Genomic DNA, 67,131 nt, shown 5'->3' on the forward strand with positions numbered 1-67,131 from the left:
ATTATTCTTCCAAATGTTGGCTACATATTACATGTTGGGAATCCAATGATGAACCCGTCCATGGAGGATCAGGAATCAGAAAGGTGGAATAACAATTTTTTTTTTTTCATTTTTTCCCGATGTATTCCAACATCCAGCTGCCATGCACGTGGGCATTTTCAGTTTCACTATAGCTCTGGTGGATTTCAATGGTGAAGTCTTCTGGAAATCTTCAATAATTGTTGTTGATTGCAGATGTGTCTAGTAGTTCCCGTTGATTTTGCTTGTAAAGCGGGGAGAATGGCGCTAACCTTACTGCACTGTGACGTCACTGCCGGAAGATGGCAGGAGGGAGGGGTTACTATATTTGGGCAAAAATGGCCGTTTCCAGACCAGGTGATTGCAAAGAAAATTATTATTTTTATTTTTTTACTGATTAATGCTAAATTCATTATATCACCATAAACGTATTAGTTCTAGGTATAAAAAAAGTATCCATTAATTATTCCTTGCTGATTATTCCTTCAAGATTCTTCTTATATATTTTAGTCCTCGACCTAACCTCTACCCTGAAGAGGAAAGGTTGGTCCTCATAACACTGTATGTGTTAGGTCAATTGTCCTTAACCTGTAACCAATGTTCACCATCACACACTTGCTTAACTGATGCACAACAACATCTGTTTTCTGCTTTCAGGCTGAATAAAAGTTTCAAAACAAACATTCATCTCCTGATGCATATCAACATATTGCAAAAATAGAAACTTCTGCTTTTACCCTCTTTGTAACGGTGTGTCTATTTGTGGGTGTTTTCCATTGTTCTTTCAGAACAACACACACTCCCCAAAGGAAAAGCATAATAATATATTTTTTAAATTAAAAACTGTGTAAATAAATATGGTTTTCTGTTAATGACAACACCATTAAAGCGAATAGTTAGCTTTCAACTCAATATAAACTTTAGATTTTCTTCTTTAAGAAGTATTTTCTATTTTCTTGCAGAACTTTCACACATTGATAGCTTTGCAGCTTGCTTCGTCAAAAATAAAAACAAAACAATCTAAGCATGCAAAGGTTTGTATGGAAAAACATGTGAATGCCTAAAAGTGCTCTCTTCTCCTCTCTCCCTGTAACTAAGAGCAGTTTGTACAGTGGATGTGCAATTGGTCCGCTGATTTAAACAAATAAGCAACCACTCCTGTCCATTAGGACCAAACTGCAGGTAAATTGGATTTTTGTCAAGTGATGAGTTCTGGCTGTTTTGAACAAGTGTGGAGCCTCAGATATAGGTTTGCCAACTCCCTGAAAAAAAAGGGACACCTCACCCGCTGGTCCGATTGTCTTTACCCCTCCTGATATGGTAATTTTTTTTTAACAGTTTCACCCAAATCTGTATTGAATTAGATGTACCTCTGTGAGTGACATGAACACATGGGAAAAAATTATATTATACAGCAATTAACTTTAATACAATATAGCAAACTTTGCTGAATAAAATATGTATCTTAAACATAAGCCTGTCCTGCTTAACTTCAAATTGTAAAAATGAATATAAAACAATAAATAATAGAAATGGTGGTGCCACAGCAAACTTGTGCAAACTTTTAAATATATATGTGCCTTAAATGCGATGATGTCGGCTACAGTTGTAAAACAGAAAAAAAAATCATTGGCTAAATGCCACATTATGTGGCGTTAGCCTACTTTTTCCACTTGTATGTCCTCTGAGCTCTTGCAGCAGTGAGGAGTTGTTTGTCTTTGAGTGCTGCAGAGTAAAACTATGAGCAAGAAAGTTTAACAATGAGCTCAGCTTTAATTAACTCAATGGAGCATTTTTTTTCCCCGCACATCAGTCCATTTGTTCTTCATTAAGAAGAAAATCCTCTCCACAAAACCAGTGGAAGATGGGATGCTGAAGACAAAGGACACAGCAGCCAAAAGTTCAGGTGCCTGAAGAACCTCCATCCACCTCTCTGTTGTTCCTTTGGACCGCCAGGATTCCTGTTCCTTTAAATGACTGCGTTTGTCCCCCATACTGCTCTGTTGTCTCCCGCTATCTTCTCCGTGAGCAGAATTTGGCTCGACCAATGGGATGAGAGTATTCTGGATCATTACATATATGTTGTCAGCTCATTGGTCACAACGCAGGACAGGGCCCGGGAACAAGTTTACTGTAAGTTTTGTATCTAACGTGCCCTGGTTCTTCATTGTACATTAGCTTTTTATTGACATTTTTTTTTTACTCTCACAGTAATATGGGACCATGTGCGTTCCTTTTCCACTAAATACGGGACAGGTACTTCTATTTATAAATACGGAACAATTCAGTTTTTTAAGAGACGTTGGCATTCCTACTCAGATATGTTACATTTTCAAGGCAAATTTAGCCACAGATGGGGCATGCAGATAGAACAGTGGTTAGTTCGCATGACCCATGTATGGAGGCCTTAGTCCTGGACGCGGCTGACCTGGGTTCGAATCTGGCATGTGGTCCTTTGCTGTATGTCTCTCCCCCTCTCTCATACCCCCTTTACTGTCAGAAAACCCAGCCACTAGTGCTGTAAAAAACAAAAAAAACAGTGATATATGGTCCTGAATACGACACATGTCGGATCTTTTGAATGTTACTCCAATGGGAAGGGCTAAAGCGGATTAGAAGTCACTTTGATGCCACTTTCTACAAAATTTTGGAATCGCAAGCAGTCAGCAAAACAGACAAAAGCTGGGATGGTAGCACTGCAAAAACTGATCTAAAAATTATTATAATTTCCTGATAAATGCGCCTTTTTTCTTAATTTAAATAAGTAGAAAACATAATCTTTCGATGGAATAGGTTTGTTGCCCTTAAAGTAATTATATGGCATGCTCTTGGACAGATCAGGGATTTGTTTTGTTAATGTGGTTCCTATTTTAACCCTATAATGCCAAATGTATCATATTTGATACATACGGTTTCTGAAATATTTTGCGTCTGACACCTTTTGCATAATTTAATGGTAAAAACTTTGCTCAAAATCCTATTGTACATAATCAGATATACCTCATAACAAAGTGCAGAAGACTACGCAAAAAATTATTTTGACTTATCGCATAGTAATAAATTATAAATATCAAAAATTTCTTTTTGTTTTTTCTTTTTACATATTTTGTTAAAAGGCCAAATAAGGACTTCAAACCAAAAAAAAGTAATTCTCTGTTTTGTTTTATTCTTGGATCTGGCTTTAAAGGGTTAAGTGTAAATCATCTTATTCCTGTTGGCTCAAGTTAAAGAAAAACACACTCATTTTAATATAAACGGACAGATATTCCAGTTTTTGCAGGGATTCATGAAGGAGACAGGTCAAAATATTAGAGCTCATAAATAAATTGAGCTCAAGCTTTATTCAGGGATAATCAAAACACTTATATGAACCAGTAGGACACGGGAAAAAGTTTGAATTGTAACTTTGGATCACAACACTGCTGCACTGTATATGCTGTATATATACCACCATGCACATTTTTCTTCCTTTGGCACATTCTTCTCCTTTGACTATTTAAGCTGAAGTAACGAGTAAAGCGTTTTTAATTAAGAGTAAAAATAAAATAAAAACAATCAACCAATCAACAGAGGAATTCAAAAAGCTGTAGAGGTTAGTGAGAATGCAATGATTGGCATCTGTTGCAGTCTTGAGATGGCATCAAGTCTCACACCTGTAGAGTTGAGAGGAGAAGGATTAGCATATATGATTAAAACTTGTGCTTGACACGAGGAAGTTCTAAATAAATTCAGCCTCTGCAAAAATCATAAAATCCGTGCCCCACAACAGAGGTTGGTAGAGTACCTAAAAATTGCCCTTAAAAAATATTAGCACTACTTTATCATATTGTTACTCAAATAAAAGTAAAAAGTAGCATTAAAGAAGTTACTCAAGTAAGAGTAATAAAGCATTTTTGTAAAAAGGCTTCTGAAGTACTGAGTAACTGATCTAATGACTACAGTTTGTAGAATATGTTAAATAACAGTACATAATAAACTTAGCAGATGGAAAATAACATTTCATTGTTAGACACAAGGAGCTTTGTCTCTCAATGGTGCATAGTTTTTTTTAAAACAGGCTTGTTTGTCATGATCTGGCCTGTTTGCTCCTCCTTAATTAGTCATTCCTTTCACCTGTCGTTTTCCCTCCCTGCCTCAATTATAATTTATTCCTCTCACCTGTTTCCTGTGGTTTATATTCAGTTCAGCCTGAGCATTCAGTGCCAGATCATTACTTGTCTTTTTGTTAGTCTGTCCGTTCAGTTTTTGCTTTGGTTCATGCCCTGGATCCTGGTAACCAGTGGAAAGAGGGTTTTGTGTCTGTCTCGTCTCCTGATCATCCACTGTTCCTCCCCCGCAGAGTCCTCTGGGTTTTTGGCTCTATATGTGGGGAGGTTCAGTTTTTATCCAGTAAGCCTGGCTCCAGGGAGGAGACCAGTTTAAAGTCCTGCATCAAGTTCTGGTTCCACGTCCAGTCTCGGCTACCCTCTTCCACTGAGCCTCTTCAGCTGCACCTGATCCTGTCTGCTCCTGTGCGTGACCAGCTGGTCATGCTTTCGGACCCTGTCAGACTCGGAACCCTCCTGGGAGCTTGTGGATGCCTGGAGGTCTGGATCCTGCCACCTGTTTTTGTTCCTGTCTGATCTGGATCTTGTTCCTGTCTGATCTGGATTCCTGAGCAGGATCAGCTTCCAGCATGTCCTCTGGGACTGCTGCACTGGGGACATTCTTGGACTGGACTGTTAAAACAGGTAAGTGGCCAACTCAGATAATCATCTTCTGTCAGATGATCGTGGTCACTTACCTGTGTTTCTCCTGCAGAGTGTCTGTGATTGGGCGGTGCCCCGCTCCCCATCCTGCAGTGCCGGCGAGCCACAGCTCCACTTTAGTTTCTGTTTTATTTAGTAAACTTTTTGAACTTTCCTACTGGCTGTCTCTCCTTGAATACTGGGTCCTTCTGTCCCCGTTTCATGACAGTGTTTCCACTAAGCAAAGTTATTCATAATAAAGGAATAGCCTGGCAATATATTCAAGTAAAAGTAGTGATACTTACATTTTACTTTTGTAAACTCTTTGCCGAGTTGTCAGCCCCAGCCTTGGATCCCGCTCACCTCTACCTAGTGGAGGAATCTCAGTCAGTAAAGTAAGCCTGCTGCCTGCAGCAGCCATGTTCCTTTTTAACCACTGATTTCTATTTATTCACTGGATTACTGAAACCAGAGGTCACCTGTGGCCATCTTGGTACACCCCACTTTCACGAAATCGTACCATAAAAATCCCTGTTATGTAATGTAAATTACCATGACATTGTAATCAATTCATGTATAATACATGTACATCATCAATATAGCACATCATCAGACAGTGTGTGTGTGTGTGTAATATTCTTAAAGGAGAATTCCGGTTTTTAACACTTTTAGCCCATTTTCTGTGGTGTTCAGGATGAAATCGAATGATTGACACCAAAATTTTGACAATTGGTCCTGTCTCTGCTTTTTGGCTCATGCAGAATCCCCCCCTGGCTGCTTCCGAATGGCTTCCATTGTGCATGTCCAATAATGTCCTTAAAACAACCTTAAACGTTCTTTTTTTAAAATATGCTACTCACCGGGTCGTCAGCGCTGTTCAATGACGTTCCAAAAAAAGTTTCGTAAAGAAAAAACGTTCCTGTAGTGTTTTATTTAGCATTTTGTAAATCCCATTGAGTTCTGTTGGAATAGTCAATATCCCTCCGCCACCGGAAACGGAAATGGGGCCTGTTTACACAGTTGTAGTCTTTTCGCAAGGCCCAAGTGTTTCTGCTTCACTCTGTGTACTCCGACGTCGAGGTGCTAACGTCTCTGTTAAACACTTTAAAAAACTCTGAAAATGGAATACGAAAGGTGGATTCTTGAGGAGGACATATTGGACTTTGAGTTTGACGGTAGAGGATACCGTCGCCAACTTGTGGTCTGGAGTGTGCAACGCTTCAGATTCGAACGGGAAGCGGAAGTTTATAAGCGGTTGTGATGTATCGGAAAAAATAGTTCTGGGATTTACAAAATGCTAAATAAAACAAGACAGGAACGTTTTTTCTTCACGAAACTTTTTTTGGAACGTCATTGAACAGCGCTGACGACCCGGTGAGTAGCATATTTTAAAAAAAGAACGTTTAAGGTTGTTTTAAGGACATTATCGGACATGCACTATGGAAGCCATTCTGAAGCAGCCAGGGGGGTATTCTGCATGAGCCAAAAAGCAGAGACAGGACCAATTGTCAAAATTTTGGTGTCGATCATTCGATTTCATCCTGGACACTACAGAAAATGGGCTAAAAGTGTTAAAAACCGGAATTATCCTTTAATATCTGACTACAGTATCATTATGCTCCATTAACACATTCATTTTGTTGTGATGAATTTGTATAATATGTTATATTACATGATTTGTAGACTTCATTGACTTCATACTAAATATGCAATGTGATGTGCCTATGTTTACCATAAATTACAGTAATCTATATGGTATGAAACAGCAAGTGTGTGTCAAAGTGATGACTTTATATTTGTTTTGAAAGTCTTAAGCCCTCCTGAACATGAGAACATCATCGTTGTTCAATGCAGTAGAGCACATATTATTTACATTCCAACTGGTCTAACTAGGGAGTACCAATATGGCGGCTGGTGGCTTCACAGCACCGTGTACTACCAACGCCCTGTCACCAGTCCAGTGAATAAATAGAGCTCAGTGGTTTTAACCGTATGCTTTGTTTTTCCAGAGGATCTGAACACCAGAGATGCTTTTTTAAAATCTTTTGTCAGCCTTTCATGCTGTTTGTTAATCAATTTGGTAAACCTGATTTTTTGTGTCTTTTGGGATTGGGATATTTTCAAATAAGAAGTAATAAACAAAATAGCCGCCCCTTCTTTTTTGCAGCATGTTCATGGTGAAGTTCTTTCCAGGTGGTGTAAAATCTGTAAGTGGTTCTACGCATCAATACATCAGCTGATTTCTGAAAGTTACAAGGTTCTTATAAATGACTCATAAAATTACAGAAATGTCCTGAGACTAGAAAATGTTATTTCAATTTTTGAGTACTTAAGTACTTTTAAATGCATGTGCTTTGGAATACTTGAGTATTTTTCAAAAGTGAGTATTTCAATACAGAGAAACTTCAGTTGAGAAACATTTGACTTTGAGTATAAATACTTTTACTCAAGTACAACTGCTGAGTACTTCATCCACCACCCATTATTATTGTGTAATGTAATTAAATTCAATTCAGTTTATCTCTACAGCGCCAATTAACAACAGGTGTACAGAGACAATTCAACCAGATCATACAGACGAATTGATTAAAAGTTTTGTATGTATTGTCTAGTTTTTTTTTTTTTTGTTGTTGTTTTTTTCTTTTGGTGGTCCAATTACAAAAAAAAAAAAAAAAAAAAAACACTGGCCCCATCTTGGCCCCCGCTGGTGTATTTGGTCTAGAGCTGCCACTGGTTGTTATATTTTAATGCCGCTAGTTTATTAAAATAAATGAAAAGCCATATCTATCCCTGACAGTGAGCCACATCATGCAGCCTCCACTGAAACACCTGCGCCTCTACGCTCGCGCGCACTCCCCTTGCACCTGCGCACTGGACTCCTCAGTGGGACTCACGCGCATTTTCGCTCCTATAAAGTGACGCTCAACGAGCAGCAGCGGCAGCAGCGCGTGGCCGAGCGGCGCGCACCTGTCCCTTTAAGTGCGTGTCAAAGCCGATTACCGCTGATCTCCGTTGTGATTCTGTTTCCACCCTCTGTCTGAATCTCTGTTTTCCTATTGCTGCCGGTGCGTCTTTAGTTTGTCCTTTTTTTAATGCATTTTTACGCATTATTTGTTTTTACTTCCACGCACTAACTAGAGAAACTGGCCGCTGAAGTTGATGGGATGCAAACGCAGAGGGAGTGTATGTGTAACGGTGTGAGCTGCTCTGGGAGCCGGCATTAAAGCTACCGGGCGGCGGACGGTCCAACTTTTTATATCATGGTAAGCCCGGATTACCTTCTCCAACAGACTGAGACATTAACCGCCTTCCGTCTGGCATCAATGCGCTAAAAATAACCGCAGCAGAAGCAGAATATCTAACGATGCGCCGTGATGTGTGATGGCCTCTGCTTGAAGTTTGAATAAGGACCGGGAATAAAATGCAGAAGAGCGTGCGCTACAACGAGGGGCACGCGCTCTATCTGTCGGTGGTGGCGCGTAAAGAGGGCACGAAGCGGGGCTACCTGAGCAAGAAGACCACAGAGAACAGCCGCTGGACCGAGAAGTACTTCGCCCTCCACCAGAACGTGCTCTTCTACTTTGAGAACGACCAGAGTGCGAGACCCTCCGGCATTTACCTGCTGGAAGGATGCACGTGCGAGCGGACACCTGCGCCCAAGGTGTCCGCCGTCAGCAAGGAGCCCATGGAGAAACTACAGGTGCGTGACAGCGCAGTTTGGGTATTGCTTTTAGTCGTAGGAAAATCATATTTAAATGTTGAATCATTCTGGCTCAAACATGTGCATATATGTACTCTTTATCAGACAATATTGTCACAAAAGTTAGAAAATTCCTATTTAAAAAAAAAAAACCTGTCTTAAAATGTTAAAATCTGTTTTTTTTCACTATCTAATGCAGGCCAGTTAGTTATACGTCAGCCTGAACACCTAAATTCGACCAATCATATATCAGCGGTCAATCAAATTTATTGATTATGGATCTTGATTCATATGTTGCAGCTAATATACGCAAGGGTTGAAATAAGAAATCAGAATCATTTCCTTTCCCATTGAGTTCCGTCCCAGTGTTCATGGGGATGGACGTCTGTGTCTTCAGCAGGCGTAGAGCTAACAGAACTGGCAGCGTTGCGAGGCAAGGGCTCAAACATGTACGGCTGGAAGCCTTCTACACCAAACCAAGCTTCTGCCGCCCTGGCGTCCTCTTCCACAACATCTTCATCCCCGCTTTCCTCCTCTAAATAAAACAGAGGAGACTCATCCACGACCTCCGACACAAAACTCTCCTCCTCTTGCATGTTTCCTCTGTCCATAGCGTTCCTTGACAGTGTCGTTTCTAAGTCACCAATTTAGTGCTACTTGGTCCCAATAGAATTTCCCATTGAGGAACCTGCTAGCACTAAGTTGCTAACTGGTTAGCAAGATGCTTCCAACAAACTGGCCACAATCAAACTAATTGCAAACCTTCCACCAAAACAATCTTGATAAACGACTAATCACATTTACTTTATTCACTCGTGTAAAGTCGTGCACCACTCAGGAGAATTCGGAGATGCAATGGTTGGAACGGCCGCTTCCCTACGACTTTAATCTGATTTTGACATCACAATCAAATAATGCAACCGCTTTTGGTGTTTACTTAATCATATTTAGTTACTTTAACACAATTGTTTTATGTCTTACCCTGCTAACATGAAACAATTGTGTCATAGCAACGAAATATTAGGTAAATGCCAAAAACGGATGCATTATTTTTTTTTCTCATTATTATATAATGACATTATTGTCCTAGGCAAAATGGGAAAAAAGGGACATTTTTTCATAAATACACCAAATATTTTCTTTCTTATCCTAACTGGAAGAGATCAAAATCAAAGGATCTTTAGTATTAACAAAGGTATGACAAATCCAATATGCTTGAATTATTTGGTTATTGAAGTTCAGATTTTTTTTCCACTGGAGGAAAGAAATATTAAAATGTTGAAAAAAACAAAAAAAGTACATTTAAAAAAGCACTTTTGAAGGTATATAGGAACTAGGCAGTGGATGTTATCTGCTTGTATATCACAGTTTTTTATTTCTTTTAATTTTTTTCACTTTTGTTGACATATAATCTGTTGAAAGTTTTAAAAAAATTTTCTATGCGTATTTTTTTCCTGCAGCTGCAGGCCCACAAATAACTTTGGTCAAAACATTTTCAAACTGAATAGTGTCTTTAAATCCGAAATGTTGTTTTAGATAATTTTACTACAATGTTTTATTATTATTATTTTGAGCAGGGTTTTTTTTTGTTTTTGTTTTTCAATGTAATTTTAACAAATATATTGACATATTTTGCTTTTATGTTTTTCTGTGTTACTAATAGGGCTGGGTAAAAAAATCGATTTAATCGATTCCTTTACATTTTTTCAAATTCGATGTCTAGGGAATGAGATCGATTAGTTTTATAGTGATGCGAGTGACGTTCACATTCAAATCAGCAGGAAAGATGCAATCAAGATGACTTCAAGCCAGACATCTGCAAATATACTCAATAGGTTGATTGAAGACATTAACAAATGGGGCCTAACCAGAAAACACCCTGTAATTGTTACAGACAATGCTGCACATATATGATTTGTACAGTGGAGATAATGCAGCTCATGCATGTCTGCTGTGTCACGTCTGCTCACTCGAGTGAGGCTTCATTTTTTCACTTTTCACAAACAACTTTGCACTTTTGAGACAGTTTTGTTCACGTCTCAAGTTTAAACTGTCTGATTTACAAGTTTGCACTTTGTGTTTAATATGACAGGAAAAAATAAATTACATGTTTATTTTGAAACACAGTTGAACCTCTTTCATTGTTTAAAAACAGATCGAATCCAAATTAATCGATTTAGAGCTGTATGAATCAAAATTGAATCGATTCAGGACTTTGGTGAAAATACCCAGCCGTAGTTATTAATTTTAAACTGATTTAAAAGGTACATATCTGTTAGGACTTGATAAGGATCATAGTGGCTCTGGTTGAGTTTTTATTCCCTAGGAGCAATGAAAGGAGTTCTCTTTGCATTGCAATGCCTGTTCCGCATGTATGGATGTATTCTTCACCTGATTTGATTGGCAAATGTTCTTCAACCAGAGCTGCTGCAGATTATCAGGTCAAACAAATGAAAGCTTTAAAATAGCTGTAAAATATCTGTCTTACTATTATATTTTCTGTGTATTTCTCAAGAATGCCTATCCCTGGCAGCCAATGGAGCAATACTGTAGGTACAGTTGTGTATGTTTTTGAATTGAAGGGAGGAGACAAGGTATGGAGTAGTGTTGCACCGATACCGATACCAGTATCGGACGGGGCCCCAATACTGCCCTAAAATGGTGGTATCGGTATCGGCGAGTACCAACAAATAGGGCACCGATACCATTTTGAGAGCCATAAGTTTATTCAACTATTGTCACCCACTCCTGGTAGGCAATAAAAAGTTTCCTGCTTTACAAAGGTAGGCAGCAGCTTGACAAAGCCATGATGGCAATTGTTTTACTTTATTATAGTATCGGTATCGGCTGATACTGCACAGCCAGGTATCGGGTATTGGTATCGGGCAGAGATGGGAAGTAACGAAGTACAAATACTTCGTTACTGTACTCAAGTAGATTTTTCTGATATTTTTACTTTACTTTACTACTTATTTTTATGGCGACTTTTTACTTCTACTCCTTACATTTTTACACAAATATCTGTACTTTCTACTCCTTAAATTTTAAAAAATTGGCTCGTTAATCATTAAAATGATTCAAAACTAAAGTAAAGAGTTACCGTTATTATTTTTCACGTCATTAATACCAAATTCAATCTAATTGGATGGGAATCTACGTTGCATTTGATGCACCACTACAAGATGAATCGACAGATTCGGCGGTATTCATTGGCGGCAAATCATTGCAGCTTGGTGGCGGTGGCGTTAGCATAGTAGCATGGACGACGAGATGATTGAAAATGAACACAAAGGAGATCTAGACCTATTGGCAGACATCCATTTAAAATGTAGGCAACGGCATGAAAAAAGTGGTTTCTACTTTTACTTTTATACTTTAAGTAAATTTACAAGCCTGTACTTTGTTACTTTTACTTGAGTAAAGAAGTTTAATCAGTACTTCCACTTTTACCACAGTATTTTTTAACACAAGTACCTGTACTTTTACTCAAGTACGGAAAGTGAGTACTTTTGCCATCTCTGGTATCAGGGCAAAAATATGGCATCGGCGCAACACTAGTATGGAGTGAAATCTGTTCCATCATTGTTGCCAGCAAAAAATACACATTGTAAATGGGAATGTTAAAATTATAAATTTTTCAGATTTCATATTATAAGTTTTATTTTATTTATTTTTATTGTACTTTTTTTATATTCTTAAATTGTTTTGTTCAATTTTCAGTTTTTCGGATTGGGTTTAACAAATTACATTATTTTCTAATTGTGTTTCACATTTAAGATTCTCTTCAATTTAAGCCCAATAACAAAAACATTCTTTCTTGACCATTAAAAATGTTGTAGCTAACATCCACCCAGAACAATAAAAATGCATCTTCGCTCCTTCAGAGAAAAGCCCACATTAAGAACTAATAGAGCTTTGAAGACCATATAGGGGCTGAGTTGAATATAAATACAGCTTTTGACACAACAGATTCTGAGTTTTGACAAAATGCAGTTGTTAGTTTGAAAACAAGCATTTTAAAGAGACTGGTGGCTAGTTTATGGAAATGTTTTGCATTCACCAAAGAAAAAAACAGTCAGGCAGGTTATCTCCTAATTAGAAGATCAGTATCTCCTAATTAGCAGATCTTTTCTCCTATTTACGAGATAAGATCTCATAATCACACGAAAAAAATCTTGTAATTACGAGATCTAGTCTATATATTTTCTTATGATTATTTGAGCCAGTAATGAAGCATCTCTCATAAAACTGGTCTTCATGATTACTTCTTAATATATATCTGCACCTGTTCCACTGAACTTATTGGCCCGGGTCTGACCTGATACTTATCGGAGCTCCACTCCTGTTTTTCACTTCCTCCCCAAAGAACACAGCTATAACCCTGGAGTTACTGCTTGTGGAGTAAGCTTGCAGCCTTATGACCATACGCCAAAATCCGTCAACAGCTCCAACATGTGACAAATCCATCAACCACCCGCATAAAGTTGGGACCTGGTCGTTTTAAATGATGCTGAAGCCTCAGCTGTAATTGAGGATCTAGGATTTTGAGAAGGTACCGGTGGACAGTTCTTTGGGAAACCACCAAGCCAGCTGGAATGCGTTTCAGATGCATTCATTTATAGCCATAAATCATCCAGTGCTGGTTTAATTGCTCCTGCAGGAACAGTGTGACTTCCAGCAAGTCAGAGTAGAGTGAGCTTTTTTTACCTAAACAATTCTTAGGACTTACTGCGCAATGCTGACAAACTAAAACTAATTCCATCCACATTGAGGAAACTCAGTATTTCCCAGTGTCACATACCTAAAAGGAAATAAAAGCAGATTAAATCCGACAACCCCATTGTTCACGTTTCATGTAGCGTAGTTCAGCAATGAATGAATGAATGAATCCTGATCTCCTAAATATGACACATTATCTTATAATTATGAGATCTTATCTGGTAATTATAATTACTTATGCATTGTTAAGGAAGAAAATATTCTAACATAGTTAACTTTGGAAAAAGGTTGGCTGTTTCTCTTCCTTTCCCAGGTGCACTCGGCGAGCTGCGTGTGGTCACTATGAAAATCAGCAAGGCGTGTTGACATCACAGAATTACAGAGTTTAATCCAATATAAGACAATGCATAAACTTAGAAATAAGACAATGCACAAACCTACACCAGAAACTGCAGAACAACAGAGACATACATTCCATTACCTGACATAGGAGGAAAGAAAGCAAAGAGTACAGAGACATCTTTGGAGAGTTGCAAGGGCAAATCTAATCTGTAACTTCTATTTAGAAAGCTTTATCCTCTTGTATCTAATCCATTCAAAAAGGGCTGGCCCTCGGTCCTCCAACCAGACGCCATCTCTGACACTGCTAGGGCTTCCCCTTATTTACTGCAAACATCTGGGGTCATTTGCTTCTTTGTTTTAACAAGAAAAGGCGGAAAGCTTGTCCTGGCATCTAGAATTCTTAGGGTCATAAAACACAAGATAAGCTTTCACAGACAGCTTGTGGAATGCGGGGGCCTCACCATAAATTTTCAGGAACAAACTTAAATTTAGTAATCTGGTTCAAGGAAAGGTTATCTTCACAAACTTGTTCAAAATAAGAAATATGAGAAAAGGAGAGTATACAACATACCTTTTACACATGCCATAAGATTAACTGTATTGGAAAACCAGAGTAAGATATCTCGAAATTACTAAAAAATGCTCAGCAGACTTAAAAGACAATACTCGCCACAAAAATTACAATTTGTCAATACAAAACAATAACAACATAAAAAATACATCATAAACACATAAAAATTACAAAAGACCTTTTTTTTTCTCTTTTTTTTCACAATTCAACAATAAGAAGTTAGAGTTCGTCTCTATGCTCCTTCGATAGTCTTTCAAAAATGAATATGAATTCTTCGTCAGGAAACGATCCAAAAATACGCGCAAAAAGAAACGAATGTTCTTGAAGAGTTCGCAAAAAACGAAAACACGCAATAAAAAGAAGATAAGTTAATGATGATCTTGTAGCCTGATCCTTCACGTGTTCCTCCTCGGTTGTAAACCTCAGGTTTTCACCTGAGTGTCCGTTGCTCACTGAAAATTGGAGTCTTGTGCCAATTTAACAGTGAGTTTAAGGAGAGGTTGCAATCTCCTTTTCTCAATGGAAGGACACCGGAACAGGATTATTGTGGCTGTCCGGGCCTTTTAAGCCTTATAATTCAGGAAAATGAAGTGGTTTTGGCAGACTTCTGCCCGGAAATGCAGATCCTCCTCCGCGCAGTGATGTGCCTCAGACACTCCTCAACCGCAAGTTGAGACTGTAGATTCTCCTGTATGCCCTGCAGCGTGCGTTGTGGCTCCTCAGCTGACTCCAATGGAACCACATGTCTCCTTTTCCCTTGCAGACGGACAGCCTGAGATGTCCTCTCCACGACTCGGTATGGTCTGGCGAAGCGAGGTTCAGACCACTTTCTTTTGATGACCATCAGGCGCACCCAGTCGATTTCCCGAACTGATCCCGAGCCTGGACGTTCCTGTGTCGTCTGGTATTTTGTAAATTCTGCTGCCAGGACCTGTAACTCATTGAAGAAATCTTTATGAGATAAATGTGCAAGCTTACCTTTCCATCCTGGAATGCGGGTATCAGGTCCTGGAAACATCCGTCCTGTCTGGAGCTCATATGGGGAGAACCCTGTTGATTGGTTAATGATTGATCCGACACTTTATGACAGCTTCACAGTCTTCCTTTTGTATTATAAATCTGCTACTTTGGAGCTGTATTTTATCAATCCTTTGACCCCCTTTTTATATAAGGCTTACATGAGAAATAAATGTTTCCTATCATGTTGAACCCAAAACTTAACTGTATTTTAGAAGCAGTTCCATAATTGTTAATTTGTAAATCTCCAATTTAGACCAATTTAATTTCAATCATCACATTTTCTATTTTTTTAAACCTTAAAAAATGATCAGCCTGCTTTACATGAGTCACTAAATATCAAAAATGACCTACTTTATTCCAATCATATTTTAAATCCCAAAAATTTCAATCATTTTTACCTTTGATCCATTTATTCTTTTGAAAACCTATTTATAAAATATTTAATTAAATAATGTATTACCCTTTTTATATTGTTTATCAATTATCAATGCCTTTTCAGTTTTGGAGAGAGATTCAATACAGCTAAATTTATTAAATGATGTAAATCTTTAGTTTAGACCTTCCTGGATGTCTTAATTAAACAACTTATTTTAAAACATATGAATAGAGATGCAACAATCCAACAATCACCTTCCTTAGTTTAAGAACACTATTTTATGTAAATTATTTGATAGTCAATATTTTGTTTAGTATATTCAATTTATAAATTTTACTTATTTCATATCCAAATAGTTAGCTCATCTTTAATGCTGCTAATACACCGTAAAACATTTAATGTATTTTGATTTAACTTCAATAACCTCTTTTTCCGAAAAGTAAAGAGAGATCCAAACTAAAAATTTGCTTATCAGATCAATTCCATTCATGTCCCCCTGTTTCTATAACAGAACAAATGTTCTGTCATAGAATACAATAAAAATCCTATACAACTCATTGAGATGAAATCCGCTATCACCACTAACTTTAGCCTCATGTAACACAGTTGGATGCAATTCAAACATGGTGTCCCAGATGCTGTTACAATCTGCACACCTCAATCAAAGAATTTAATGTTTGATTCAATTTATGAAATCAACACAGAACTTGGTGTCATTTGCTCAGTAAGCTCTATAGACACCCATCAATCCACTTTAACACCTTAATTTCAAATTCCATTTCAATTTAAATTTAGTTTTACTGAATGGTAGCCACTGTACTATGCAAATAAAATTTAGATTATCTTCCCTAGTAGATGAAGCGTAACACACAATGCAATTCAGCTATAGTTAAAAAAAAATGTAATTGCAATAATTAGTCCCTGCCCATTCTTTTCAGGCAGGAAGGGAAAAAGACACATTAGCATTTTGTGAGACCAACAGAGTGAATCATGGAGGAGGAATGCAGTGTCGTAACAGTTGGTGCAAACCAACCCCCAAACTGCATTGTAAAACCTCTGACCCCAGGAGATGGGGTGTTCTTAACACTTAGAATTACACTGCAGGGCTTCAGGACGTGAAGACAACAGAGCGCATCAGTGCTACAACTAAAATAAGAAGAGAAGAATGGCATCACACACTACAAAAATAAAAAAAAACTTATTCACCACTACCAAGTATTGTTGGCACCCATTTCGTCTCCAACCTGCAGACTGAAGGGAACCCCAGGAGTGGGCTTTGGCGCCCAGGTCACATGATCAGAGGTGAGAATCCAGGATCAAACATGAGAACACACAACAGGACCACCGCTGAGTGACTTGCCATGCCCCAATTCTTTATCTGCTGAATCAGAAGGTGTCCAGAATAGCAGTCATTCCTGCAGTGCAGAAACATCTGGATACAGTCCCGCTTTGATGAACTTTGGTCAGCCTTTCGTGGTCGACAGAGCAGGACATAGAAACCAGCAGACCAGTCATCTACTGAAGCCCCCGTCCGGGTTTGGACAAAAGGCTATCATCATTGTTGTCCCGACTCACTGCTGATTCCCAGCCATAAAAGACTCCACCAGATAACGCTTGAGTCCCTTTTGTTTTCAGTCAGGTAGGAAAAACAACACTCAAAAGAGACATCTGTTGCCAGGTCCTGTGAGCAGCACTTTGCCCTCACGTGACAGCAGGAGAACAGTTCGCCTTCACTGACCTTCGTAATCGCTCAACAGCGTTTGGCTTTCATACAGCAGTCCAGCAGAAGATGGGCACAGTTCATCATGTCTTTGTTCAGCAACAACAGCGGCCTGATGCGGTAATCAAGAAGATCCCTTCAAATACATCTTCCCATGATCTCTGAGCTTAAAAGACCCTTCCCCCAAGATTGCCATCAAGTCAGAAGGAAGGAGAACTGCCAGAGAAAAAATAATACAAAGTAATTAAAAAGCAAAACTTATATTTGCCACATTTTGTTACTTTCACTATTATAAATAAAATTTATCTTGTGATGCATCCTCCCGTGTGGCTCTAGATTTGTTGTTGTTATAGCACAAACGGCCAACTGCCCCAAATCCTGAACTGCAAAAAGAATAAACATAGAAATTTGTTAAAATAGTCCACAATCGGATGTGCCAGAATTAAGAAAATAATGACACTTACTGTTCAAAATCAATAAACTTCAATACCTCGATGACATTCACTCTGCTTGTGCCAAATATCAACTACAAATTCTAAAATCAAAACCTCACAAACTCATTAAAGAATTAGAACAAACTCTAGAATGTCCTAGTACTGATACTTATAAAAGTTGTGATGGAATTGCACTTGGTCAAATAATTATGAATTTCATATTGTTCTATTAAATACCAAACATCCCTATCATTGTCCCACGCTTCTAGACAAAGTCCTATTTTAAAATTTCAGAAATTATTTACATTTTATTTGAATTTCATAGCAGTTTTAACCAAAACTTTCCTCAACAAAGAATTTACACCCAACTGTATATAATCAAAGTCAGCAGTGATGCAGAAATCTATCAACAATTTTAAATGTAAATAAACATGGCATAGATGTTATTTGAAACTGTTCAATTTTAGATGATCAAATCTAATTTAGTAGAAGCTTTTATATCACATACATCATATTTTAGCAAAGCAGGAAGGCCATATGACTCTACATTAAAGAAATCCATAATTCACTATTGTTGAATCGAAAAAATCAAAATTATTGATTAACTAATTTACCATTAACCATATCCAAAAATTTACCAGGAATTAGGGTCTACTTCTGCTTCTCCCCTGTTGATATAATAAAATTATCATTTTGAAAACAATTTGAAATCTATGTCACTGTTATATAATAATTTGCTGAAAAACCAAAATATCATAAGATGTTCCACGATTTCTCCAAATCTTCCATCTAGTATTCAAACTAGACTGAGATTATGTAAATTTCAAAGTTCCATCCGTAATATCTTATCTTTGTAACATCCCCCTGTGTTTTCTTATTTCCAAAAGAAAAACAATTTAGAGGTGGAAAAACAAAAATGGAAGAACTTTCCCCCATTATGCTAAAATTTCAACATGTCCAATCAGTCACCCATAAGAAATATAAACAAAGTTTATTTAGTTAGAATTTAGGTTAGTTTGTTAGTGTTGTTAGTCAAAGTGGATAACACAGTTTCCTAATAACTACATTTATCTGCTGTAAGCCAAGGCTGAATTCTCGTTTCATATTAATTTCACTGCACAAGCAGATGAGTCAGCTTTAACCAGATTGTGACACCAAAATATGTAATCGTCTTTACCTTAAAATTGTCCGTAAAGCAGTAATAAAAACATATTTATGAAACAAAACCTTTACTGTCCCTAGATAGTTTAAAATAAGAAAAATATCACACAGCTACACACTAAACTGAGGTCATATTTACACAGACCATCCTAAAACCCATCAAAGGCCATCTGCCTCCACATTCACTCTCATTCACACTCAAGCAGACTCATCAACACCCCATTGTAAGAAAGATGCAGGATGTTACCCCCAGATTTCAAACCAAAATTCGTCCTATGAAAGTCTTAAACACAATTATTATAACACCATGGTTGAAAAAAAAAAAATCATCCAATAGGTCCAATATTGTTCAGTTTTGAGTGAACCTTTTGTAAAAACTCCATATTATACACACAACCGTATTTCATGATAGCCCACTGTTATTAAATGGCTACCTAGACCCCCTGTAGGAAAACCCAAAAACCGTTCACGTGGTCATGTAATATGCGAAATGGGCTGCACACGAAGATCGTCCTACAAGAAACAAAGTCATTCATTAGTGTTTCAACATGTCCAACATTAACAGTGTAGAAAACACTGTTAAGCAGAAAAACATCCATATGTTCTCATTTTTGTTCTCTTGTTACAATCAGTGAGGGTGTTCCATCCTGTCAGGAAACCTAGAAATTTAAGTGATTGTCAATGTTACAGTATTATAAAAAACAATTGGATCATTCCAGTGCTCCAGCCTGGAACTGATGCAACACATGTCAACCGCTGAGAAAGTAAAAACATCTGTAAATCTGTTATTTTGTACTTTTCTTCTCAACACAAAACACAATTCTAAGAGTAATTCACATCAAAATCCAAGAATCCTGAAAAAGTCAGCTGGACATCAGTGCTAACAGAACTGAAGCACTCCCAAAATGCAAATAAGGGGGGTCAATCAGTCCCCCTGCTGTGAAACACAACTTGTAACCAAAACGGAGACACCTCTGTCCCACAGAAGCACATTTTAACAGAAAGTTAGTAATACAACATCCAGCAAAAACATTTGACAATATTTCATAACACAATCTTGAAACACAAATCACTTCCGCACAATCTCAGCACAATTCAGACACAGACAGACGAATAGACAGCAGCGCGTGGTGGAACATACAGTACTGTATAACGGGGGAGACAGACACAGCAATAGATCAACCCGCAGCCAAGCACGCACACAAACACAAAGAAACATACAAAACACAGAAACACAGACAACGTTGTAGTTCAGTCAAGAAAAAACAGAAAAGAAAAGAAACTGTCAGGTGCCGGCTAAAAGAATGTATGACGCATCTTTTAATTTTCCAATTTCAATTTTACAAATCCCTTTTATTCTCATTTCAACTTCTCAGTCCTACACTTCAGAGCTGGGTCAAGCTCGAGGCGAAAATAAGCCTCAGTTTAGTTTATTCGATCAATCAATCCGCCCAGTGACAAAAGGTTTTTTTCTTTTTCAGCTGGGGAGAGCGATTGAACCCGTACTAAATCAAATAATTTATTTTAGTCCTTTATACTATAAGCAACCCGATTAAGGGTGCCAAAGAAAGGTGATCCAACCTGCTATTAGTCCTTTATTTTCCACGAGTGATACAGCTCGGTCCAATTAACCTGCTATTAGTCCTTTTCCATGAGTGATACAACTCGATCCAATTAACCCAAATAATTATAAGTCCACTGGAGATGAGTCGAAATCTCCGGCTGATACAAGCCAAAACTAACCAATACACAAATTTCCAAAATACTTTTTTTAGAGGCCCAGGCATTGCTCCTCAGGGTAAAAAGAATATACATTTTTTAAAACCCAGCTTAAGTCAGAGTTAACGTAAAGGCTCTGTTTGAACTAGCCACAGTTCCCTGTAATGTGTATTTATTCAAATCCTTAAACAACCGACTCTTTTAGAAGGGATTCTATCTACCTCTGCAGCATCTGAATTCTGTGAGGCCGCACACAGCAAATCAGCCCCGGTCCGACCACACGGCGCTTCAGACAACTAAAAAATAATCAAATACTGTCTTACCACACCGAAGCGTCGGGCCGAAACGGATCAATCAGGACCAAACGGCCGCTCGCCGAGACTCCAGAACCGGCACGAGCCCCCAATTGTAAAGGAAGAAAATATTCTAACATAGTTAACTTTGGAAAAAGGTTGGCTGTTTCTCTTCCTTTCCCAGGTGCACTCGGCGAGCTGCGTGTGGTCACTATGAAAATCAGCAAGGCGTGTTGACATCACAGAATTACAGAGTTTAATCCAATATAAGACAATGCATAAACTTAGAAATAAGACAATGCACAAACCTACACCAGAAACTGCAGAACAACAGAGACATACATTCCATTACCTGACATAGGAGGAAAGAAAGCAAAGAGTACAGAGACATCTTTGGAGAGTTGCAAGGGCAAATCTAATCTGTAACTTCTATTTAGAAAGCTTTATCCTCTTGTATCTAATCCATTCAAAAAGGGCTGGCCCTCGGTCCTCCAACCAGACGCCATCTCTGACACTGCCTAGAGCTTCCCCTTATTTACTGCAAACATCTGGGGTCATTTGCTTCTTTGTTTTAACAAGAAAAGGCGGAAAGCTTGTCCTGGCATCTAGAATTCTTAGGGTCATAAAACACAAGATAAGCTTTCACAGACAGCTTGTGGAATGCGGGGGCCTCACCATAAATTTTCAGGAACAAACTTAAATTTAGTAATCTGGTTCAAGGAAAGGTTATCTTCACAAACTTGTTCAAAATAAGAAATATGAGAAAAGGAGAGTATACAACATACCTTTTACACATGCCATAAGATTAACTGTATTAAAGTCTAAAAAATAATCATTTTTCTTTAACAGCATTAATTATGCTTCTTCTTATTCTGTGACATATAATTAATTCTAGTCCTGCTGCTGCAACTTCATCCAAATCAAAATTTGACTTTACTTTATTTTGTTGAAAAGATGCATCCATAAGTCTCAGTGTTTTTCTCTTGACTTAAATGCTGCAGTAATATCAAAATATTTTTGTTCAGAACACAGACAGAGAACAAGGAGCATTTCCTTCCTTTCTTGATGGGAAGTCTCAGCCTCCTTATAGATTTCTTCTATTATTTTTTATATTGCCTCATCAGCATGGTGGTTTTAACACTTTATCATAAGTAAATGCAAACATGTCGTTTTGAAATTATAATTTAATTTATCACAGTTAAATAATCCATCAGTTCAGGCTGCATAATATGCAACAATATTAGTAGATGTTGCAATAGCAATGTTTCTTTGGACAAATAAATATGGCAAACATAAACTCAGACAAATGGAAGTTTATTTACATTCTGGGGAAAATATATTTTTCTGTCTGAACAGCAAGGCTTTAGGGAAAAAGATGATTTTGGAGCTTCTTTTCCTTTTTCTTTCTTCATTTAAATGATAAAAATTATACAATAATAAATGTTAGACATATCTCAGTTTAAACAAAAAGAAACAAATCAGAGAAACTTTAACAATTGATATCAAATGGAGGTAAAAGATACAAGAAAAACATGTTTAATATCACCCAAAAATACAACACAGACATGGAGTACAGTGCTACTGGAATAAAAGCAAATTACAATATAACCCTAATTCTAAAAGGTTATAAATTGATCAGCTGCAATCAGGATTTTTTTTATAATTTTCAAGTATTTCCCTAGGTTGTGGGGAATTGTGCAGAATAGTTTGAATCCAGCCGTTTAAAAGGGTTTTAAAAATCACATTCTCGTCAAAATGAGGGTGGAATTTCTGACGGATTTATGTTGCATTTTTGTTGTTCTGCGCGGACGTCAGCAGCCATGTTTCTGTTGGGCTTGAAGCAGGGGCGTCTCTAGGTTTAAGAGACAAGGGTGGCTCAGCCCCTAGAAGATAATGCGCGCGCAGCGCGCGCCGAATTTTTTCAGTGCACCTGCTAAGGCGTTGTCTAAGACAAGGGTGTAACTTTGTGTTGAAAGTTGGTGGGGACGGCTCATAAGGAAAGGGAGCTACCTGCGCGAAGTCTTTTTTTTTTTGTTGGAAAGGATAAAGCCAAAAAAATGCGAATAACATTTATCAATTTAATGCTTACAGTTGAAAACATAACTGTTACAATATTCACTTATATATTTTGTGCAAAAAATATCACATAAATCTAAACAGACAGTACAAATCAAAGAAATCAAATAAATATATCAATTTTGTAGAACATTTATTGACAGTCAATTTTGGGTCACTTTTTAAAATTAATTTACTTTTAAACCAGGACTCGGACAAGATCTTATGGGACCTTAAGCAGAATATGATTTAGCAACTCCGTCTTTCTGTCAAGAACATCCACCAGCAGGGTATCCAGGGGGGGATTTACCATTAGGCAATACTAGGCAGTTGCCCAGGGCCCCAAGTTCTGGGGGCCCCATAAAACTCTGTTTCCATGTATGGTTAATACAACTAATCCTTATTTGTGCACATTAATTATGTTTTTGATAAAAATCCTTTGGCTAAAATGCCATCAGAACGCTGATAAATAGAGAGGAAAAAGGGACAAGGAGAGAGGGACAAAACCTAGAACAAATAATGGATGTCTATTCTATTAACATTTCTCTATCTGTACAATGGGTCTGTTTTATGGGTTTACTTCTCAGGGGGCCCCCTGCCTGTCTTTGCCTAGGGCCCCAAATTTCCTAAATCCGCCCCTGAGGGTATCAATACTGATTTGATAGAATCTGGGAGAGCGGACTATGTTCAACCATCCATTTTCTTTAACCTTATCCCTCAGTGGGATCAGGAGGTGCTGGTGCATATCTCTAGCCACGTTCTGGGTGAGAGGTGGGATCACCCTGGACAGGTCACCAGTCTGTCGCAGTATGTTCAACCAGCTTAAAAGTAATCGGTAATCAGATTTATTATTTGCACTTTTACTAAGTGAACTTTCTAACTCCCTTAAATCTGAAATTCCAATGCCAAAATTGTTTAAATCTTTTATCTTTGGACCCCCTGCAGAGTGACGTCACACCTGCAGGATCCTATCCTTACCTTCCTGCTAGATTGCAAAAAGCAGCTTGCTCATGAGTTGTCAACTTAACACGCTAAATCTTAAATGTACGTGTACATATAAAAGAAAAAGGGGCGCAGTGCTTGCTACTGAATGGCAACACTATCAAAGTCAGGAAAAAGTTTTAAGTAAAGCCGGGATTAAAACAGTAGCTACAAGAAGCTTCAAATAAAAGGTGTTCTTTATGTTCGACCTAAACACCAACTCCGATAGACCATCAGTAGAGCAGCTGTTTAAATTAATCAATCACTGCTGCGAAAGCTTATAGCAGTGAAAGCTAATATACCACAGCCATCAGTTAATAAACGCAAAATAAACAACCCTCTAAAAACGGAAAACTGTCATGGACTGAAAGTCCTGTTTTTTATGTGGGAAATTATTTGCGTGTGTTTTAGTATAATTCTGATATATTGGCGCTGTTGTCTGTTTCTATGGCAACGATACTGAATGTAGTGTAGCTTAGAGACCTGCATGGGTCGAGTTTTACCAACCCGCACCCGCCCGAACCCGTCAGGATGACTACCGAACCCGACCCGTCACCCGCGGATATCTTCAATTCAAATGTTATGGAGGGGGGTGATGGGGAGAAAGCGAGAGGCAACAGATTCTTTTTTCTGAGTTTTTTTTGTCGGGGTTTGTGGACGGTGAGCAGCGGGGAGAACTTTTTTTATTTTCTTTCTGAGGAGCGGCATGAATGGGGTTTTAATCAGATATACACAGCACCGAAAGCAAAATACGTGTACAAAATATTGGTGGGGACATGTCCACACCAGTCCTTAAGGAAGTTACGCCTATGATTGTTCAGATTAACTTGTCTTCTTTATGGCTTTTATTCGGTGCTTTACTGCATTTGTTTTGGGAAAATATGAGGAAAAAATAAATACAGAAAAAAAAAATATATTTTTTAAAATCGCAAAATAATTATAGGGTGGCTAATGCCAAAGAAAGGGTGGCTTCAGCCACCCTTAAATAGGTCTAACGACACTTATGGCTTGAAGTGCAGAGAATGTGCTCTGTCAAACGCAAATTGAAAAGATGCAATTCGTAAAAGTCAGTCTGAAAAAGAAATTTCAAAATAAAAAAATCTGTAAAATACATATATGAAACAATAAAATAATTTCTTTAATTTGGGAAAAAATTATTTTTTAAAACGCAATCTTGGTAAATAGCAAATTACTCTTTTTTCTATTTTTTTTTTCAGATTTCCCTTTACAAAATATGCTCTTTTTGCTTGTTGAAAAAATAATGTGAAAAAAATCACTTGTTTGATTTAATACATTTATTATTTTTGTTTAACTGAGACTTGTGCTTTCTTTTACGTTACATTAATAACCATGTAATAACATGGTAATAACATAGCAAGTTTGTAACAGGTGAAATGATGGAGAATTTTGGTAAACGATGTTACAGGCTTCTTAGATTACAAACTGTTATTACCAGGTAACTCATATTCATTTCGCCAACAGCAATACATTAATGTGTTATTATTTAGTAAAGTGCTGTTTATTATTTGGCATATAACAGAAGGCCAAACCTAGAAGACAGCAAGCCAGTCTTCTTAACTAAACTCATATTTATATGCAACCTTGGTTCAATTTTATAATGCTTTATGTACCTGATCATAAGTTACAATTTACTTTGTAATCTGTTGGTACATGAATTATTGATTGATTGATTGACTTTATTGATCTCACAATGGAAAAAAAACTACATGTTACATAAAACAGTCAAAAAGAAGAAGAAGGTAGCAAAGGAAGAAAAGGTGCATGGGGTATATAGTTAAAACTGTTATGTAATAACCTAATGCTAATTACCCACCACAAGTCTTCATTGTTACATAGTAACATACTATTGTAATAATTACATGCAGGTAATTACTTTGAAATTATATACCTTAATTTTGGAGTAAGTACCAAATAAAGTTTTTCCTGTTACCAAGTAATATGGTGTGACTTGCTATGTTATCACCTTGTTATTACATGGTTATTGATGTATTTACCCTTATTTAATGCTGTCAGTTTTTCATCCTGTAAATAAAGAAGAAAAAAGCCAATTCAGCTCCAAGAATCAGTGCAAACCCATTGGTAGAACTTGTGGGGTTCGCATGATACCAAAATAAAAGAAGGAATCAAGATTTGCCAAATAACTTTACATCTGGCTGTCAGTAAATGCTTATCATAACTTGTTACAATAAATTAGACATGGGAATAAGACATAACATTGGAAAAATTTTAATTTGAATGCTTTAATGATTATTATTTGTATTTATGAGTTTATTTATTTATTCATATCTCAGATATAACAGCTAAATACAAAGCTATCGGCAAAATTAAACGAGGGGATACAAGTTCTCGCAGACATCACCGACAGAAGGCAACATGGCAGTAGGCCATATATCTATTTCCAGTTGGTAAAGACTGACCGATCAGCAGCGCCCCTGCTGTCCGATCTAGGGTACTACCCAGAAATCACAGATTATTTTTACTGGTGTGACGTGTTTCAAAAGTGAAAATGAAGGCGTAACTTGTAAAGTCGATGTTTGTGATTAAAGCAGCAGATTCGTGCAGTTGTTTTCATTGATTTGTATTTGTGTTAAGGAAAAAAAACAATAAAAAAAAAAAGATTTCAATACATGTGTTTGTATTAGTTTTGCAGCATTTGTTTTAGATCAACTGTAGCAAAAGTGAGTTTATTTTTTTGTTTCTACAAATACAGAACTTAGAATGTAACTCTATCTGCAACTTCAAATTCACACTTACACTGCACAAATAGTATTGAAACAAAATAACCTTCATATTCAATTGTACCATATTCATAAAACATGACTTTCGGGTTAGTTGGCTGCTTTGAATTTTGTTTGCGTGTGGATGATTGTTCATCCTGTTTCACCTATTCTTTGTTAGTCTATAGAGGAGGGTGCCCTGCAGTGAGTTCCTAGTATTCTGAAGGCTATCCAAGCCTTTAGAAATAAAGTAAAAAACTATAAGCCCTTCATCCCAGTTATTTAAAAACAAATACACATATAAGTCATAAATTTAAGAAACTCCAGTAGTCATCTACAGCAAGCTCAGTGTCATGATTTTACTAAGGTTCAGACCCAAATGCAGAAGACCAAACAGGGAGACAGGGAAAAGGTTAAACTGGTTTTATTGAAGAGATAATTCAGAGAGAAGTGTTGCTCAGAACACTGCTCAACCGGAACTGGAAAGTGAGGGGAAGACACAGCGGTTAGTTCAGGCTCAGTGGGAAATTTGACTCGTGAACTTGGAGAAGAGGATTTGGTTGCAGACTCGCGTTTCCAGAGAAGTTGTTGAATCCTTGACTCCAGTCTGTATGCTTTAGTTCCAGTGTTTGTCTGATTCGGTGGAGGGCGGAACAGGGTTACCCAGAATGCGGTTGTTTGTAGGTGAACGGAGAAACTGACTGCCGCTCAGATTTCCTGTGGTACTTGAACGGGTCGTAGTGGAGATAAATCCCTTTCTCAGTGCGAAGCTCAAACGATCTCTTGGGGAAAGTGGATCCAAACCTCCTTTTTGAACCCCGGCTCAGTTTGTAGCTCAGTTTATCCTTCCAGGGAGTGAAGGTCCAAAAAATCCAGTTTGCAGGATGACTTAAAGTTAAAACTCAGGTTGAGAAGAACTCAGTTTGACTCAGCAAAACTCAGCTTGGCTAGAGTACCCAAAACTAGCAAACACTCTTGCCCCGAGGTAGTGGCAGTCAGCAGCTTAAGAACACCCTGTTAACGAGGAAACCATCAGCAGGTGTGTGAGGAGGCGGACCAGAACTAGGCGCCTCCTGGTGGAGGAAGGGAGACACTCAGGGCCAAACCTAAAACCAAATGAGATGCTTTTATGGACCTCTACGGAGACATTGTGCTTTTATAAACTTTATTTATAAACTGATTACAGAGCAAATCTATAACACTAGGGTTAGGATAATTGTCATTGATGATGTGTGAGTTTATTACACCTTAATACTAGCTCCCTGTTGCGTGTCAGAACTGATGTTTTCCCCAGTAGTTTGTCTAATTAAGACAGTTCCTCTGTCCGGATATACAATTAAAATCTTCATTCTGTACGTGGAAAATATTTGGTAATGGAATGAGAGCTGTGTCCTTCAGCTAAGAACAAGGTGTTATATTTTGAAAAAGCTGGAGCCATGGATGTCTCCTCATCTTTCAACATGTATGATGTAATGATGTGATGATGTGGCAGACTGTTTATCGGGGCCACTTCCTGAGAGATAAGCAGCTGCCTTCTGTAACTCTGAGCAACTTCTCTTATCTGAGTAAGATTACATTTTCTATCAGAATCTGTTGTCATGTCTCATGCTTATTTAATACATATATGTTATTAAGTGTTATTTAAAGAGTTCGTCTCGAGGGATCTCTTTTCAGGTAAAAGAACTGGAGAGAGAAAGCCCTTATCTTTAATACTAGTGGTATCCAAGTAGACAGAGTGAGCTTTTTTTTCTGCTTTCTGCTGCAACATTGCTGTCAACGTGACACTGGGGTTGTATAGATGTGCTGCCTACTAATGCAGTCCTAAGATAAGTATTTATAGTTTAGTCATATGTTCATCAGGTTATTTCTCTATATGCTGATAATTCAGTCATATTCAACTTTTTGGCTGTACTCTCCAAATCCACATAAAGATAATTGGGGAACCACAGTTTAAACAGAGAAATCAGAAATACTTTAATAATCCCAGAGGGAAACTTGCCCCTCTTTGCTTTCTGGCTCTTCCCTGCAGCTTAAACATTTCATTTAAGACTGTCTGTTTCTTACGAGTTCAGCCTTGCAGTTTCTGCATGTGTTTGGTATGTTTACCCTTCAGAAACATTAAAATGTGACAGAAGTGGTGAAATGCACAGAGAGACCACACCTTTTTAACCCAATGTAGTAAAGCTGTCAAAACATCAGGGCTTCAACGTAGAAAGGAAGGCTAAGGGAAATGTCAGATGAAACAAAAATTCAAAGTGACTCAGGCTGCAGAAACGAGCTGCCAGAAATAATGCAGGATGATGTGAGGATGGTCCTAGCAGATCTGCTCAGGACCTGTTTGTAAGAGGGAGGGGAAGTTCCCTGTTCAAGGGGTGTAAAACCTCAACCAGTTTGCCTATGACGGCAATGTTTTGTTTATGGTAAGTTTGCTTCCTGCTATTCCAAAACTGTTCAAGACAAGCCAGCCTTTAGCACTTCTGACATACCCTTTTTATTTAAAAAATCTTGCTTTTGTTCAGGGCGTTTGATAAACGCCCATCCGGTATTGAAATGCAGTTCTTTCTGTAAAATTGACAGACCCTAGTAGCAACGTATGCTCAGCCATGGCTTTGTCCAAATATGTCGTCAGCTTTTCTTTTTACGGCTTTTAGCACAAAATCGCACAAATTGCCAAGGCAGCATGTTTCTCTCTAGTGAGCTTCACATTCCTCTTCTACTGGTTTGGCTTGTGGATAGACGAGTCTGAGTAGTGCCATCTCACTGTGGAGCTGAGTCCCACGTGATTTTTAGATCTACAGTGTGAGCAGGTAGATCGCATCAGAGCGTCGGGTCGCTCAATGTGAGTACATACATCTTGAGCTGTGAACTCACTGTATGAGGAAACCCACAGGGTTTCCTCATACAGTTTTAGCTGTAGCTGCAAACAACGATTGAAAAAAATTGCACAGTATATGCCTGGCGTTAGACAATTTCATTGTAATTTGTATACACAGAGTGTATACAAAACACAATTTTTTTTTGTACAGCTTTCATGACATTTCCGTTCCCTAAAGTGCAGCAGTGATCAAATGTAAACAGTGTGTGAGAAAAAAACATGGCGCAAATAAACGCATTGATATGGAAATTAGAGACTGACACGGGAGTGCATTTTCATTCCTGTCCCACAGAAAAAAATTGTGTCCCGTCCCGATCCCGGGCCAGAGTAGAAATCTAAATCCTGTCCCGTCCCACTCCCATCCCGCTCCCATTCAGAATGACTCAGGCTCCTGCACCACTCCCATTCTTGTTGTCTTCAATAAGTTTCTGCCAATACATTGAATCTGAATTTCTATGAAGGGTCAGTTAAGTTCCTGTTTCTAACTGTAGTAACTGTTGGTCCCTCCATTGTTGTTTTTGAGCGCAGGTGAAAAACTCAGAGCGGAAGCACTGTTGGTTTTTGGGTTGTGTAGTTTTTTTGACTCGCATTATAGTGTAGGCTTCAAGGAGAAAAACTACAAAATGGCGGCGCCAGTACTGGATTTTTTTTCTTTCTATTTTATTTTATTTTTTGGCATCAATCCTAGTTTTTTTTAGTTACTATTGGTTTGCTCCCGTCTGCTAACGTTAATGTTTAATCCTGTACCGTCCCAATCACGTGATCCTTATTAATAATGACTCCCATCCCACGGGAATCCCATGGGATTCCCGAAAAAATGTCAGTCTCTAATGGAAATTCAGAGCATTAAATATATATGTTGCAAATATGAAGTATTTTTGGTTTAGTTTTATCAGTGTGATGCAGAGTCTGTGACATGATTTAGAGTTTTTTCAGCAGTCTAATGGCGGTGGGGAAGAAGCTGTTGCAGAATTTGCTGGTCCTGCATTGAATGCTGTGAAGCCTCTCCCTAGAGCGTAGCAGGGAGAACAGTCCATGGTGAGGATGTGAGGGGTCACTGATGATGTCAATCACACCAAAGTAATATAGATTTTTTATCAATTTACATATTAATGTCCATCTGCACCACATCCAATCTATAGGTAGTCATGGATATCTAATATTTAGAATATGGTTAAAAAGTTCCACAATTTTTGTCACTGCTAAAAAAATCATAGATTCTTTACAAGAGTAAAAGATTTTCTAGCCTTTGTTTGTCCCAACTCATTACCATGAATTAAAACCTAAAATTCAGTGTTTCAGAACATTTGAATATTTCATATCATCCATCTAAATATGTATTTTTAATATACTGGTGTTAAATAATGGACACTTTGTGCCCTACATGATCAGAAGGCGAGGCTCTTGACCTGAAATCATGACCTCATCGGTTAAGCAGCTAATTCTTCACAAAGTGTTGTATCCAGGTTTATAAACAGAAGCGTAATTTGTTGAGAAGTTTGCAAATCCACCAAAATCTCTCTTATAAGCTTATTCTATCAGCTTTGCAATGAAAGCGGGATGAGTCCTACCTGATATAACCAAGACTATCGATGCAGCAGACGTATTTTTCATTTTCGCCTTTTACTGTCAAATAGTCGACTCGTTAATGTCCTACTATGCATAGACTGACCCAAAACCTGCGCCACAATTAATATGCTTATTTTCTGAGTAACTGAAAATCCATCTTCATTAAGCTGTTTGTTCATCTATCCTAACAATCCTAGTGAGAAGAAAACTCCTCCTTTCAATTATTCTTGCTTAAATTCTGTTTTTGATGATGTCCTCTAACTTAGCAGTGTCCATTTAGAATTCATGTAGTTTTTTATTCTCTTCTAAAACACAGTAGATGATAAAACCTTTGCTTTAGGAGGCTGAGGTGCTGCAGTGCTCCTGCCCTGACACCAAACACATCCAGTTTAATAGCAACGAGCTGTGATCATTTGATCCTCAATTAATGAGGGAGCCTCGGTGAAATAAGGATGTTTTCCTGATGAAGCAACATTAAAATCAGACAAAAGATCTGAGAACATCAAAGCGTCCTTGTTGAGCTGATTACTCAGCTCTTTTCATGTCCACTCTGGTAAAGTCTTTATTTATATTTTGAGCTGCATTTGTTGGGTGTTACTCACTGAACAATGTTGATGGTTTACTCTTTAGAGATGCCTAGTCCTTGTATAGAATGAAATACGATTTTTGGTGCGTCCCAATTCAGGGGCTGCACCCTTTGAAGACTGATTACTTCATTGCGCTCTGCGCTCTCTCAATCCAACAATCCTCCTATGACGACAAATGCTCTCTTTTTTGGTCGATTTGAAGGATGGATCCGGAGTGGAATTGTTGATATGTCAGGGTGACCAGGCGTCCTTCTTTTCCAGGACATGTCCTGCTTTTCATACCTAAAAAAATTGTCCGGGATTAGGGATGCACGATATTGGGATTTTGGCCGATATCCGATATGCCGATATTTTAAAACTCATGTAGCCGATAACCGATATCGATACCGATGTTAAAGCTGGACAAAAATAAGTAGTCATTGAAAATAGCAGTTTTGTTTTCCATTTCTGACACTTTGAAAAATAATAAACTCAAATATATTTTCATATGCTGATATCAAATTGATTTTTAAAAACGCGGTATCGATCTATTTTACTTTCAAAATCTCGTGAAATTTCATCGTTCTGTTACAAACTCTCGTGATATTTTGCAAATTCTTGTGAGATTTTGTTAGTAAAATAGATCGATACCGCGTCAATATATCAACATATAAAAATATGGCAAAATTTCTTGAATTTTCGGGGGATTTTGTAGCATAACGATGACATTTCATTAGTAAAAGAGATTGATATGGTGTTTTTAAATGGCAATATATCAGCATATGAAGATATTGTGATATTTTAATGTATCATATTTTTTCCCTCGTCTTTAGAAGTTTTTAAGTCTGTAAAAAGAAGTTTTTGAGGAAGAAGAAGAAGTAGTATTTTTTTTTTTTAGACTTTAGAAACTCAGAAGCTGATCAAATATCGGGTTAAATATCGGTGGGGTGGCCGATGTCCGATATTCAGTTTTAAGGCCGATACAGGCCGATACCGAGAGGGGGCCGATTATATCGTGCATCCCTATCCGAGATTTTGGTTGACTACAGTGCAGCACGTAGTTGAAACAGGGAGCCAGTGGGGGACGGAGCAACTGAACCTGACCCGGTGACGCTAGCCTGGACAACGGCGGCCCCTGTGCAAACTGTCACCAGTCAGCTGATGTTTAGAATTTCGAGATTTGCAGAGAAAGGAGGTGTCAATGGGGTTTGAACTTCTCTGTACGTCCATTGTAAACTTAATGTAAACTTGGTTTTGCATTCTATAACACCTTTGAGTATTGTTGTTAGCGACTAACAGATATTGAAAATTGAAATTTGAAAAGAGAAAAAATGCACTCCAGAAAGAAAAATGTAAAACATTTTAATAAAAAAAGGTTATTGTGTAACTTTGTTTTTTAGATTTAGCTTTTTATTTTTATTATTTATGTTTTTTTAAATCAGATTTTTGTCATATTCAATTTTATTAAGTCATATTTCATTAAAAGACATTTTTCCAGATTTTTTTTTTTTTTCAGATTTGATTTTTTTCAGCTCCAGTTTTACAAATTGCATTCTTTTTAAATTGTGTTTTGCAGATCACATTCTCTTTACTTCTTGGGGCGGTTTTTCCTCTTGAGTGAGAAGCAAACACACATGTCTATTGATTGTTTCTTGGCTGTTAATTATTTCTGGCTTTGAACATTAAGCTCTTTTGCATTTAACCAGACCATGAATTTCATAATATGTGATTTTATAAAACTCTTTATAAAAGAGTTGAATGTTGTTGTTTTTTAGGTGCTTTTATAGCTATTTCCCCAGACTTCCCACACAGTATGTCAAAAACATTGAAGAATAAAGAATATGGAGAGATTTATGATCCAACATGTAACTAATTTTCCTAGAAATTGCATTTTGCTAGTTTTACCTTCTTTGATTAAAACTTTTTTTCATTTTTGTTTCTTTATTGCACTTTTTTTCTTCAAAACATATTTTTAAAAGAGGTGTTCTTCACTTCCAACAATAACGGAACAAAATTTCCTCCATACATTTGCTGAAACAAACTGAAAAAGAAGCCAAACAGATCTGTAAGCAAAACATATTTTAGAGGCATGTAGTAAGTTTGATGTGTAATCCTAGTCTGAGTTTGGTAATGGAGCATAATGTCCTTCAATCCCATAGGAACTTTGGAGCTTCTATGTCAGAGATCACGGATTATCGGACCAGGGTCCGGATCTGGACCCACCTGCTGGCTAATCCGTGATCCAACCTGATTTAAAACATTTATAAATTACTGCATGTTGTTCGACGGCAGTGTCTAACTTCACTTGCGCTGCTTCTCCTGTTAATACGGTAAAGCCCTCCAGAGCGTCCGGCTCCAGGCTGCACGTGATCCAAAGTAGCCAATGAGCTGCTGTCAGTCTGGGTTGCTGCTGCTGCTACTTTTAGACACAGCAGGCAAACTTGTGGCAAGCCGGGCGATGGGAAAGAAGGAGAAGATGATGAGAAAAAGAGAGCAGAGAAAGTGTGGACTGCTGGAAGAACTTTGGTGAACTGGTGAAAGAAAAGTAAAATGGTGCTCAAAGATGATCCTGAACATTTAGAGGATGTTTGGCTCAACCTGCTGCTGTGAAGCAGGATTCTCCACCATGAACAGAATAAAAAAAATATGGATCCAGGCTCAAAATGAACTCCTTGATATGTGCTTTAGAATGGCTTAGTCTCCATTTAAACCCAGGTTTAAAGCCTTGCAGGGCAGCATAAAGCCCACTGCCAACATTAAAAAAGAAAGAAAAACAAACAGCCAGTTCAGGTGTTTAATAAAATATGTGAATCAGGAAGTTGTCTATATACCAAACTGAACGATTGTTGTTCTCTACTTCAAAAACAATTTAGATTTTAAAATCGGAAAATGTTTTTTTTTTTTACTTTTAAATATTTTTAGTTTTTAAAAAATCAATGTATAACATGGATGCATAAAAACCTAATTTTATTTCAGTGTTAAATTCTGTTTAAAGTAACAGATTATAAATAAAATGTTTCCGGACCTTTACTGGTTGTTGATTTTCTTTTTTCGGACCCTGCTGATTTTCAATCTGTTACCCCTGCTCTATGTGCTTTGAAGGTGATTGTTTTTGTGACTTTGCGCCTGACATGAGCTGTTGCTCTGGGATGCGACTGAGCGTCAGTAGAATAGCATCCTCGCTGACCCTTTTGCCTGCAGAGGCTTTCTGAATATCACGTCATAACAACCACATCTCACAAAGAAACTACAATTTACCATGTTTACCTATACATGTTATACATGTTAACAGATGTGAACAGAACTGTCGTCTCTCTTCTGTGTTTTAACATCAGCTCCGTTTTAACTCCACTGCAGGAAAGTTTGAAAGCAGAGAGCACATTTAGAATCCTGCAGACATTGCGCTTGGCCTTTTTTTTTGTTTGTTTATGCATCAGTGGGTGGCATACCCTGGGGTTTTAACATTGTCCTGAGAGTGCTTAGAAATGTCTTTGCTTGAAGTAAAAATAAAACAGTTTGGGGGGATTTTTTTGGAGCTAAATTTATCTCTGTGAGAGATGACAGTAGAAAACTGACAAATTTGAACTGACGAAAAAAAAACAGTATTTGGATGGAGGTAGTTTTGTGTTGACTAAAGAGAGGATTTTTTTTTATTTTTTTCCACAGAATTAGCTCCTTCTGGTGAAATTGTTAGCATTTTTTACCTGTAGTAACTCAGTATTTGCACATGGAGTTTCCTTGTGCATCTGTGGATTTTTTCAGAGTAATCAGGTTTCTTTCTACAGCCCTAAATCATTAATTTTAGACTAACTGATGTCTGTATCACCATTAGATCTTAGTCTGGTCTAGGGCTGCAACAACGAATCGATAAAATCGCTAAAAATCGACTTTTAAAGGCGTTGGCAACGAATTTCATCATCGATTAGTTGTGTGGCGCGATTAACGCGTAATCCGCCGCCGCCGTCATGACTGCCACTTGACTGAAAAAAGAAGAAAAAAATACAGCAGCGCTGCAGATGCAGTGTTGCCAACTCAGCGACTTTTCAGACCCCTCCAGCGACTATTTTTCAAAAAAGTGACTAGCGACAAATCTGGCGACTTTTTACGGTGTCACTGGCGGCTTTTGGAGACTCTGACGTGAAAGTATGTATCGTTCCTACTCTGCCGTTGGGCGCCTCCCCCATCCCAACCCCGTTCTCCCTCTCCTGCAGGAGTCTCTCTCAGCGCTGCAGTCAGAGCCGCAGGATGTTTACCCTCAGCGTCCAGACTGCAAATGAAGCGCGCATGCGCCGGGATTGACGGCGCAAATTAATCACAATAATTAAAATAGCCTGCGCTTTGTACAGTGAAAAAAGTCGTAACATGCAACTTTTGTCACAACAAATTAACATGGCGCGGAACCACCATGTTTGTTTGGTTTTAAAGTGGGGAAACGTAACGTTAGTTTCTCAGGTAGCTCATCTGATGCTTTCCTTACCTTGTTAGTAGGTTACAGACAGTGATAAGGTTGGCTACTTATTTTTACCTTTATTTAATTTGAATTAGCTTAAGCAGCGTTTATATTTTCTTTATAAATAAATTAATTTGCAAATTATGAGGGCAAGGCTTTTAAAGTTTAAATCTTCTGGCAAAGATAAAGTAAAGAAGATCCTGCAATTTATGGAAGTAAAGCAGAATAAAATCCAGCAAGATCAGTAATATGTCAATTAATTATCTGCCACATTCCCATGTAAATATCTGTCTTTGGAGGATGTGTTTTTTTAGCACCCCTAGTTCTCTCATTTTTATTCCAAAACAATTTATAATTTGAATTACAGGGCTATTTTTATCTCTATGGTTCAGTATTTTCTCAAGTAGCAACTTTAACTGCTATACTTTCCTATCTTAAAAGGCAGAACTCTTCTAGTCTAAAAAAACTCATTTGTTGAAATGGGGGGACCTATTGTTTGAACCCCTTAGGGGCTTTTAAAAACAAAAATGTCTTTTTTTGCGCTTTATGAAACAAAGTAGCCTATATTTTGTGGATGTACAGCTACATTTCTCATGTAAGTTTGCGTAGTTTTAACACAAACATTTATTTTTCATATTGCACCGGTACAGTTAATGAGCAACCTGTACTTGTGTGCTTGTTTGTTCTGTCTAAAATGTTTATTTTGGATAAAAGAGGTTAATATAAAAAATAGTTTTTGTCCGATTCATCGATTAATCGAAAAAATAATCGGCCGATTCATCGATTTTTAAAATAATCGTTAGTTGCAGCCCTAGTCTGGTCATGGTTTTGTTTTTCCCTGTGATTAACCAGTGAACCATCCAAGAAAGCTGCTATATTTCTGTTTCTACTTGGATCCAGTTTCTCTAAAATTAATTACAAAATAATTGACTTTCAAAATCCAGAATCAAAGTTGAAATATTTTTCTGTAAACCTAAGTAACTACATGAGCTTTATGTCCCTTGGTTTCTTAAGGATATTTATCCCCTATTTACATTTTTCTTATCTCACCTGCTGTCCCTTTTATTACATAGACACAAATGATACATAAATAATGCTCAGTCTGAACTAGTCTTACGTCTTCTAAATCTTGTTCTAAGATTAATATACTGAGAAAGAGCAGATTGGATTAATAATCTTTAAAAAGATTACTCAAAGAAAAAAGATAAGTGTAATAATTATTAGATTATTGCTCATATTTGTATAGATCTTCTCATAAAAGGATTAACAATCTAACAGAATAGGTTCCTGCTTGGTATAATAACCTCAATAGATGATCAAAAAGACTAAGATTGTAAGACTTGGTTACACTGACTGACACTTTTTGCAGTACAATGCACTGTAAAAACTTACATAGAACTAAGTTAACTTTTCTTGAATTTTCCCTTGATTTTAGCTGGTAAGTCAGACTATTTATCAATACAATAAGATGATCTGCATTTAAAATAAAAATAATAAAAAAAGCATCTAACGTCCCATTTCAAGTACACAATATCAATGTACTTTAAAAAGCACACATGAGAACACACATTTACCTATTCAAATTCACCCATTTTATTTGTTTGTACTGCTTTAGATCCCTTTTTGCACGGTTGTTACGGTTCATTTAACAAACTGAAGAAAAAAAAAAGAAACAAACAAAACAATAAAAAACCTATAGAGAACAAAATCAGTCCTAAGCTGTTCTAGATCTGTTTCACTTTTGGCTGCAGAGAAATCTATTCTGTTCTTTTTCTATTGTAACTCAAATTCCATTACAGATTTAATTAAATTGGTAATTTTGTTTGTTTTGTTGTACCACATTAACACAGATGTAAGTGCATAAAAAACACATTTCCACATCCTTTAGTCTTATATTTTATATTGACTGTCTGAATAAAGGAAACAGCTACTGTTTGTTTTTCATTTGTTTTTTTTTTACTTTTTTGAATGCATAGAAAACAACAAATGTTTCAGCAAATTAAACCTGTCTTTATGAACTCTTCATACCGCTGTTGCATTCAGAGAGAAATGCATGCAGTAACAGAAACAGAGGAAGCTTTGAAGGTTTTATGGACAGCTGTGGTTTGTACCTGCTTATGTAAAGCAAGGGGAATTTCCTACAGTCCTGACAACTAGGAGCTCTGTGACTTTCAGCTTTGTGGCGTGTGTTAGCATGTTGCTAAAACCTCTGTTGTAATTCCTGAAGAAGGTCAGATGTCTGCTGCCTTCAGGTCCATAACATTTGCTCTGACTGGTCTGAAAAGAGCAGATTGAGGGGGAGTGTGGGCCTAGTGGTTATAGTGCGCCTGTGCTCTTTGAAGGTTGCAAGTACCCGGTTTGATCCCCACAGCCTGCACTCTGGGTCCCTGAGCAAGACCCATAAAGACTGATTTATACTCAGAAACCAGGTCGTCTGCATGTGTGTCGCAGTGAATGCAAATATGCCCCCGCCCCTCCCACAGAAGCTGCACCTCTCATAAACTGTAGGTGACCGCAGACAGTGCCTCAGACAGGAGGCCTCTGATTGGTCAAATCTTAATCGCTCTACACTATTAGTATTTCCTGTTTGATATCTTACCGGCTTGTTTTGTTTGTATGAGCGCCATTCTGGAAAACAACTCGTGAAGATGGACCAGCTAGAAGAGGGAGGTTCGTGAGAATGCTGGGACCCTTTTTCCACCTGGATCCGCGCTCTTTTCCGCCATCATGTCCCTCTGTTGTCACACAAAGTTGTCCCCACTTCCTCACCGCCTCGGCCGTATCTACACCCACAGCTAGTCTGTTTCTTCATGTTTAGCTATTGTCATCGTCTCGTTCCACCAGTCTTAAGGAAAACGCTGTAAAGTCGTTGAGCTGATTGATGGAAACGGTTTAGCAGTTTGGGATGATGAGGCGATCTGATGACTGTGCAAATAGTAACACTAAATCTGCTGATTTATTGGCTACATCTCCTGCATTGAACCTTTGCAAAATCATTCAGTTAAAGCTTTGCACCCCAGCAGATGTGGCTGAAAGGAAGCTCTTTCTCCATGCCAAACTGTTGTTTGTTTGTTTTTTTCCAAGTGATGCTGGTTGCAGACCTAAAGCTCCCTTTCTCTGTGTGTCCATCTCACTTATTGTTATCCTGCAGCTTAAAGCAGGCTTGTGGCTGGGGAAGCCGCATTAGCAATGCAAGGAGCAGTACAAGCCTCGGTGGTTATGTAAACCCTCCCTCCCCCAGCACACAAACAAGCCCTTAAGCCTCTCTGGTTGGGAGCCAGCACAAGTATCTCTCACCCGCTTATCGTTACATCATTACTACACAGGCTGCCTGTTTTTCTCTGAGTCAAACTTAAAGCAAAATGTATACCACTGTGGGTGTTGCCTTTTATCTTACTTAAGGTGCTTTTGTTTAATTGCACATCCTCAAATGAACTCTAGGGAGCTTTAATAACTAGCCGAAAGCTCAACTTTGTCATGTATTGTTTGACTTTCACACTGAGATGTGTTGATGACATGCATAGAAAAATACTCTCTTAAAATGTAAAAAATGTTCATGTTTTTTAATTTAAAATGAACATTTTCTGAGGGTTCATTTATTTATTTTTGTTAACTATTTTTTTTTAGAGTTTGGCAAATGTTTTAAAGTTGATTTCTAACTAAAAAAGCTAGACGTGTCAAGTTAGAAAGGACGGGGCTAAACTAGCAGAGGCAGATTTTCACGCATCTCTGCATCTCATCCTTTCTTCTTCTGATTTGTTTTTTTTGTCTGTTATCCGTAGTCCTCCCTGTTTCTAAAACAATGGTTTTCTAATAACAGGGGAAGAGCAAAAAAACAAAAAAGCAAACTGGAATTAGCAAATGAAAAAAATCAGGAGCTGTGTTTTCTCTAATCCCAAAAAAATGTAATCAAATTTCAATTCAGTTTGTTTTTATAGCGCCAATTCACAACATGTCATCCCAAGACACGTTACAGTTCACCAGATCATCCAGTCAGATTGATTTAAAGTTTTCTATCTAAGGAAAACCAGTTGATTGCATCGACTCATTGACTCAAATGCAATCCTTAACACTAAGCATGCTTGTAGCGACAGTGGAGAGGAAAAACTCCCTTTTAACAGGAAGAAACCTCCAGCAGAACCAGGCTCAGTGTGAGCGGCCATCTGCTGAGGCCGACTGGGGTTCAAGGAGACGGAAGCAGAGATACAGAAAGAAGCAGAGATGCAAAAGGTAATTGGGAAACACTGCATCTCAGTATTGTAGCAGTTGTGTACCGGAGTTACAGTAAATTCTGTGACCGTGCAGACTTATGTTTATAAAATATCTGGGTCACAGATTTCAGTGTATCTCTTTTATGTCAGTGATTATTGGCTTTTCTAAATAGCAGCTGTAACAGCTTTTGTTATTAGACAAAACACTCATTTTCACTCTACACGTCTACGGCTGGGTATTCGGTTCCGGTACCAATACCGATACCTTCACTTCCATACCGGTTCCTGAACGATACTTTTTTCGATACCAGTTTTATAATATCAATTCGAAGAAAAAGAAAATTACACAACATAAAAAAGTACAAATCTTGAGTTTTATTTTAAGCTCTGATTTTTCCATTTACATTTTTCCTCTTACATAAAAAAAAAATCTGTGTCTAATATTGACTGTTACATTGTGAGGACCTTTTTACTTAGCAGTTTTCCTTTACAAAAATTAACACGTCTGCTTTCTCAGGAGACAAACGAGCCCGTTGAATGGGATCCTACTGACAGCACACCGCTGGTATGTGGGGGTCTGAGCGGCTCCGACAGAAATATTGGAAGGCAGGATGAACTGACTGCACTGATTAAGTTTTCAGGTGGATTTTCTCACTTAAAAACATAATAAAACTACTTTATTCCCACTGATCACAGCAAATATAGCTGCAAGGCAAAGAAAGGATAGAGTAGCTCCGCCCAACGCGCGTCAGAGCCACTTTTTCGACGGCGCAGCTGGAGCAGCAAAGCTTCTTCAGCCGCGCGTCAGAAGCTGGTACAAGCAGCAAAAAGGAAGCAGCAGACGTGATTTTGCTGCTCCTGCTGCGTCCGGTTTGAAAGAAGCATGATTCACTCCGCTCTGGCTTTGCTCTGCCCACGGGCTGCTGAGAGGAGGATGGCTGAGCCGGCTGCGGTCCGCTCTTCTTGCAGTCAAACATCGAGCAACTTTCTGCTCTTAAATTGTTTCCGTGCACGATGTATTGCATTGCGCACTATTGGCATCAGTCTTAATAAAGTGAAGCCACACTTTTGACCTGGGGGGCATTTTAAAGGGGTTCCATGACGCTCACAACCAGTTCACAACAGATACACATGAACCCTGGCTGTAGGCGTGACCACCTGTGTATTTTTCCTGGATGACGCAATCACGTTAAGTGTTACAGCCAATCACCGAAACTTGGTACCGAAAGACGAGGCATGTTTCGATACTCTGTAGAACCGAAGCATTTCGGTCGGTACCATAAAAGAACCGATGTTTGGTAACCAGCCCTATACACGTCTACCTTAACAAAAGTTTGTTCAAAACATGATCTTTCTCATGCATCAGACCTTTCTGCGGACAGCTTCTGGGTGATCGCTCAAAAAGTGGACTGTCCCTGGAAAACGGGAATGTCTGATCGATCTAAACTTGCTTTTTAGAAACAAATCCTTGCATATTAAGTTGTGTTTTTTTTACTCTGTCAAGGGTGAGATCAGTGTCGGATCTAGACCAAATTTTTCAGGGTCATAATATTTCTAAAAGGGGGCAAAGAACAAAAAGAACAATACAATATTAAGCAATAAAATGCATTATTTATATAATACAGCAATTGTTACAATTTATATTTGCATATAATCCATAAGTATAATATATATAATCCATATATTAGTGTATTTTAAACCTTTACCTACAGCAACATGACTATTGGTGAGCCTCAGCACCGCTGTGGCTGGAAAACCTTTTACCGTAAATCCACGATGGTTTGCTGAATCTCAAAAAATACAACACTGATAGAGAGCAAAGATTTAGTGCTTTCAGTCAGTTTATAATACGTAGGGTATATTACACTATTTGGGATCAGCAACAAAGAAATACAGCCTGGATAACAACAGACAGGACGGAGAAGGGAGAAAGGAAAATGCAGGCAATGGACCAGTGATTGTCGGCATAAGTCGGCAGTGTTTCTATGTGTTTTTCTGTGTTTCTGTTTATGTCCGTGGTGGAGGTAATAAACTAATGATTTCTCATCCTCTGGTAAAGAGGGGCAACAGCTTTTTTCAGGGAATTTGACAGAATCCCGCATTCCGATAATGAGGCGCACTTGGGTGAAAAACATCCTTAAAGTCGTAGGGAAGCGGTGTAGAAGGCTTACAGCCGTACATGTTTGAGCCCTTGCCTTGCATGACTCTTATTTCAACCATTGTGTATATTAGCTGGGTCATGTTTTTGGACTGTGGGAGGAAGCCGGAGTACCCGGAGAGAACCCATGCATGCACAGGGAGAACATGCAAACTCCATGCAGGACCTTGGGCTGGGAATCGAACCCGGTACTTTCTCGCTGCAAGGCAGCAGTGCTACCCCGAGCCAGCTGAGCAACCCCTGAAAAACAAGATTACAAATAAAAAACTTGATTATTTGGATCCTACCTTGATGCTGTCTCTCTGTTTTTGATGGTTATAAACATGAATTTTCTTCTTATGGTTTGACGACCAGAGGCTCAGAGGAGGATTGAGGAAAACTTAGATCAGCTGTAGATCCGTTAATTTAATATTGTTTTACCGTGAAGCATTGCGGGATATTCGGTCTTTATTTAGTTGTCACTATTTGTCTTTCTCATAGTTCTATGGCTCTGCCAGCAGAGGGCGCCAGTCTGTGTATATCTGCTCATTGCAACCGGTGCCAGAAATCTATTTAGGCTTAGAAAGGAAAAAAATCTAAACACTATTAGGATGGTGATTGGTCTATATGACCTTATTTTATTATGATTAAATGATTTTAGGCATTTTTTGCAAAGGAACATAACACAACTACACACCGTTAAAGCAGCAGTTGGATGAGGGACAGCTCTGCTTTAGAACTTTATTGAACAGGACTTTATGTTTTAAGGATGATACAGAAATTTGGCTCTGAAATATTTCCATTTCCTTCCTACTTAACAATGAATATTTCTAGTCTTTGTCTCTACTTCCATCATGTTAAAAGTATCAAGACACACTTAAACAAATCTTATTGAGTCCAAAATGGAAGTTTTTTGGAGCGGATGCACACTGGAACAGCTGGAATAAAGAGTAGAAACACAGACAGATGGGTTTCTTATCTCCAGGAGAAGAAGCATTTTCATATTCTGCATAGAAAAAGCTATTTAAAATGAGAATAGATTAAATGGAATTATGACCTAGTTGAATAAAGATGTGTTTTTTTTTTTTTTTTTATCTTTTGGTCATTTTATTTTCTCCATGTGTTTTCCAACCCAAGCCAATCATGTTCTGCATCCTGTGCTTTTTAAATTTAAAGGCACACTATGCAACATTTTTCAGTTAATTAATGTGTTCCATAACGTTTTGGATGATTAAATGAGTCATTTCAGGTTGAACAAAGGTTTTCTCGGCCGCCCTGGTGGTCTGTGGGGGAAATACCGCACTTGCAACTGCAGGAGCACCGACCCGCACCCACAGGCTCAGAAGTCTCGTGAGAGTCAGTCTTGCTTTACGGCGAGAACTGCTACACGCCCCCAGTTAAAAGCATTCTCGTTGCTAGCACAGTGGCGATCTTTGTGCAGTTATGCTACGTTCACGCAGCAAAAGCAGCAAAATCGCGTCTGCTGCTTCATTTCTGCTGCTTGTACCAGTTAGTTCTGATGCGCGGCTGAAGCAGCTTTGCTGCTCTGGCTGCGCGGTGCAAAAGTGTGTCTGACGCGCGTTGGGTGGAGCTTCACTATCCTTTCTCTGCCTTGCAGCTATATTTGCTGTGATCAGTGGGAATAAAGTAGGTTTAATATGTTTTTAAGTGAGAAAATACACCTGAAAACGTAATCGGTGCCGTCAGTTCATTCAGATTACAATCCTGCCTCCCAATGTTATTTCTGTCGGAGCCACTCAGACCCCCACATACCAGCGGTGCGCTGACAGAAGGGAGCAGCCTCTGGCGGGGTTGCCTCCTCGCGGTTCACCACGGCAGCTGGTAGGTGTTTTTCATCTAAATAATCCAAACTGCATATTCTGCCGGCAGATTTCTGCATTTTAAGTTCATTTAGGCGTCAATAAACTGTTTAAGAGGAGTGATCATCAGCGCCGTGTCTCTCTCCCTGCGTCAGATGCTTAGCCCGACGCCCGACGCGCTGCTTCAGCTGCTCAGACGCGCTGCGCCTGCTGCTCAAAACGCGCCGCGGGACCTTTTGCTGCGCCTTGACGCGCGTCAACCATTGACTTTGCATGTAAACTCGCTGCTTCTGTCGCGCCAGCTACGTCCAGTGTGAACGCAGCATTAGTCATTCGCTGCTAAGCTCAAAACAACCGCACCTGGCTTGATGGAGAAACCAGGAGAACAGCTGTGCATATTTACGACAGTGCACTTTTACTTTCGCCCTCTGGGGGGAGCCTCACTGGAAAATCAACACCGGTTGCATAGTGTACCTTTAAACAAGCTAATGAGATTATTGAGAAATATTCTGATAATCAACATATTATAATAAGGGAGACCATGATCTGTTGCAACAGCGGACATTTCTTTTTTCTCCAATGAGAAACAAGTTAGAGTGATGACACTCATGACGTCACTGTAGCTCTGGCAGGGCTGTTTACAGTATCCTAAAGGTCATCCGATGTTTCCAAGAGTAATAAAATACCGGAGAACATACAAAATGCATCTGACAAGTGGTGTATTTAGGTGTGTTGTAAATAAAACTGTAGTATTTATTATGCTTGATTCAATTTTGGCAGAATTCTCTCTTCATAAACATGGTTTAAAAAAATTAAGGCTGAAATTTTATAGTTATAACTTGTTAAATATATGCAAATCTAAAAATAAAACACCTTTACCCACAAATTTGACTTTATTATGTTACCGTCTTTATCATCAGGACTCAACTAACTTTTTTAGTCCTGTGTTTCTTGACTCTTAGATTGCAAATTAATTTATAAAATCACTGTACAAAAATCTGTTAGATGACATTGTTAACATAAATCAGTCTTTTTGCCTCCTTGTAATGTCTCTTAGAGTTCTTTATTAATGTAAGCTAAGAAAAGTGCTGCAGTCTTAAAAATTATATTGGAATATTTCATACTGTATACATATATGTATTTCAACTATGATACTGCAGAGTTTGGTTGAGGTTTGAGGACCCAAATGCAGAGGCAGAGAGGCTGAGGAGATTTCTTGCAGTTTAATGGGGAAAAAAACTGTAAACAAAGGCAGGAATCCAAAAAACCAACTAATAATGTAAAATAAACCAGACCTATGGAGAAATCTGGGGAAACCAAACACGAGGAGCCAGGGAGAGACGAGGTAGGTAGACAACAGCATGGGAGGACAGCAAAGACAAGGAACCAACAAAGAGTGAGAGCAGAGGGAGAGTATAAATAGCTGACTGAGACAAAGGGAGGGCTAACGAGCTGACAAGGAGCAGGTGTGTGAGGAGACAACGAGGGAGCCAAGGGGAAAGGAATACACACACACAAGAGGGCAACAGAGAGCAGAAAAACATGAGAACTAACATAAATCTAGAAATTACAAAAAAAAGGAATTAAACCAATAAAACTAGAAAAAAGGAGCAAAGTAAAGCACAACAGAACCAAGACCATGACAGATATAAAATATTTATCTTAATATCCTATGAAGTATTTATAAAAAAAGCCACCTCTGATGGAATGTGATTAAACAGGTAAAACCTTGTCATCGTTTTTCTCTCGCTCATAGCACTACTTCCTCATCATTTTTGGCCACGAGGGACAGAAACCTTTGGAGCTGCGGTCAGAGGACGAGTCGGACTGCAACGAGTGGGTGGAAGCCATCCAGCAGGCCAGGTATATTTCCTTTATGGGTTTTATTTGATCATTTTCAGGAAAAACTTCTATTTTAATTCTAGACATATTTACTGTATAATTTTTTTTTTATTTTACCTCTTGTATTTCACTGTGTCAGATATTTATCCTCTTCAGGCTTCTGACAAATGCTTATCAAATGTGTTTATTACAGAAACATGACTGTGTGGTGACTTTATGCTAAGTGTCTAATGGATGAATTAGACATAACAGCTCTAACGGCCTCTGAAACAATAAATAATTGGCACATCTAAAATAGAAAATTTGGAGCCATTGCACTATTATTGTTGGAAGCACCACATTTTGTAAATTGAAATCCTTTCCAGATATGATAATTTTCAATCAAAATGAAAGGTTTTTAGAATCATTTTGCTATTTCCTCAGATTTTTCAACTTTTTTCTTTTTCAAATTATTTGAAACATTTTTTTATTGCTTTTAAAGGTTGACATTTTTATCATGTTGTTGTTGTTTTTTTTTGTTACGTTTTACAAATTGCATTCTCTTCAAATAGCTTTTTACAAATCACATTCACTTCAGCTCAAGCCTCAGTGAAAACGCTCAGTCCTGATGCTCACATTGACCAATAAATAATTGAGGAGAATGTAAAACACAATGTTGAAAGAACGCAATTTATTAAACAAAAAGTTGAAAAGAGAACATGTGAATATATACATCTAAAAATAGTAAAGAAAATATTAGAAAAATTAAAATATGAAAAAATACATTTCAAAATAAGCTTATTTTGTTCTTTGCTTGCAACAATAATGGAACAAAATTCTCTCTGTAAGCAGATGTCTGAGCTCAGCATTTCTTGGAAAAATGTCTGCTGTACTTTTGTAAGCGATGTTAGAGTCTGAATCTGGTCCGTCGGTGTGAGATTAAACCCTGACCGCTTACACAGAACATCCAATACCACAAGATCATGTCCAGCGTTTAAGGAGATTTAAACTGCTGGCGCAGCTGATCTGTCACATATAATTGCAAAGAGGAGACAAGATTGTTTTTGTTTTTTGCAAAATGTTCAGCACCTATTAAGTAAATTGTTTTCTTTCCAAAGAAGTTGTTTCCAGCTCTGATCCTTGGGAGCAACTTTCTGCATGTTTTCCTATTTGTTTTGCTTTAATATTCCTGTACAGCTGTTATCAGAGCAGGGTCACAGGAGGTGCTGCATCGACGTCAGCACTACATGTAAAGCTTACAGGGAGGGAAAATAATGGTCTGTGCACTGATCTGATCCTCGCAGATAAATGATACAAGTTTAAATTGCATATCTCCCGTTTTAACTCTTCTCTTAGGAAATAATTAAAAGTCTTGTTTTTGCTGGAAATCCTTCTGCACGCTGGCTGTGCAAACTCTACATTAGAAATTAATTTAGCCAATGTTGGGCTGCGGGTTGCTGAACCCATCTGTGTCCGTCATAATAATACAGAGCGAATGTACAAGTGTAGTAAGTGGGAGAGGTCCACTATGAATTATGCAAAATATAAAGTATCTATCTATCTATTTATCTATCTATCTCTCTGTCTGTCTGTCTGTCTGTCTGTCTGTCTGTCTGTCCAAAAGTTGTTGTTTTTTTGTCTGTCTATCCAAAAGTTGTTGTTTTTTTTACCGAGGGGGAAAAGTGTTTTTTGGACATGTTTGAAGTCACACAGCTCTCGTTGTGTAAAACCTACAGAGTCTGTAAACATCTCCAGAAACTAGAAGGTCTTAGCTTTTAAATGAGATGTATGACAAGCATGTGGAATATTAAAATTAAAATCTCCACTTTTTTTTTACTAGCTCCAGAGGCGAAAATCTTTAAAACAATAATTTGAGCGTAACAATTAAATGTTTCAGAAGTGTTCACTGCATATTCTGCTAGCTGCAGCTGGTTCTGTCTCTTCATGGCAGCCCCCCCCATCTCACTCACCTTTCTGGGTCAGTCAGGAAGCTATAAAATGGGATGCCTTCTTTTCTTCTTTGTTGGTTGGTGCTGTCATATGTTGTTGTTTTTGTTGGTGTTATTATGATGATAAGGAGAGAAATGGCAAAAGCTGCTGGTCTTTTTTCTACATTCGGAATGTTTGTGATGCCGTCCAAGAAGGAGGAGGAGTTGCGAGTGTCATGTGATCGGCTGACGTCAGCTACAAGTCCCCTATTAAACACATGGAGACATGGAAAGGTGCGTTAACAGGTGCGCAACAGTGCGCAACAGTGATTGTTGGCCTCTATGCAAACTTCAGAAAACGTCATGATTACCAGTGAAGATGGTTAGACTCCTATTGTTGTGTTTATAGTCAGATACATTTATTTTAATAATAATTATGACTTTAGAGAGTGTTTGCAAACAAAATGCTGAGCAGTTGGTGATTAAAATAGTGAAATAGGAAATAAAACAATATGATTTAAAAATGGATAAAAACAGGTAAATACATTAAGAAAAAGAAAAACACCAGTATTAAAACAGTATGGGAGGAATGCTTGATTTATTTAATTTTGGAACATCAATGATTAACGTCTCATTCAGAATAACTACAACGTTTCCATGCATGTTAATCCAATTGTCAGTTAGCATAAAACCACCACTCAGTCTGAATGCAATTTCATTCTAATTGTGATGAACTGATCAGAATATCCCGACTGGCAGAACGTGACACGTTTAATTCAATTGGCCATTTATTCCCGTTATTTATGTTACTGCTATAGATTTAAACAAATGATTACCGGTACATTTACGATTATTTGTGGATTAATGGTTTATTAAAATTAGTTTGACCCAATTAACTGATAACGTCCACTTAAACAAGTGAATGCCCTAGTGTGGTTTGCTGTAAAATTAAAATTCAATTGGCCTCTCACCCTAGCACTGTCATTTATAACTAAAGGTGTCAAGGGTAGCAGCCCAGCTGATATTTCCCTCCAGGATGGTGTGATAGCTGAACAGAAACCAACCGAAGAAACAGATGATGCTACTATGATGTACAAAACCACCATTTACACCATCACTCTGACTGGGTCTTGGCTGCGTCCAGGGGCACCGGACGGTCCTTTTGGCCTGGGGGGGGCTGATGCTGTACCGTGCCGATAGAGGCAAAGAGCTCTGCGTGAATGGAGTCTCCTCTGAGACTGTTTCAAGAGCCCTCTGCAGGTGAAAATGAGAAGAGCACCCTAGATGCTTCCCTGCCAAATGCTGAAACATCCCCAGCCGGCTTCCACACCTTCTCCAGCGTCGTCTGTCGCTGCTAAACCTGCCGATGGCTCCACTGCTGCCTCAACCACATTAGCCTCTTCAACCCAGGGGGCTACCACCCTCACAACATCATCATCATCGTCCTCTTCCTCACCTGAGCCAGGAGAAGCCAGTGCTTCAGGAGCTGGAGGCAGTAGTAGCAGTTCAACAGCAACTGCTGCTTAACTTATCAAGGCTGCACTTTAAAAAATGAAATTTTCGAGAGAGCTGTTCTGAACGAAATTTCTTTTTGTTTACACTTGTGTATACAAAATGACTAAATAAATCTAAGTCTAACCCGAAAACTTAATTTTTTCAAGTCAGTGTTTATATAAGAGGCTGGTTTCATTCAACTGACATCTGGGTTACGGGCTAAGCGCACCTTTGTTGCACCACTCTGCTTGCAAACACCTCAGAAGGGACTTGAACCCACAATCCTCTGTGTACGGCTCTCATAACACTGGTGGACCTTGTAGGCAGTCTCATAAATTGAAGGTTAAGAGTTCAGCCCTCTCAAGGGTCTAATTTCCCACTCAAATGGCTAAATGGATCCGATCTGACTACAGATCAGAAGAATCAAGGTTTTACTCCTGGCCATCAAAGTTGTCTTATCCCTGTGTGCCTAATACTAGTCCTCTGGTCCGCCATTCTCCCACACACTTGAAATGAATGCAGTTTGACACCATGTCATTATTGTTCAAAATCCAACCCAGAAGGGAGAAGAACAGGTACAAATAGCCTGTCATTGTTCAGGGATGCAAGTCTTTGAAGATTCACAGTTATGTAGGACTTGGTAACTTGAAAAGACATTCAAATAAACTACTGCAGTCAAGAGTTGCTGTTTAAAAACTTTGTACTCTTCATCTGAAGGGCCTATTCAGTTCACAGATAGTAGAGGGATCAAACTCAACATGCCTCACCTTTTGGAGAAGCTCAGTTCTGCATAGTTTAGTTCACATTGGACACCCTTTACAAGAAGGCAACTTTAGCATCATTTTTGGCTTTGCTTACAGAGAGATGGTTGTTTTTACTATATAGTAAAGAACATTGGCTCTAGCACTGATCCCTGTGGAACTTTACAAGTATCACTGGACCCAATTGTTGTGCTCTGTAGCAATCTGTCTCACAAAGAGATGAAAATCTAGATGGCTGCCATGCTGCTTGCTATCCATGCGGATAAAACCATCATCTGGTTTTGAACACAGGTGATTTTTTTACTTCTACTTTTTTTTTGTATATATTTTTTGTAATTTTACTTAAAGTCTCAAGGAAACAACTAGCGTCCTGTAAAGCAGGGGTAGGCAAGATAGTTTTCACAATCATTTAGATGTGATTCCTAAGGGATATGAACTGCCAAAATATATTATAAAAAAGTAGACATAGTATTAATTTAGTTCAATCTGAAAAACTCACACGGAGAGAAAAGACAATTAGAAGAAATTTATTGATACAATTACTTTAGGTTTTTGATTGATATGCATAAACATGTGGTGGAGTGGAGATAGATGAAGTTGGTCAGTCTGTAGACTGCTGGTTAGCGAGACGCTATGTTGATGGGGAGATCCAGTGGACTCTGTGAGCTGATTCTAGAGCTTCACTCTGTGACCTGGAAGATGGAAGTCCAGTTTGGATAACACAGGTTGGAGAACCTGTCCATAATGAGCAAGCATGAAGCGACAGTGGAGAGGAAAAACTCCACATTGAGAAACCTCTGGCAGAACCAGGCTCAACATGGCAGTCGTCTGCCAGACCGGTTAAAATGAGATGCAGAATGCAGTAAGAGTCTGGGAGGAATGACACTCTGATGAAGCTTTAGCTCCGATGGTGGAGGAGGAGCTGGAGGTGGGTTAAAACAGGGTCAGCTTAATGAAATCACACAGCGCAACCACCGCCTGCACACTAGGTAGCAGACAAGTTGCAGATCAGAGGCCTTTTAAGATGATGTTTGGATGCTGATTGGCTTTCATTGAGGCATGGTTCAAAGCTGATTGGCTGTGTTGCAGGTGGATGAAGGCAGATAATCAGTTTATTCTGTTGAACTACCGCCTAGGCTCCTTTTATCTAATCTTTGATTCAAATATTACCTAAAATTTGAAAATGCACAATTAAAAAAATTAACTAGAAATAAATTAATTTAGAAATTAATTGTATTACTTCAGTTTATATGTATCAATAGGGAGTAGTGAAGTAATTCTATGTATTCTATGTATCAATTCTATTCTATTTTTAGGGGGTGGCCAGTCGCTCACTTTCTTCTTAAGATCATGGTTTAAAAAAAAAAGAAAGAAATCTTAATTTGTGACGATTACATTTATTAAATGGTTTGAATGCCTTTATATTAGTCCAATATGTACTTAATCGTTTTCCCTTGTCGCGATTTAAGTAATTTATCATTCAGCTTTATTATTAACACATAAAGCTGCATTTCTTTTGTTTTTTTATGTGCTGATAAAGCACATTTGACACAGTTACCACATCCAAGCCAGCGAGCGTGTCTGGATGCTTAGTGCTCGCAGCGGTTCACATTTAGGTCACACTACTGCTGTATTATCACGTTGGTTACATCACCAACTTGATCTCCCCACTCAACCTCTTTTTACCCTCAGCCCTGCTCTCTGTAGATGCCTCTTTTTATCTTTACCTTAGAAGTGGATATTAAACGCACCTACCGGGGGGGGGGGGGGGGGGGGGGGGGGGGGTTTGGGTCACCCACACTATAAAAATTATCTACGGATATGTTAAAAAAGAAGGCCTAAATTAAGTATATTTTCCTTACATTTGAGTAGGTAAATAAGATGATTTGCCAATGGAATGAGCATTTTACCCATAAAAAAAGGTACTTAGATAATATACACTTCAAATAAGACAAGGAAATAGTTTTTTTCTTCTTTTAAATGTAAATTGTCTTGTCTCTTGTCTCTTTTACCTCCTCAATTAAAGGAAAAAATGCACTTATTTTAAGAGAAAATTACTTGTCTAGATTTTTTTCCCACCTTTTTCCCACTTCCCCTCCTGTTAGCTACTCTGACATCATGATCGAGCGCGAGATCCTCATGCAGAAGTACATCCACCTGGTCCAGATCTTGGAGACTGAAAAGATCGCAGCCAATCAGCTTCGCACTCAACTGGAGGACCAGGACACGGAGATCGAGAGGCTCAAAGCGGAGGTATGCATGAGTGCATCCACATCTGCGTGTGCACAAACCGCGCTCAGATGGAGCACGTTGAGATCAAAGCAGGCAAAATGCCCCAGGCCTGATGAAAAGACACTTCTGTCGAATTAAAACACAGCAGGCCTCCAATGATTCCAAGAACTGTTACTTCCCTATCTAGATGTTTATTTTTGTTGTAAGGGGTTTCATGAATATTTGATTCTTTGCACCAGTGCATCCACATACAAACTGTTGTTGTTGTAGATTGTGGTGCTGAACAAAGCCAAGGAGAGGATGCTGCCTTATCAGAACAACCAAGAAGAAGAGGACCCAGATATCAAAAAGATTAAAAAGGTAAAGCATTGTCACTGTGCTGCGATATGAAGGAATAAAAACAAAGAAAATAAGATTACAGAGGCCCATGAATTGTGTGACCATTGCAGGTGCAGAGTTTTATGCGTGGTTGGCTGTGCAGGAGGAAGTGGAAGATCATCGTCCAAGACTATATCTGCTCGCCACACGCAGAGAGCATGAGGAAGAGGAACCAGATTGTGTTTAACATGGTGGAAGCAGAGACAGAGTACGTCCACCAGCTCTCCATTCTGGTGAACTGCTTCCTCAGACCTCTGCGCATGGCCGCCAGCTCCAAGAAACCCCCCATAAGCCATGACGACGTCAGCAGCATCTTCCTCAATAGGTAAAAATACCCATCTTACTCCCAAAGAAGGGATCAGGGGCCCCCTGGGGGGTTCAGAGACACAGACTGAGGGGTCACAAATTAGTTTCACAGTCATTCTTGTGTTATATAGAGGGACAAAATACTTAATGAAATACATAAATGTGGATGGCCCTTGAAAGAGATAAATAAATGGGCCATGAAATAAGTTATGGAAGCTGATTTCTGCCAGTCTAATGAAAAAACATCACAATACATCAAAAACCTTTTAGGTTCAAGTTCAATTAATTTCCATCATAAATAGTTTTGATCAGAGAAACATGAGTATGTGAAGAAAAAACAAAAACAATATCAATGCTCAATTTAGAATAAAGCCTTGCTTCTTTTTTAGGACTTAAATACAAAACTGTCTTTTTATTTTTAAACAAACAAATCTCTCATATTGTAGGAATGGAAAAAGTACCGTAAGATACAAATTAATTTAAACGTGACAAGAGACGTTTGCATATGAACCAAACATTGTTTATTTCAGTAAAGAAGTTACAATACTCTAAGCCAGGGGTAACCGACTAAAAATCAGCAGGGTCCGAATAATTAAAATCATCCACCAGTAAAGGTCCAGTGACTTTTTTAATTATAATTTGTTACTTTAAACAGAATTTAACACTGAAATAAAATGAGGTGTTTATGCATCCATGTTTTATACATAAAAAAAAAAAAAAAACCATCTTAAAAAATCTAAAGTGTTTTTTGAAATAGAGAACAACAATCGTTCAGTTTGGTATATAGACAATTTCCTGATTCAAATATTTGATAAAACCCCTGAACTAAGAGTTTATTTATTTATTAATCTTTTTCTGTCTTAATGTTCGCAGTGGAGTTTATGCTGCCCTGCAAGGCTTTAAACCTGGGATTGAATGGAGACAAAGCCATTCTAAAGCACATATCAAGGAGCTCATTCTGAGCCTGGATTCATATTTATTTTTGATTCTGTTCATGGTGGAGAATCCTGCTTCATAGCAGCAGGTTGAGCCAAACATCCTCTAAATGTTCAGGGTCATCTTTGAGCATCATTTCACTTTTCTTTCACCAGTTCACCGCAGTTCTTCCAGCAGTCCACACTTTCTCTGCTCTCTTTTTCTCATCATCTTCTCCTTCTTTTCCATCGCCCGGCTTGCCACAGGTTTGCCTGCTGTGTCTAAAAGTAGCAGCAGCAGCAACCCAGACTGACAGCTCATTGGATAATTTGGATCACGTGCAGCCTGGAGCCGGACGCTCTGGAGGGCTTTACCGTATTAACAGGAGAAGCGGTGCAAGTGAAATTATGCAATGTCGTTGGACAACATGTGGTAATTTATATGTTTTAAATCAGGTTCGGACTGGATTAGCTAGCAGCTGGGTCCGGATCCGGACCGCGGTCCACTAATCCGTGACCTCTGCTCTAGGTGTTAAATCACCAAGAGTGTCCTTAGAGTAATGCAAATGAAACAATATATATCTTATCTACAAAATTGATCCCAAATAAATAACATTAGCACAGCGTTGGACCACAGCTTAATGTCAGAACAAAAAAGTGGCGCTGAGTTAAAGACCAGGTTAATTAGCAGAGATGGAGCATGTGTGGATGGAAGAGACTAGAAGGGAGCTAGGAGTAAGGAAACAGGCACAAGGGGGCAACAGAGAGCAACTAAAGACTGCATACATATACATAAAATAGAAAAGAAACGAAAGATCCAAAAGGGGAGAACCATAAACGGATCAATTTATTTGGTAATATACCCAAACCTGGACTACAAGCAGATCCAAAGGTACAGTAAGTGCAAGTGAAGCATTTGATAGGATTGTCAAAAACAAGAGTCCACAGCGATGAAAAACAAACTTGGATCTGAACAGTAGTTTTAGACAGATGTGTTTTTGGTTTCACTTTTTTTGTTTAAAATCTTTTTCTTGTTTTTTGCATTGTTAAAATAATTTTTCAGTTTCATTTTTTTCTTTCAGTTTCAAAAGGAATGAAACTGGCCCCAATTGCTATTGCTATTTTTTGTTTTCCACGTAAAAATAGTTCTATTTAATTGACTTCTACTTCTAGAAATAGGATAAAGACAGAGTAACACTATTTATATTGATTCTATTTTTTTAGATTTCCACACAGTCCATAAGTAAATTAGTACATTAATGTCTGGTAAATAATGCTGGAATCTGGCTGTTTATTGTGGATACTATTACAATACAGATAAGATAGTGCTATATTGTCTTTTATAATTGTTAAAAGGGATTTTATATTTGAATAAACTTAGGCTCATTCTTAGTGTTGTGTTTGTAGATGATGCCACTAAAAAAGAAAATAGACAAAAAGAGCTATTTAAACAGCCAGACAGTAAGCAATATAGGATGATGATAAAAAGTTATGTTAAATTTAATCCTTTGCTATTAAAAACGCACTTATATAATAGAAACATTATATGATTGTAGGAAACACAGATATGATGCAGGGCAGCCTCAGGGTGAAGCAGCTGCCCTTCAGTGCTGCATGATGGAAGAAATGTGTTTGGAATGTTACCCTAAAATTAGGGCTGCAACTAATGATTATTTTGCAAATTGATTCATCTATTGATTTTTTTTTTTTCTCGATGAACCGATTAATAATCAGATAGCTAAAGGGTCCTTAAAGCATGTTTTACTAAATTAAACCAGGTGAAACAGAAAGGTTTCCTCTTGAGGAGTTCTGGATGGAGAATACTGACAGAAAATAACTTTTTTTTATTTACCTTAAATGCAAAATGTTTATATATTTTATACATTCTTGGTATAATTCCTGCTCTAAGTGGGTCGCTCTGTCGGCTAAAGGCACATTTTAGTGTCCCTATAACAATTAATCAATTTATAAATTCGTTGAAGATTTTTTAAATAATCGATTGACATGATTAATTGTTTCAGCCCTAAATAAAATACATTAAAATGGGCGACACAGAGTACCTACAGTCCAGATGTACAACTTGTATGGTGAAGTCCATACAGTGTCAGTTCCTCTTATAGTTCCAGTGCACATGTTAATACAATTCAATCTGAAAAAGTCACACGAAGAGAAAAAAACAATTAGAAGAAATTTATTGATATAATCACTTTGTCTTTGGCGCTCAGACCTCGGCAGAAAACATAGCGCTAAACTTTGATAGATATGCATGAACAGGAGTAAAGAATTGGGCTGTTAAATGAATGAAGTTGGTCAGTCTGTAGACTGCTGGTTAGTCAGACGGACTGCGTGAGCTGATACTAGAGCTTCACTCAGGGACCTGGAAGATGGAAGTCCAGTTGGATAACACAGGTTGTAGAACCTCTCCATGATGAGGAAGCATGAAGCGACAGCGGAGAGGAAAAACTCCCCGTTGGGAAGAAACCTCTGCTAGAACCAGGCTCAACATGGCGGTCTTCTGCCGGACCGGTTAAAATGAGACAGGAAATGCAGCTTTAGCTACGATGGTTGAGGAGGGGCTGGAGGTGGGTTGAAACGGGGTCATCTGAAGGAAGTCGCACAGCGCATCCACCTCTTGCGCATGGGAGCAGCCAAGTTGCGGATTGGAGCCTTTTAAGATGAACTCTGGATGCTGATTGGCTTTCGTGGAGGTGTGGTTCAAAGCTGATTTGCTGTGTCGCAGGTGGATGTATGAAAAGCAATGAGTTTCTTCAGTTGAATTTCCACCTAGGCTCCATGAAATCAAACCTGCGGCCTTGATAAGTAGACACATTCACATTTAAACGATTCTTCACACAGAGTGAGTTTATTTTTTTTTTCTCTTTTGTTAATATCCTATCACTGCATGAAAAGTGAGATTTTCGTCCCCGTAAACTCCCGCAGATCTGCCTGATTTTCGTCAGTTTCCGACAATTTGCAACCCGTGCTTGTCCGCGTTTGTCGTGCCACAAATTGTCGGAAACGTACCGTGACGTATGTGGAGAGCGATCAGCTGTACTAATGGCCCTAATTAGCATATGAATGCAGCAAACCCGAGCGGCTGGCCAGGTCTGGCTTGAATAACCTTCTCAGTATTGGCTGAAACCACTATTCTCAAACAAGTGAAATCGCTCGTGATTGGCAGCAAAACCACACGTGGCCACGCCAGGCTTTAATTTTCTCACTGAGTATTGGACGGAACCACTTCTTTTTAAACAAGTAAAGTCGCTCGTGATTGGTTGGCATATATATATATTTACATATATATATTTATTCATATATATATATATATATATATATATATATATATATATATATATTCATATATTTATTCATTCATATGCTGTGTATTTATGTTATCCTACACTACTACACAATTATGCTACCATCAAGGACATGAATGAATTTATACAGGAAATGAAGATTTGCCAGGAAGCTGTTTATGCAAAGAAAGAGCTTTATTAAAATAGACACAACTATATACAACGCGTATCCAAACACATGCGTATCTAAAAATTACAACTCCGTGAACGGTCCGTTTGCTTCCTCGGGGTTGGAGGTAACAGGCAGCATTCCCTCCGAGGCAGGTCCGATGTGCAGACGCATACTGTGCGTGGCCCTGTACTTCGGCATCGCTTCTAACCGGGACTGCAGCTTAACACAGAGTTCAGTGAGATCCGGCCTACGAAATGGCGGCGACCGTACAATCCATCCAGAGACACCGCCAACGACGGCGGACTTACAGAGTTCCACTTCCTCATCTGCCAGCACACTCTGCCTCGCCTTCAGCAGCTGAAAAAAAAACAATGAATCAGCGCACTGCATATGGACACAACACATCTATCAATGCACCTGAAAAATAGTCACCAAATAAAGTCTTACCCTCTTTCTTCTGGCCCGACTCCGAGCAGATAGCCTGGCAGCCTCCGCACGCAGCGTGCTGGCTAGCAGCGTGTATCTGAAGCTCCTGCATACCGTCTCATAATACGTCTTACAGGCAGCTGGAAAACAATTAAATGAGAGTGGTATGAATAAAAAAAAATAAAAATCAAACGCAAGTCACAGTAACAAGGAAGGAGAAAACATTGAAACAAGTCACTTACACACAATGTCGTCTTTATCAACATCGTGCAAATCCGAGCAAATAGGAGGTCACCGCCTCATTGTGAGGCGACTGTAGTCTGTGAAAAAAAAAAAGTACAGCTATGGTCGGTATTCATCCGTATCCATGTCCTTTTACCGCAGAATGAAAGCATATTCTTTAAACCTTACCCCTGCTCCGGTTCATAGCGCCTGCAATTAGTCTCCGAGTTGTTAAGACGGCGTACTGCTTCCTGTGAATCACAAAAAATACACTTTAATAAAGCTTTAGGCTAGGCTGCTTTTAGCTTACCTAGCTAGGCTAGGTTGTCTTTAGCTTGCCTAGCTAAGCTAGGCTGCTTTTAGCATAGCTACCAGTAATCGAACATATATTTACCGCTAGCGTGGCGTTGTGCACCCGTCTTCTCTTCCTTGAGTTCGTATATCCCGCAAAGTTGCTCGACTGCAGAGCCGCCATCTTGTCCTCTATGGACTACAACCTGGAGTGCATCGAATTCTCCAGCTGAGTGAGTCGCCCATTCATGTCGGCAGTATGTTGGGCAAGCTGACGAGACAGTCCGCTGATAGCAATCAGCAGTTTCTTCTCGTCAGTCTGCGGGCTGGCCGAAAGTTGTGGACTAAGAGCAGTTGGAGGCGAGTTGAACGCGAGACATCGTGCAGCCATTGTTCACGTAACAACAAAATACAAACACGGTAACTGGAGATGAAGCTCTTCTGAGTATAGTTACACAAACATGTCTGCTAATATGCTGGTCTCGCGAGAAGTCGTAGTGCACAAAAGCTCACACGTGATTGGACGATGGGGCCGAAGGCTCATCAGGCTCCTCCAATCACATACGACGTCATTGTTATACGGAAGGACTCGCGAAAGGAGCTCGCGTCGCTCCATTCTGGAAGGTGGCGGTAATGCACCTATAAATTGTTTGCAATTGCAATTGTTTGTCTCCATAAGATTGAATTTGAGCAGGTGGACATTAGAGATAATAAATGCAACAACAAGTTTTTGAATCAATATTCTATAAATAATATGTACCCAGGAAGAACAAAAAGCACAGCTCTCTTACAAAATTTTAAGAAATCTATGATAGTCAAAATTAGGACAAATTATTTGAAATTCCCAATTCCTCCTAAATATAAAGAATTACAATTTAAAATAATAAATAACATATATCCTTCAAATGAGTTTTTAAGAGAGAGATTTAAGTTTAATGTTGAGAATTGTGGCTTTTGTACAACTCAATTGGAAACAACTAAACATCTTTTTTATGAATGTAAAGAAGTATTAAACTTATGGGATCAACTTCGAACTTTTCTGTCTTCTAAAACAATAAATTTAGATTTTATTTCCTGGCAAAACATTCAATTCGGTTTATCCATTAAAGAAAAAAAAATTTGGAATTTTTAATCAATATTCTAATAATTGTAACAAAGTATTATATCCATAAATGTCGCTATGCAAAATGCTCCCTCTCAATCTCTGCTCTCAAAAATGAACTTTCCCTTTTCAAAAGATGTCTGAGAAAGATGCAGAATTTAAATGCAATTAAATTGTTTGAGTTAATTGAAGAATTTCAGTTGGTAGTCCCCACTGATTAATTTACTTTAACTACTATTATTATTTTATTTATTTTTATTTATTTTATTTTATGTTTTGTTCCAGCCTGTGCATTTAATTTTATTTTTCAAAAGCAGGAGTTGTGATATTTCTTCTTGTATTGAAATATTTGTTATTGACTTGTTATTTGAGATTGTTATTGTTTTCTTATATATTCAATAACAAAAAAAAAAAAAAAGTGGAAATCTAAAAAAAAAAATTAACCATTACAGCCAACTGATTCTGATTAAAACTAATTTTTGAAGTAATTATTTTGTGTATTTTTTTTACATAACATTTGCATACACAGTAATCTAGCGTACTTTAATTAAATAAATCAATTCAAGCTAAAATGTAAGAGTCTATAATTAGGCTATACTGAGCCTGATCTATTTCTACCATCTATTTGGGGGATATTTATTGCCACACTTTGGGCCACTTAAAACCAATTTAGCATGCTGACCTATGTCCTTATGACCACAGTGTACCAATCTTCTGATGGCTACTTCCAGCAGGATAATGCGCCATGTTATAAAGTGAATCATCTCAGAATCATTTCTTGAAACTTTTCCACTTAAGTAATTGTGAATTGAGCATATTGACAGACAACATTTTATTTTTTATCTTAAATGCAAATAAAAAAAAAAAAATAATTACTGCTCTAAATGTATTGCTCTGTCAGCTAAAGATCTGTTTTGGTCTCTATACTTTAATTAAATAAATCAATTCAAGCTAAAATGTAAGAGGCTATACCTGATCTCTTTGTATCAGAGATTTTCTTACCCAGGGTTGCAGGGGGGGTAAAACCCCCCCTGCAACCCTGGTTTGCATTTGTATAGCTCACAGCATGTTCATTTACATGTTAAAGCCTCCCCTAGAATTCCATGGGGGGGAGGCATGGGGGGAACACTGCCTAAGAAATTCCACGTCAATTTCTGACAATTTACGGGAGTTTTCGGCGAAGCCTGCAAATTGCCGTAAACTGCCGCTAACCTGAAGTTCCACGACAATCTACAGTGCCGTATATTGACGAAAATCCCACTTTTCATGCAGTGTATAATATCTGAGCTTTGTATCGTTGTTTGTAAATCCCAGTCTATCACTGGGGGTTGCTATCTGACTGATGATGGCCTGCTGTGAGCCTCTGGTCAGACTCCAAGGATTAGTTTGAAAAAAAAAAAAAACAGGCAATGAAACTAAATTTTAAAGCTGATGTTATTCAATTCATTGACTTTATTTTCTGAGCACTCTGTTGTTCCCTCTTTATAAATCCAGTACTATCTGCTGCATTCTTCTTTTATTCTTCTATTATCTAAATATGATACTAACAAATTTGCACAGTATTTTCAGTCTGAATTGCCCATTCCCCAATATGCTCCAGTTTGCTCTGATGCGCTCACAATGTAATTTAAAAATGTTGGGTTATAAAATCTGTTAAATAACATATAATTGATTTAAGTTTGATTTTTTTCAACATGTCTTTGAATTGAAAAGCAGGTGCAGGCTGATATCTTTTAATCCTTAAAAAATATTTATTGCACAGGCCGCAGCCACTGACCCCGATGCATAATAGTGCATTATACGCTATTATCTTATTTGCAATGGGAGACGAAGTGACCTTTTTTAATGTATCCTAGTAAAATAAATTAATAATTAAATAGGAAATGTGGGGCAACATGAATGGAGCGAGGTGTTACGTTCACAGCTGGGAAACAGTGCAATCATTTAACAGCCAGGTAAATAAGACAATACACATGTATGGGTCTCATCATTAAATCAAACGCCGTGTGTCCCAGGGCCCTGGCATAATTACATGAAAGAAAAATGTCAGAAAATGCCTTCTCCTGAAAATCTGAGCAAGCTAGGAGCGATTTCGCAAGCGGCAGGAAAATTAAGGTGAGCGCGGAGCCGATTTTAAGGGGAGCGGATTTGGATAGTCAGCAACAGAGAACTGCTCACTATGACAGATCTAGACTGGTTTGTGAACAATATTTGAGGGAAATGGTTATATTGTGTCTAGAGAAAAAGTTTTAGAAGTTTCAGTTTATCTCTTTTAAACAATGGGAGAAAAACAAACTGTTGCATTTATTTATTTTTTTTATAGTTCAATATGCTAAAAACTTAATTAAAAACATCTGAAAGTTGGAGATCGGCCTGTTTTTCAGTATAGTCCTGTTTCTCTGACCGTGACTGGCTGGATGTGCTCTCTTCATCCTCTGACATGACAGCTAGTTCGGACACTGCATGAAAAGTGAGATTTTCGTCCCCGTAAACTCCCGCAGATCTGCCTGATTTTCGTCAGTTTCCGACAATTTGCAACCCGTGCTTGTCCGCGTTTGTCGTGCCACAAATTGACGGAAACGGACAGTGACGTAGGTGGAGAGCGATCAGCTGTACTAATGGCCCTAATTAGCATATGAATGCAGCAAACCCGCGCGGCTGGCCAGGTCTGGCTTGAATAACCTTCTCAGTATTGGCTGAAACCACTATTCTCAAACAAATGAAATCGCTCGTGATTGGCAGCAAAACCACACGTGGCCACGCCAGGCTTTAATTTTCTTACTGAGTATTGGACGGAACCACTTCTTTTTAAACAAGTGAAGTCGCTCGTGATTGGTTGGCATATATATATATTTACATATATATATTTATTCATATATATATATATATATATTTATTCATTCATATATATATATTCATATATTTATTCATTCATATATTTATTCATTCATATGCTGTGTATTTATGTTATCCTACACTACTACACAATTATTATGCTACCATCAAGGACATGAATGAATTTATACAGGAAATGAAGATTTGCCAGGAAGCTGTTTATGCAAAGAAAGAGCTTTATTAAAACACACACAACTATATACAACGCGTATCCAAACACATGCGTTTCTAAAAATTAAAACTCCGTGAACGGTCCGTTTGCTTCCTCGGGGTTGGAGGTAACAGGCAGCATTCCCTCCGAGGCAGGTCCGATGTGCAGACGCCTACTGTGCGTGGCCTTGTACTTCGACATCGCTTCTAACCGGGACTGCAGCTTAACACAGAGTTCAGTGAGATCCGGCCTACGAAATGGCGACGACCGTACAATCCATCCAGAGACACCGCCGACGACGCCATCTTCTTCGTCGGACATGAGGTCGACGGTGGCGGACTTCCAGAGTTCCACTTGCTCATCTGCCAGCACACTCTGCCTCGCCTTCAGCAGCTGAAAAAAAAAACATGAATCAGCGCACTGCATATGGACACAACACATCTATCAATGCACCTGAAAAATAGTCACCAAATAAAGTCTTACCCTCTTTCTTCTAGCCCGAATCCGAGCAGATAGCCTGGCAGCCTCCGCACGCAGCGTGCTGGCTAGCAGCGTGTATCTGAAGCTCCTGCATACCGTCTCATAATACGTCTTACAGGCAGCTGGAAAACAATTAAATGAGAGTGGTATGAATAAAAAAAAAAAAAATCAAACGCAAGTCACAGTAACAAGGAAGGAGAAAACATTAAAACAAGTCACTTACACACAATGTCGTCTTTATCAACATCGTGCAAATCCGAGCAAATAGGAGGTCACCGCCTCATTGTGAGGCGACTGTAGTCTGTGAAAAAAAAAAAGTACAGCTATGGTCGGTATCCATCCGTATCCATGTCCTTTTACCGCAGAATGAAAGCATATTCTTTAAACCTTACCCCTGCTCCGGTTCATAGCGCCTGCAATTAGTCTCCGAGTTGTTAAGACGGCGTACTGCTTCCTGTGAATCACAAAAAATACACTTTAATAAAGCTTTAGGCTAGGCTGCTTTTAGCTTACCTAGCTAGGCTAGGCTGTCTTTAGCTTGCCTAGCTAAGCTAGGCTGCTTTTAGCATAGCTACCAGTAATCGAACATATATTTACCGCTAGCGTGGCGTTGTGCACCCGTCTTCTCTTCCTCGAGTTCGTATATCCCGCAAAGTTGCTCGACTGCAGATAGGGTGGCCAGATGTCCGGCTTTAGGGCGGACAGTCCGGATTTTCATTGCACTGTCCGGCGTCCGGCGCTGCACCCAGCCGGACGTGTATTTGTCCTCCTTTACCCCCAGATTCCACATACTCCGTCAGCGCTCCGCCCCGCTCACGTACGGAGTACTTGTCTGTCTTCTTCTTCTTCTTGTCGAGTTTTATGGCGGTTGGCAACAAACTGTTAGTAGCATTACCGCCACTTACTGGTATGGAGTGTGGTTCGTGATGGTTTAAATATTGATCCTGATACATTCTACCCTAACTTCTTCTAAACATACATTCACACATTCACACTTAAAAATATAAACATATTTGTGCACAGCTTTGTATATCATTCCTTCACTCACAAACACACTTACTATAATTAAATTCTATGGAATAATTTCGTTTTCTTTAGAAATCGAATAATTATTTGTATGTGTTTACTCCCTAAATTTTTCCTCAGTATATCTAATAAATTAACCTTCTCCTTAATGTCTTCAAACTCTCTTCTCATATATCTTCTCTCTTTTTCATATTTATGACATTCTAATATAACATGTTCTATGGTTTCATATTTATCACAGAAATCACATTTGCCCGTTTTATGTTTTTGTATTTTAAAAAGTGTATGATTAAGTCCTGTATGACCAAATCTTAACCTTGTTATCACTCTTTCATCCTTTCTATTTCTTCTTCCATTTCTTCTTTCTCCTACCATCTTCTGAATTTTATAAAACCATCTTCCTGTTTTATCTTCATCCCACCTTTTTTGCCAAATTTCCATAAGTTTCTCTTTAATAATACTCTTTCCTTCTGATTTACTTATTTTAACTATAAAACTAATAGAATGTTTAATTGCCCTTTTTGCCATTTTATCTGCCCTCTCGTTTCCTTCCACCCCAATATGTGCTGGAACCCACACAAATGTAACTATCAGCCCCATGTTTCGTATTCTGAACAGTGTATGATTTATTTCTAATAAAATGTCCATCCTACTATCTGTATTACTTGTCTGTCATGTAAATCAATGAGAGCTGTTCCACATCCTCCGCTCGTCACCGCCCACGTACGTCTTCTCCGTCCTTCACTGTCAAAATACGGAGCTGAGCTATTTTTTGTTCCCCTCCGGTCCGTCCAGATCAAGACCCGCTATTGCAATCGCACCAAACAGAAAAAAGAATGTAGAGAAGACCCGGTTTGTCAAATTAAATTATAGTAAAAACAGATCGGTATCTAGAAATTAGAGCATAGTTTGTATATATTCCCAAAAACTAAAACAATAAGTATTATATCCATAAATGTCGCTATGCAAAATGCTCCCTCTCAATCTCTGCTCTCAAAAATGAACTTTCCCTTTTCAAAAGATGTCTGAGAAAGATGCAGAATTTAAATGCAATTAAATTGTTTGAGTTAATTGAAGAATTTCAGTTGGTAGTCCCCACTGATTAATTTACTTTAACTACTATTATTATTTTATTTATTTTTATTTATTTTATTTCATTTTATACTTTGTTCCAGCCTGTGCATTTAATTTTATTTTTCAAAAGCAGGAGTTGTGATATTTCTTCTTGTATTGAAATATTTGTTATTGACTTGTTATTTGAGATTGTTATTGTTTTCTTATATATTCAATAACAAACAAAAAAAAGTGGAAATCTAAAAAAAAAATTAACCATTACAGCCAACTGATTCTGATTAAAACTAATTTTTGAAGTAAATTATTTTGTGTATTTTTTTTACATAACATTTGCATACACAGTAATCTAGCGTACTTTAATTAAATAAATCAATTCAAGCTAAAATGTAAGAGTCTATAATTAAGCTATACTGAGCCTGATCTATTTCTACCATGTATTTGGGGGATATTTATTGCCACACTTTGGGCCACTTTGAGCCTGATCTCTTTGTATCAGAGATTTTCTTACCTTTAGAAAAATATCACTTGGGGTAAAACCCCCCCTGCAACCCTGGTTTGCATTTGTATAGCTCACAGCATGTTCATTTACATGTTAAAGCCTCCCCTAGAATTCCATGGGGGGGAGGCATGGGGGGAACACTGCCTAAGAAATTCCACGTCAATTTCTGACAATTTACGGGAGTTTTCGTCGAAGCCTGCAAATTGCCGTATACTGCCGCTAACCTGAAGTTCCACGACAATCTACAGTGCCGTATATTGACGAAAATCCCACTTTTCATGCAGTGGGAGCTCGTCTGCCTGGCTATGTTTTTCCTGAACAGGGCCGCCTTTTACAGTTGCTTTCTGTATCTCTGCTTCTGTCTCCTTGAACCCCAGTCGGCCTCAGCAGATGGCCGCTCACACTGAGCCTGGTTCTGCTGGAGGTTTCTTCCTGTTAAAAGGGAGTTTTTCCTCTCCACTGTCGCTACAAGCATTCTTAGTGTGAGGGATTGCATTGGAGTCAATGAGTTGATGCATCAACTGGTTTTTCTTAGATAGAAAACTTTGAATCAATTTGACTGGATGGTCTGGTGAACTATAAAGTGCCTTGAGATGACATGTGTTGTGAATTGGTGCTATAGAAATTAACTGAATTGAATAGAAAAATGTAATGTAATGTAAATCCTTTTATCATGATTATTTAATCCCACAATAGGGAAATTTACTCTCTCCATTTAACCCATCCCCTGGGGAAGCAGTGGGCTGCCATTTTGCGGCGCCCGGGGAGCAGTGTGCGGTTAAGTGCCAGAGTGGAGGACGTGGGGATCAAACCGGGTACTTCCAACCTTCTCAGAGCACAAGCCCACTGTTCTAACCACTTAGCCAACACCCCCCCAAAAAAATAAACAAAGGAAATTAAATCTAAGAAAACAGCAGAGCTACTCTCAAAACCTTATTTTTGATTAAGAAGTTTTATTAACGTTGCATATCTTGATAGCATTCTTTCAAATTCTCATTTATAAAACATGTTCTTTGCTTGTAATATATATATGACACTGTCGAGTTTTAACATATAGACAGATTTATAAGTAAGGATTGGATGCTGCTACAAAGAACTGTTTTCTATAATAATCCAATTAGTCCCGCTGGGGATTGTTTCATATTGAAAATGTCAGGTAGCATATGCATCAGATGGATGTTCTTTTTTAAACAAGTTCTAGCTTCAGAATGAAAATTCTTCATAGATGGGTCAGAGTGATGATGACAGATGCTGCACTGGGACAAGAGGCTTCTGACTTTTCTTCTTCTAATTCCCACTGAAAATTATTACAGGTTTAAGAGCTTGTGCTTTGATCCTTCCTTCACTTTCCCCCCATAGACAATCAGACGATTATAAACTGCTCCAAAATACCTAATAAGATTAAAAGTTTAGAAAAATCTAGATTTAACCACTGTGTATTTTTTTATTTTTTAAAAA

The 67,131-nt window shown here is 38.3% G+C and overlaps 1 protein-coding gene across 1 annotated transcript; it reads left to right on the forward strand.

Moving 5' to 3' along the window:
* Window positions 1–7,705: 7,705 nt before the first annotated feature.
* Window positions 7,706–53,141, forward strand: LOC119771798 (ras-specific guanine nucleotide-releasing factor 2-like; the record flags this gene model as incomplete). Its single annotated transcript, XM_038267959.1, has 5 exons — window positions 7,706–8,445; window positions 45,959–46,065; window positions 52,312–52,459; window positions 52,709–52,798; window positions 52,888–53,141. Coding segments are annotated over exons 1-5 (878 nt in total), but the record flags the coding sequence as incomplete, so codon positions are not given.
* Between the last annotated feature and the right edge of the window lie 13,990 nt (window positions 53,142–67,131).

The sequence above is a fragment of the Cyprinodon tularosa genome, unplaced genomic scaffold (assembly GCF_016077235.1).
Source record: "Cyprinodon tularosa strain WSP-4 unplaced genomic scaffold, ASM1607723v1 ctg1183, whole genome shotgun sequence".
In the NCBI taxonomy this organism is placed as follows: Eukaryota; Metazoa; Chordata; class Actinopteri; order Cyprinodontiformes; family Cyprinodontidae; genus Cyprinodon; species Cyprinodon tularosa.